This window comes from Phyllobates terribilis, unplaced genomic scaffold (assembly GCF_046119375.1).
Source record: "Phyllobates terribilis strain yellow unplaced genomic scaffold, ASM4611937v1 Scaffold_121__1_contigs__length_5197421, whole genome shotgun sequence".
NCBI classification, from domain to species: domain Eukaryota; kingdom Metazoa; phylum Chordata; class Amphibia; order Anura; family Dendrobatidae; genus Phyllobates; species Phyllobates terribilis.
In genome coordinates, this window is record NW_027362881.1 from 2,525,111 (window position 1) to 2,597,199 (window position 72,089).

The window sequence follows — 72,089 nt, forward strand, 5'->3', positions numbered from 1 at the left end:
CACGTCAATTCCACGGGGCATTGAAACCATCAATTTAAACCACTCTGAACTCCACAGCTCTTGCAAGGGGCATTGATATTGTCTTTTTATTCCACTGCAACTTCCACCTCTCTTCCAAAGGGCATTAAGACTGTCTTGTTAAGCTACTGTGACCTCCACGTCTCTTTCACGGGGCATTGATATTGTCTTTTTATTCCACTGTAACCTCCACCACTCTTCCAAGGGGCATTGATATTGTCTTTTAGTTCCACTGGGACCTTCACCACTCTTCCAAGTGGCATTGATATTGTCTTTTTAATCCACTGCGACCACCACCTCTCTTCCAAGGGGCATTAAAACCGTCTTGTTAAGCTACTGTGACCTCCAAGTTTCTTACACAGGGCATTGATATTGTCTTTTTATTCCACTGTAACCTCCACCACTCTTCCAAGGGGCATTGATATTGTCTTTTTAATCCACTGCGACCTCCATCACTCTTCCAAGAAGCATTGAAACCGTCTTTTTAAGCTACTGTGACCTCCACGTCTCTTCCAAGGAGCATTAAAACTGTATGGTTAAACCAATCTGAACTCCACAGATCTTCCAAGTGGCATTGATATTGTCTTTTTATTCCACTGTATCTTCCACCACTCTTCCAAGGGGCATTGATATTGTCTTTTTATTCCACTGCGACCTCCACCACTCTTCCAGGGGGCATTAAAACCGTCTTGTTCAGCTACTGTGACCTCCATGTCTCTTCCACAGGGCATTGATATTGTCTTTTTATTCAACTGTAACCTCCACCACTCTTCCAAGGGGCATTGATATTGTTTTTTATTCCACTGTAACCTCCACCACTCTTTCAAGGGGCATTGATATTGTCTTTTTATTCCACTGCGACTTTCACCTCTCTTCCAAGGGACATTAAAACCGTCTTGTTAATCTACTGTGACCTCCACGTCTCTTCCAAGTGGCATTAAAACAGTCAATTTAAACCACTCTCAACTCCACAGCTCTTGCAAGGGGCATTGATATTGTTTTTTATTCCACTGCAACCTTCACCCCTCTTCCAAGGAACATGGATATTGTCTTTTTTTCCACTGTAACCTCCACCACTCTTCTAAGGGACATTGATATTTTCGTTTTATTTCGCTGTAAACTCCACCACTCTTCCAATTGGCATTGATATTGTCTTTTTAATCCACTGCGACCTCCACCACTTTTCCAAGGGGCATTAAAAACGTCTTTTTAAGCTACTGTGACCTCCACGTCACTTCCAATGGGCATTAAAACCGTCTGGTTTAACTACTCTGAACTCCACTGCTCTACCAAGTGGCATTGATATTGTCGTTTTAATCAACTGTTACCTCCACCACTCTTCCAAGGTGCATTGATATTGTTTTTTTATTCCACTGCGACCTCCACTGCTCTTCCAAGTGGCATTGATATTGTCTTTTTATTCCACTGCAACCTCCACCACTCTTCTAAGGGGCATTTTCTATTGTGTTTTTAATCAATTTCGACCTCCACCACTCTTCCAAGGGCCATTAAAACCAAGTTGTTAAGCTACTTTGACCTCCACGTCTATTCCACGGGGCATTAAAACCATCAATTTAAACCACTCTGAACTCCACAGCTCTTGCAAGGGGCATTGATATGGTCTTTTTATTCCTCTGTAACCTCCACCACTCTTCCAAGGGGCATTGATATTGTCTTTTTAATCCACTGAGACCTTCATCACTCTTCCAAGGGGCATTAAAACTGTTTTGTTAAGCTACTGTGACCTCCAACTCGCTTCCAAGGGGCATTAAAACCGTCTGGTTAATCCGCTCTGAGTTCCACAGCTCTTCCAAAGGGCATTGACAATGTCTTTTTATTCCATTGTAACCTTCTGCACTCTTCCAAGTGCATTGATATTTTCTTTTTATTCCTCTGCGACTTCCACGACTCTTCCAAGGGGCATTAAAACCGTCTTGTTAAGCTACTGTGACCTCCAAGTTTCTTACACAGGGCATTGATATTGTCTTTTTATTCCACTGTAACCTCCACCACTCTTCCAAGGGGCATTTATATTTTCTTTTTAATCCACTGCGACCTCCATCACTCTTCCAAGAAGCATTGAAACCGTCTTGTTAAGCTACTGTGACCTCCACGTCTATCCCACGGTGCATTAAAACTTTCTGGTTAAACCACTGTGAACTCCACAGCTCTTCCAAGGGGCATTGATATTGTCTTTTAATTCCTCTCTAACCTCCACCACTTTTCCAAGGGGCATTGAAATTTTTTTTTATTTTACTGCGACCTCCACCACTCTTCCAAGGGGTATTAATATTGTCTTTTTATTCCACTGTGACCTCCACCACTCTTACAAGGGGCATTGACATTGTTTTTTTATTCCACTGCGACCTCCACCACTCTTCCAAGGGGCATTAAAACCGTCTTGTTAAGTTACTGTGACCTCCACGTCTCTTCCAAGGAGCGTTAAAACCGTCTGGTTATACCACTCTGAACTCCACAGCTCTTCCAAGGGGCATTATTATTGTCTTTTTATTCCACTGTAACCTCCACCACTCTTCCAAGGGGCATTGATATTGTCTTTTATTCCAGTGTGACCTCCACCAGTCCTCCAAGAGACATTAAAACCGCCTTGTTAAGCTTCTGTGACCTCCACGTCTCTTCCACGGGCATTGAAATTGTCTTTTTATTCCACTGTAACCTCCACCACTCATCCAAGGGGCATTGATATTGTCTTTTTATTCCACTGCGACCTCCACCACTCTTCCAAGGTGCACTGATAATGTCTTTTTATTCCACCGCGACCTCCACCACTCTTCCAAGGCTAATTGATATTGTCTTTTTAATCCACTGCGACCTCCACCACTCTTCCAAGGGGCATTAAAACCGTCTTGTTAAGCTATTGTGACCTCCACATCTCTTCCACGGGGCATTGATATTGTATTTTTATTTAACTGTAACCTCCACCACTGTTCCAAGGGGCATTGATATTGTCTTTTTATTCAACTGTAACCTACACAACTCTTCCAAGGGGCATTGATATTGTCTTTTTATTCCACTGCGACCTCCACCACTCTTCCAAGGGGCATTCCTATTGTCTTTTTAATCCACTACGACCTCCACCTCTCTTCCAAGGGGCATTAAAACCATCTTGTTAAGCTACTGTCACCTCCACGTCCCTTCCAAGGGGCATTAAAACCGTCAATTTAAACCTCTCTGAACTCCACAGCTCTTGCAAGGGGCATTAATATTTTTTTTTATTCCAATGTAACCTCCAGCACTCTTCCAAGGGCCATTGATATTGTCTTTTTATTCCACTGCCACTTCCACCTCTTTTCCAAGAGGCATTAAAACCGTCTTGTTAAGCAACTGTGACCTCCACGTCTCTTTCACGGGGCATTGATATTGTCTTTTTATTCCACTGTAACCTCCACCACTCTTCCAAGGGGCATTGGTATTGTCTTTTTATTCCACTTGGACCTTCACCACTCTTCCAAGTGGCATTGATATTGTCTTTTTAATCCACTGCGACCTCCACCACTCTTCCAAGGGGCATTAAAACCGTATTGTTAAGCTACTGTGACCTCCATGTCTCTTCCAAGATGCATTAAAACAGTCAATTTAAACCACTCTGAACTCCACAGCTCTTGCAAGAGGCATTAATATTGTCTTTTTACTCCACTGTAACCTACAGCACTCTTTCAAGGGGCATTGATATTGTCTTTTTATTCCACTACGACTTCCATCACTCTCCCAAGGTGCATTAAAAACATCTTGTTTAGCTACTGTAACGTCCATGTCTATTCCATGGGGCATTGATATTGCCTTTTTATTCCAATGTATCCTCCACCATTCTTCCAAGGGGCATTAAAACAGTCTTGTTAATCTACTGTGACCTCCACGTCTCTTCCAGGGGGCATTAAAACCGTCAATTTAAAGCACTCTCAACTCCACAGCTCTTGCAAGTGGCATTGATATTGTTTTTTATTCCACTGTAACCTCCAGCACTCTTCCAAGGGGCATTGATATTGTCTTTTTATTCAACTGCGACTTTCACCTCTCTTCCAAGGGATATTAAAACCGTCTTGTTAAGCTACTGTGACATCCACGTCTCTTTCACGGGGCATTGATATTGTCTTTTTATTCCACTGTAAACTCCACCACTCTTCCAAGTGGCATTGATATTGTCTTTTTAATCCACTGCAACCTCCACTACTTTTCCAAGGGGCATTAAAAACGTCTTTTTAAGCTACTGTGACCTCCACGTCACTTCCAATGGGCAATAAAACCGTCTGGTTTAACTGCTCTGAACTCCACTGCTCTTCCAAGTTGCATTGATATTGTCTTTTTAATCCACTGTTACCTCCACCACTCTTCCAAGGGGAATTGATATTGTTTTTTTATTCCACTGCGACCTCCACTACTCTTCCAAGTGGCATTGATATTGTCTTTTTATTCCACTGCGACCTCCACCACTCTTCTAAGGGGCATTTATATTGTGTTTTTAATCAACTGCGACCTCCACCACTCCTACAAGGGCCATTAAAACCATGTTGTTAAGCTACTTTGACCTCCACGTCAATACCACGGGGTATTGAAACCATCAATTTAAACCACTCTGAACTCCACAGCTCTTGCAAGGGGCATTGATATTGTCTTTTTATTCCACTGCAACTTCCACCTTTCTTCCTAGGGGCATTAAAATCGTCTTGTTAAGCTACTGTGACCTCCACGTCTCTTTCACGGGGCATTGATATTTTCTTTTTATTCCACTGTAACCTCCACCACTCTTCCCAGGGGCATTGATATTGTCTTTTTATTCCACTGAGACCTTCACCACTCTTCCAAGGGGCATTAAAACCGTCTTGTTAAGCTACTGTGACCTCCAAGTCTCTTCCAAGGGGCATTAAAACCGTCTGGCTAAACCGCTCTGAACTCCACAGCTCTTCCAAGGGGCATTAACAATGTCTTTTTATTCCATTGTAACCTTCTGCACTCTTCCAAGTGCATTGATATTGTCTTTTTATTCCTCTGCGACGTCCACGACTCTTCCAAGGGGCATTAAAACCGTCTTGTTAAGCTACTGTGACCTCCTAGTTTCTTACACAGGGCATTGATATTGTCTTTTTATTCCACTGTAACCTAAACCACTCTTCCAAGGGGCATTGATATTGTCTTTTTAATCCACTGCGACCTCCATCACTCTTCCAAGAAGCATTGAAACCATCTTGTTAAGCTACTGTGACCTCCACGTCTATTCCACGGTGCATTAAAGCGTTCTGGTTAAACCACTGTGAACTCCACAGCTGTTCCAAGGGGCATTGATATTGTCTTTTTATTCTACTCTAACCTCCACCACTCTTCCAAGGGGCATTGATATTTATTTTTTATTTTTCTGCGACCTCCACCACTCTTCCAAGGGGCATTAATATTGTCTTTTTATTCCACTATGACCTCCACCACTCTTCCAAGGGGCATTGACATTGTCTTTTTATTCCACTGCGACCTCCACCACTCTTCCAAGGGGCATTAAAACCGTCTTGTTAAGTTACTGAGACTTCCACGTCTCTTCCACGGGCATTGAAATTGTCTTTTTATTCCACTGAGACCTCCACCACTCTTCCAAGAGGTCATTGATAATGTCTTTTTATTCCACTGCGACCTCCACCACTCTTCCAAGGCTAATTGATATCGACTTTTTATTCCACTGCGACCTCCACCACTCTTCCAAGGGGCATTAAAACCGTCTTGTTAAGCTATTGTGACCTCCACATCTCTTCCACGGGGCATTGATATTGTCTTTTTATTTAACTGTAACCTCCACCACTGTTCCAAGGAGCATTGATATTGTCTTTTTATTCCACTGTAACCTCCATCACTCTTCCAAGGGGCATTGATATTGTCTTTTTATTCAACTGTAACCTCCACCACTCTTCCAAGGGGCATTGATATTGTCTTTTTATTCCTCTGCGACCTCCACCACTCTTCCAAGGGGCATTCATATTGTCTTTTTAATCCACTCCGACCTCCACCACTCTTCCAAGGGGCATTAAAACCGTCATGTTAAGCTATTGTCACCTCCACGTCCCTTCCAAGGGGCATTAAAACCGTCTTCTTAAGCTTCTGTGACATCCACGTCTCTTTCACGGGGCAGTGATATTGTCTTTTTATTCCACTGTAACCTCCACCACTCTTCCAAGGGGCATTGATATAGTCTTTTTATTCCACTAGGACCTTCACCACTCTTCCAAGTGGCATTGATATTGTCTTTTTAATCCACTGCGACCTCCACCACTCTTCCAAGGGGCATTAAAACCGTATTGTTAAGCTACTGTGACCTCCACGTCTCTTCCAAGATGCATTAAAACCGTCAATTTAAATCACTCTGAACTCCACAGCTCTTGCAAGAGGCATTAATATTGTCTTTTTACTCCACTGTAACCTACAGCACTCTTTCAAGGGGCATTGATATTGTCTTTTTATTCCACTACGACTTCCATCACTCTCCCAAGGTGCCTTAAAAACATCTTGTTTAGCTACTGTAACGTCCATGTCAATTCCACGGGGCATTGATATTGTCTTTTTATTCCACTGTATCCTCCACCACTCTTCCAAGGGGCATTGATATTGTCTTTTATTCCACTGCGACCTCCACCAGTCCTCCAAGAGACATTAAAACTGTCTTGTTAAGCTTCTGTGACCTCCACGTCTCTTCCACGGGCATTGAAATTGTCTTTTTATTCCACTGTAACCTCCACCACTCATTCAAGGGGCATTGATATTGTCTGTTTATTCCACTGTGACCTCCACCACTATTACAAGGGGCATTGATAATGTCTTTTTATTCCACTGCGACCTCCACCACTCTTCCAAGGCTAATTGATATTGTCTTTTTAATCCACTGCGACCTCCACGAGTCTTCCAAGGGGCATTAAAACGGTCTTGTTAAGCTATTGTGACCTCCACATCTCTTTCACGGGGCATTGATATTGTCTTTTTATTTAACTGTAACCTCCACCACTGTTCCAAGGAGCATTGATATTGTCTTTTTATTCCACTGTAACCTCCATCACTCTTCCAAGGGGCATTGATATTGTCTTTTTATTCAACTGTAACCTCCACCACTCTTCCAAGGGGCATTGATATTGTCTTTTTATTCCACTGCGACCTCCACCACATTTCCAAGGGGCATTCATATTTTCTTTTTAATCCACTCCGACCTCCACCACTCTTCCTAGGGGCATTAAAACCGTCATGTTAAGCTACTGTCACCTCCACGTCCCTTCCAAGGGGCATTAAAACTGTCAATTTAAACCTCTCTGAACTCCACAGCTCTTGCAAGGGGCATTGATATTTTTTTTTTATTCCAATGTAACCTCCAGCACTCTTCCAAGGGCCATTGATATGGTCTTTTTATTCCACTGCCACCTCCACCTCTCTTCCAAGGGGCATTAAAACCGTATTGTTAAGCTACTGTGACCTCCACGTCTCTTCCAAGATGCATTAAAACCGTCAATTTAATCCACTCTGAACTCCACAGCTCTTGCAACAGGCATTAATATTGTCTTTCTACTCCACTGTAACCTACAGCACTCTTTCAAGGGGCATTGATATTGTCTTTTTATTCCACTACGACTTCCATCACTCTCCCAAGGTGCATTAAAAACATCTTGTTTAGCTACTGTAACGTCCCTGTCTATTCCACGGGGCAGTGATATTGTCTTTTTATTCCACTGTATCCTCCACCACTCTTCCAAGGGGTATTGTTATTGTCTTTTTATTCCACTGTAACCTCCACCACTCATTCAAGGGGCATTGATATTGTCTGTTTATTCCACTGTGACCTCCACCACTATTACAAGGGGCATTGATAATGTCTTTTTATTCCACTGCGACCTCCACCACTCTTCCAAGGCTAATTGATATTGTCTTTTTAATCCACTGCGACCTCCACGAGTCTTCCAAGGGGCATTAAAACGGTCTTGTTAAGCTATTGTGACCTCCACATCTCTTTCACGGGGCATTGATATTGTCTTTTTATTTAACTGTAACCTCCACCACTGTTCCAAGGAGCATTGATATTGTCTTTTTATTTCACTGTAACTTCCTCCACTCTTTCAAGAGGCATTGATATTGTTTTTTTATTCCACTCTATCCTCCACCACTCTTCCAAGGGGTATTGATATTGTCTTTTTTTTCCACTGCGACTTCCACCTCTCTTCTAAGGGGCATTGATATTGTCTTTTTAATCCACTGCGACCTCCACCACTCTTCCAAGAGGCATTAAAACGGTCTTGTTAAGCTACTGTGACCTCCACATCTCTTCCAAGGGGCATTAAAACCGTCTGGTTAAACCACTCTGTACTCCACAGCTCTTCCAAGGGGCATTAATATTGTCTTTTTATTCCACTGTAACCTCCACCATTCTTCCAAGGGGTAGTGATATTGTCTTTTTAATGCACTGCGACCTCCACCACTCTTCCAAGGGGCATTAAAACCTTCTGGTTAAACCACTCTGTACTCCATAGCTCTTTCAAGACGCATTGATATTGTCTTTTTATTTCACGGTAACCTCCAACACTCTTTCAAGGGGCATTAATATTGTCTTTTTATTCCACTGCGACCTCCACCACTCTTCCAAGGGGCATTAAAACTGTCTTGTTAAGCTACTGTGATCCCCACGTGTCTTCCACGGGGCATAGATATTGTCTTTTTAATCCACTGTGACCTCCACCAATTTTCATGGGGCATTAAAACTTTCTTGTTAATCTACTGTGACCTCCATGTCTCTTCAAAGGGGCAATAAAACCATCTGGTTAAACCACTCTGAACTCCACAGCTCTTCCAAGGCGCATTGGTATTGTCTTTTTATTCCACTCTAACCTCCACCACTCTTCCAAGGGGCATTGACATTTTCTTTTTATTCCACTGCGACGTCCATCATTCTTCCAAGGGGCATTGATATTGTCTTTAATTCCACTGTCACCTCCACCACTCTTCCAAGGGGCATTGATATTGTCTTTTTAATCCACTGCAACCTCCACCACTTTTCCAAGGGGCATTTAAATCGTTTTTTTAAGCTGCTGTGACCTCCACGTCACTTCCAATGGGCATTAAAACCGTCTGGTTAAACCACTTTGAACTACACAGCTCTTCCAAAGGGCATCATTATTGTCTTTTTATTCCACTCTAACCTCCACCACTCTTCCAAGGGGCATTAAAACTGTCTTGTTAAGCTGCTGTTACCTCCATGTCTATTCCAGGGGGCATTGATATTGTCTTTTTATTCCAATGTAACCTCCACCACTCTTCTAAGGGGCAGTGATATTGCCTTTCTAAACCACTGCGACCTCCAAGGGCCATTAAAACCAAGTTGTTAAGCTACTTTGACCTCCACATCTATTCCACGGGGCATTAAAACCATCAATTTAAACCACTCTGAACTCCACAGCTCTTGCAAGGGGCATTGATATGGTCTTTTTATTCCTCTGTAACCTCCACCACTCTTCCAAGGGGCATTGATATTGTCTTTTTAATCCACTGAGACCTTCATCACTCTTCCAAGGGGCATTAAAACTGTCTTGTTAAGCTACTGTGACCTCCAACTCTCTTCCAAGGGGCATTAAAACCGTCTGGTTAATCCGCTCTGAGCTCCACAGCTCTTCCAAAGGGCATTGACAATGTCTTTTTATTCCATTGTAACCTTCTGCACTCTTCCAAGTGCATTGATATTTTCTTTTTATTCCTCTGCGACGTCCACGACTCTTCCAAGGGGCATTAAAACCGTCTTGTTAAGCTACTGTGACCTCCAAGTTTCTTACACAGGCATTGATATTGTGTTTTTATTCCACTGTAACCTCCACCACTCTTCCAAGGGGCATTTATATTTTCTTTTTAATCCACTGCGACCTCCATCACTCTTCCAAGAAGCATTGAAACCATCTTGTTAAGCTACTGTGACCTCCACGTCTATCCCACGGTGCATTAAAACTTTCTGGTTAAACCACTGTGAACTCCACAGCTCTTCCAAGGGGCATTGATATTGTCTTTTAATTCCTCTCTAACCTCCACCACTTTTCCAAGGGGCATTGAAATTTTTTTTTATTTTACTGCGACCTCCACCACTCTTCCAAGGGGTATTAATATTGTCTTTTTATTCCACTGTGACCTCCACCACTCTTACAAGGGGCATTGACATTGTTTTTTTATTCCACTGCGACCTCCACCACTCTTCCAAGGGGCATTAAAACCGTCTTGTTAAGTTACTGTGACCTCCACGTCTCTTCCAAGGAGCGTTAAAACCGTCTGCTTATACCACTCTGAACTCCACAGCTCTTCCAAGGGGCATTATTATTGTCTTTTTATTCCACTGTAACCTCCACCACTCTTCCAAGGGGCATTGATATTGTCTTTTATTCCAGTGCGACCTCCACCAGTCCTCCAAGAGACATTAAAACGGTCTTGTTAAGCTTCTGTGACCTCCACGTCTCTTCCACGGGCATTGAAATTGTCTTTTAATTCCACTTTAACCTCCATCACTCTTCCAAGGGGCATTGATATTGTCTTTTTATTCAACTGTAACCTCCACCACTCTTCCAACGGGCATTGATATTGTCTTTTTATTCCACTGCGACCTCCACCACATTTCCAAGGGGCATTCATATTTTCTTTTTAATCCACTCCGACCTCCACCACTCTTCCTAGGGGCATTAAAACCGTCATGTTAAGCTACTGTCACCTCCACGTCCCTTCCAAGGGGCATTAAAACCGTCAATTTAAACCTCTCTGAACTCCACAGCTCTTGCAAGGGGCATTGATATTTTTTTTTTATTCCAATGTAACCTCCAGCACTCTTCCAAGGGCCATTGATATTGTCTTTTTATTCCACTGCCACTTCCACCTCTCTTCCAATGGGCATTAAAACCGTCTTGTTAAGCTTCTGTGACCTCCACGTCTCTTTCACGGGGCAGTGATATTGTCTTTTTATTCCACTGTAACCTCCACCACTCTTCCAAGGGGCATTGATATAGTCTTTTTATTCCACTAGGACCTTCACCACTCTTCCAAGTGGCATTGATATTGTCTTTTTAATCCACTGCGACCTCCACCACTCTTCCAAGGGGCATTAAAACCGTATTGTTAAGCTACTGTGACCTCCACGTCTCTTCCAAAATGCATTAAAACCGTCAATTTAAATCACTCTGAACTCCACAGCTCTTGCAAGAGGCATTAATATTGTCTTTTTACTCCACTGTAACCTACAGCACTCTTTCAAGGGGCATTGATATTGTCTTTTTATTCCACTACGACTTCCATCACTCTCCCAAGGTGCCTTAAAAACATCTTGTTTAGCTACTGTAACGTCCATGTCAATTCCACGGGGCATTGATATTGTCTTTTTATTCCACTGTATCCTCCACCACTCTTCCAAGGGGCATTGATATTGTCTTTTATTCCACTGCGACCTCCACCAGTCCTCCAAGAGACATTAAAACTGTCTTGTTAAGCTTCTGTGACCTCCACGTCTCTTCCACGGGCATTGAAATTGTCTTTTTATTCCACTGTAACCTCCACCACTCGTTCAAGGGGCATTGATATTGTCTGTTTATTCCACTGTGACCTCCACCACTATTACAAGGGACATTGATAATGTCTTTTTATTCCACTGCGACCTCCACCACTCTTCCAAGGCTAATTGATATTGTCTTTTTAATCCACTGTGACCTCCACCAGTCTTCCAAGGGGCATTAAAACGGTCTTGTTAAGCTATTGTGACCTCCACATGTCTTTCACGGGGCATTGATATTGTCTTTTTATTTAACTGTAACCTCCACCACTGTTCCAAGGAGCATTGATATTATCTTTTTATTCCACTGTAACCTCCATCACTCTTCCAAGGGGCATTGATATTGTCTTTTTATTCAACTGTAACCTCCACCACTCTTCCAAGGGGCATTGATATTGTCTTTTTATTCCACTGCGACCTCCACCACATTTCCAAGGGGCATTCATATTTTCTTTTTAATCCACTCCGACCTCCACCACTCTTCCTAGGGGCATTAAAACCGTCATGTTAAGCTACTGTCACCTCCACGTCCCTTCCAAGGGGCATTAAAACCGTCAATTTAAACCTCTCTGAACTCCACACCTCTTGCAAGGGGCATTGATATTTTTTTTTTATTCCAATGTAACCTCCAGCACTCTTCCAAGGGCCATTGATATGGTCTTTTTATTCCACTGCCACCTCCACCTCTCTTCCAAGGGGCATTAAAACCGTCTTGTTAAGCTTCTGTGACCTCCATGTCTCTTTCACGGGGCAGTGATATTGTCTTTTTATTCCACTGTAACCTCCACCACTCTTACAAGGGGCATTGATATTGTCTTTTTATTCCACTAGGACCTTCACCACTCTTCCAAGTGGCATTGATATTGTCTTTTTAATCCACTGCGACCTCCACCACTCTTCCAAGGGGCATTAAAACCGTATTGTTAAGCTACTGTGACCTCCACGTCTCTTCCAAGATGCATTAAAACCGTCAATTTAAACCACTCTGAACTCCACAGTTCTTGCAAGAGGCATTAATATTGTCTTTTTACTCCACTGTAACCTACAGCACTCTTTCAAGGGGCATTGATATTGTCTTTTTATTCCACTACGACTTCCATCACTCTCCCAAGGTGCATTAAAAACATCTTGTTTAGCTACTGTAACGTCCCTGTCTATTCCACGGGGCAGTGATATTGTCTTTTTATTCCACTGTATCCTCCACCACTCTTCCAAGGGGTATTGATATTGTCTTTTTATTCCACTGTAACCTCCACCATTCTTCCAAGGGGCATTGATATTGTCTTTTTATTTCACTGTAACTTCCACCACTCTTTCAAGAGGCATTGATATTGTCTTTTTATTCCACTCTATCCTCCACCACTCTTCCAAGGGGTATTGATATTGTCTTTTTATTCCACTGCGACTTCCACCTCTCTTCTAAGGGGCATTGATATTGTCTTTTTAATCCACTGCGACCTCCACCACTCTTCCAAGAGGCATTAAAACGGTCTTGTTAAGCTACTGTGACCTCCACATCTCTTCCAAGGGGCATTAAAACCGTCTGATTTAACCACTCTGTACTCCACAGCTCTTCCAAGGGGCATTAATATTGTCTTTTTATTCCACTGTAACCTCCACCATTCTTCCAAGGGGTAGTGATATTGTCTTTTTAATGCACTGCGACCTCCACCACTCTTCCAAGGGGCATTAAAACCTTCTGGTTAAACCACTCTGTACTCCATAGCTCTTTCAAGAGGCATTGATATTGTCTTTTTATTTCACGGTAACCTCCAACACTCTTTCAAGGGGCATTAATATTGTCTTTTTATTCCACTGCGACCTCCACCACTCTTCCATTAAAACTGTCTTGTTAAGCTACTGTGATCCCCACGTGTCTTCCACGGGGCATAGATATTGTCTTTTTAATCCACTGTGACCTCCACCAATTTCCATGGGGCATTAAAACTTTCTTGTTAATCTACTGTGACCTCCATGTCTCTTCAAAGGGGCAATAAAACCATCTGGTTAAACCACTCTGAACTCCACAGCTCTTCCAAGGGGCATTGGTATTGTCCTTTTATTCCACTCTAACCTCCACCACTCTTCCAAGGGGCATTGACATTGTCTTTTTATTCCACTGCGACGCCCATCATTCTTCCAAGGGGCATTGATATTGTCTTTTAATTCCACTGTCACCTCCACCACTCTTCCAAGGGGCATTGATATTGTCTTTTTAATCCACTGCGACCTCCACCACTTTTCCAAGGGGCATTTAAAACGTCTTTTTAAGCTACTGTGCCCTCCACGTCACTTCCAATGGGCATTAAAACCGTCTGGTTAAACCACTTTGAACTACACAGCTCTTCCAAAGGGCATCATTATTGTCTTTTTATTCCACTCTAACCTCCACCACTCTTCCAAGGGGCATTAAAACTGTCTTGTTAAGCTGCTGTTACCTCCATGTCTATTCCAGGGGGCATTGATATTGTCTTTTTATTCCAATGTAACCTCCACCACTCTTCTAAGGGGCAGTGATATTGTCTTTTTAAACCACTGCGACCTCCAAGGGCCATTAAAACCAAGTTGTTAAGCTACTTTGACCTCCACGTCTATTCCACGGGGCATTAAAACCATCAATTTAAACCACTCTGAACTCCACAGCTCTTGCAAGGGGCATTGATATGGTCTTTTTATTCCTCTGTAACCTCCACCACTCTTCCAAGGGGCATTGATATTGTCTTTTTAATCCACTGAGACCTTCATCACTCTTCCAAGGGGCATTAAAACTGTCTTGTTAAGCTACTGTGACCTCAAACTCTCTTCCAAGGGGCATTAAAACCGTCTGGTTAATCTACTCTGAGCTCCACAGCTCTTCCAAAGGGCTTGACAATGTCTTTTTATTCCATTGTAACCTTCTGCACTCTTCCAAGTGCATTGATATTTTCTTTTTATTCCTCTGCGACGTCCACGACTCTTCCAAAGGGCATTAAAACCGTCTTGTTAAGCTACTGTGACCTCCAAGTTTCTTACACAGGGCATTGATATTGTCTTTTTATTCCACTATAACCTCCACCACTCTTCCAAGGGGCATTTATATTTTCTTTTTAATCCACTGCGACCTCCATCACTCTTCCAAGAAGCATTGAAACCGTCTTGTTAAGCTACTGTGACCTCCACGTCTATCCCACGGTGCATTAAAACTTTCTGGTTAAACCACTGTGAACTCCACAGCTCTTCCAAGGGGCATTGATATTGTCTTTTAATTCCTCTCTAACCTCCACCACTTTTCCAAGGGGCATTGAAATTTTTTTTTATTTTACTGCGACCTCCACCACTCTTCCAAGGGGTATTAATATTGTCTTTTTATTCCACTGTGACCTCCACCACTCTTACAAGGGGCATTGACATTGTTTTTTTATTCCACTGCGACCTCCACCACTCTTCCAAGGGGCATTAAAACCGTCTTGTTAAGTTACTGTGACCTCCACGTCTCTTCCAAGGAGCGTTAAAACCGTCTGGTTATACCACTCTGAACTCCACAGCTCTTCCAATGGGCATTATTATTGTCCTTTTATTCCACTGTAACCTCCACGACTCTTCCAAGGGGCATTGATATTGTCTTTTATTCCAGTGCGACCTCCACCAGTCCTCCAAGAGACATTAAAACCGCCTTGTTAAGCTTCTGTGACCTCCACATCTCTTCCACGGGCATTGAAATTGTCTTTTTATTCCACTTTAACCTCCATCACTCTTCCAAGGGGCATTGATATTGTCTTTTTATTCAACTGTAACCTCCACCACTCTTCCAGGGGGCATTGATATTGTCTTTTTATTCCACTGCGACCTCCACCACATTTCCAAGGGGCATTCATATTTTCTTTTTAATCCACTCCGACCTCCACCACTCTTCCTAGGGGCATTAAAACCGTCATGTTAAGCTACTGTCACCTCCACGTCCCTTCCAAGGGGCATTAAAACCGTCAATTTAAACCTCTCTGAACTCCACAGCTCTTGCAAGGGGCATTGATATTTTTTTTTTATTCCAATGTAACCTCCAGCACTCTTCCAAGGGCCATTGATATGGTCTTTTTATTCCACTGCCACATCCACCTCTCTTCCAAGGGGCATTAAAACCGTCTTGTTAAGTTTTTGTGACCTCCACGTCTCTTTCACGGGGCAGTGATATTGTCTTTTTATTCCACTGTAACCTCCACCACTCTTACAAGGGGCATTGATATTGTCTTTTTATTCCACTAGGACCTTCACCACTCTTCCAAGTGGCATTGATATTGTCTTTTTAATCCACTGCGACCTCCACCACTCTTCCAAGGGGCATTAAAACCGTATTGTTAAGCTACTGTGACCTCCACGTCTTTTCCAAGATGCATTAAAACCGTCAATTTAAACCACTCTGAACTCCACAGCTCTTGCAAGAGGCATTAATATTGTCTTTTTACTCCACTGTAACCTACAGCACTCTTTCAAGGGGCATTGATATTGTCTTTTTATTCCACTACGACTTCCATCACTCTCCCAAGGTGCATTAAAAACATCTTGTTTAGCTACTGTAACGTCCCTGTCTATTCCACGGGGCAGTGATATTGTCTTTTTATTCCACTGTATCCTCCACCACTCTTCCAAGGGGTATTGATATTGTCTTTTTATTCCACTGTAACCTCCACCATTCTTCCAAGGGGCATTGATATTGTCTTTTTATTTCACTGTAACTTCCACCACTCTTTCAAGAGGCATTGATATTGTCTTTTTATTCCACTCTATCCTCCACCACTCTTCCAAGGGGTATTGATATTGTCTTTTTATTCCACTGCGACTTCCACCTCTCTTCTAAGGGGCATTGATATTGTCTTTTTAATCCACTGCGACCTCCACCACTCTTCCAAGAGGCATTAAAACGGTCTTGTTAAGCTACTGTGACCTCCACATCTCTTCCAAGGGGCATTAAAACCGTCTGATTTAACCACTCTGTACTCCACAGCTCTTCCAAGGGGCATTAATATTGTCTTTTTATTCCACTGTAACCTCCACCATTCTTCCAAGGGGTAGTGATATTGTCTTTTTAATGCACTGCGACCTCCACCACTCTTCCAAGGGGCATTAAAACCTTCTGGTTAAACCACTCTGTACTCCATAGCTCTTTCAAGAGGCATTGATATTGTCTTTTTATTTCACGGTAACCTCCAACACTCTTTCAAGGGGCATTAATATTGTCTTTTTATTCCACTGCGACCTCCACCACTCTTCCATTAAAACTGTCTTGTTAAGCTACTGTGATCCCCACGTGTCTTCCACGGGGCATAGATATTGTCTTTTTAATCCACTGTGACCTCCACCAATTTCCATGGGGCATTAAAACTTTCTTGTTAATCTACTGTGACCTCCATGTCTCTTCAAAGGGGCAATAAAACCATCTGGTTAAACCACTCTGAACTCCACAGCTCTTCCAAGGGGCATTGGTATTGTCCTTTTATTCCACTCTAACCTCCACCACTCTTCCAAGGGGCATTGACATTGTCTTTTTATTCCACTGCGACGCCCATCATTCTTCCAAGGGGCATTGATATTGTCTTTTAATTCCACTGTCACCTCCACCACTCTTCCAAGGGGCATTGATATTGTCTTTTTAATCCACTGCGACCTCCACCACTTTTCCAAGGGGCATTTAAAATGTCTTTTTAAGCTACTGTGACCTCCACGTCACTTCCAATGGGCATTAAAACCGTCTGGTTAAACCACTTTGAACTACACGGCTCTTCCAAAGGGCATCATTATTGTCTTTTTATTCCACTCTAACCTCCACCACTCTTCCAAGGGGCATTAAAACTGTCTTGTTAAGCTGCTGTTACCTCCATGTCTATTCCAGGGGGCATTGATATTGTCTTTTTATTCCAATGTAACCTCCACCACTCTTCTAAGGGGCAGTGATATTGTCTTTTTAAACCACTGCGACCTCCAAGGGCCATTAAAACCAAGTTGTTAAGCTACTTTGACCTCCACGTCTATTCCACGGGGCATTAAAACCATCAATTTAAACCACTCTGAACTCCACAGCTCTTGCAAGGGGCATTGATATGGTCTTTTTATTCCTCTGTAACCTCCACCACTCTTCCAAGGGGCATTGATATTGTCTTTTTAATCCACTGAGACCTTCATCACTCTTCCAAGGGGCATTAAAACTGTCTTGTTAAGCTACTGTGACCTCAAACTCTCTTCCAAGGGGCATTAAAACCGTCTGGTTAATCTACTCTGAGCTCCACAGCTCTTCCAAAGGGCTTGACAATGTCTTTTTATTCCATTGTAACCTTCTGCACTCTTCCAAGTGCATTGATATTTTCTTTTTATTCCTCTGCGACGTCCACGACTCTTCCAAGGGGCATTAAAACCGTCTTGTTAAGCTACTGTGACCTCCAAGTTTCTTACACAGGGCATTGATATTGTCTTTTTATTCCACTATAACCTCCACCACTCTTCCAAGGGGCATTTATATTTTCTTTTTAATCCACTGCGACCTCCATCACTCTTCCAAGAAGCATTGAAACCGTCTTGTTAAGCTACTGTGACCTCCACGTCTATCCCACGGTGCATTAAAACTTTCTGGTTAAACCACTGTGAACTCCACAGCTCTTCCAAGGGGCATTGATATTGTCTTTTAATTCCTCTCTAACCTCCACCACTTTTCCAAGGGGCATTGAAATTTTTTTTTATTTTACTGCGACCTCCACCACTCTTCCAAGGGGTATTAATATTGTCTTTTTATTCCACTGTGACCTCCACCACTCTTACAAGGGGCATTGACATTGTTTTTTTATTCCACTGCGACCTCCACCACTCTTCCAAGGGGCATTAAAACCGTCTTGTTAAGTTACTGTGACCTCCACGTCTCTTCCAAGGAGCGTTAAAACCGTCTGGTTATACCACTCTGAACTCCACAGCTCTTCCAATGGGCATTATTATTGTCCTTTTATTCCACTGTAACCTCCACGACTCTTCCAAGGGGCATTGATATTGTCTTTTATTCCAGTGCGACCTCCACCAGTCCTCCAAGAGACATTAAAACTGCCTTGTTAAGCTTCTGTGACCTCCACATCTCTTCCACGGGCATTGAAATTGTCTTTTTATTCCACTTTAACCTCCATCACTCTTCCAAGGGGCATTGATATTGTCTTTTTATTCAACTGTAACCTCCACCACTCTTCCAAGGGGCATTGATATTGTCTTTTTATTCCACTGCGACCTCCACCACATTTCCAAGGGGCATTCATATTTTCTTTTTAATCCACTCCGACCTCCATCACTCTTCCTAGGGGCATTAAAACCGTCATGTTAAGCTACTGTCACCTCCACGTCCCTTCCAAGGGGCATTAAAACCGTCAATTTAAACCTCTCTGAACTCCACAGCTCTTGCAAGGGGCATTGATATTTTTTTTTTATTCCAATGTAACCTCCAGCACTCTTCCAAGGGCCATTGATATGGTCTTTTTATTCCACTGCCACATCCACCTCTCTTCCAAGGGGCATTAAAACCGTCTTGTTAAGTTTTTGTGACCTCCACGTCTCTTTCACGGGGCAGTGATATTGTCTTTTTATTCCACTGTAACCTCCACCACTCTTACAAGGGGCATTGATATTGTCTTTTTATTCCACTAGGACCTTCACCACTCTTCCAAGTGGCATTGATATTGTCTTTTTAATCCACTGCGACCTCCACCACTCTTCCAAGGGGCATTAAAACCGTATTGTTAAGCTACTGTGACCTCCACGTCTTTTCCAAGATGCATTAAAACCGTCAATTTAAACCACTCTGAACTCCACAGCTCTTGCAAGAGGCATTAATATTGTCTTTTTACTCCACTGTAACCTACAGCACTCTTTCAAGGGGCATTGATATTGTCTTTTTATTCCACTACGACTTCCATCACTCTCCCAAGGTGCATTAAAAACATCTTGTTTAGCTACTGTAACGTCCCTGTCTATTCCACGGGGCAGTGATATTGTCTTTTTATTCCATTGTATCCTCCACCACTCTTCCAAGGGGTATTGATATTGTCTTTTTATTCCACTGTAACCTCCACCACTCTTCCAAGGGGCATTGATATTGTCTTTTTATTTCACTGTAACTTCCACCACTCTTTCAAAATGCATTGATATTGTCTTTTTATTCCACTCTATCCTCCACCACTCTTCCAAGGGGTATTGATATTGTCTTTTTATTCCACTGCGACTTCCATCTCTCTTCTAAGGGGCATTGATATTGTCTTTTTAATCCACTGCGACCTCCACCACTCTTCCAAGAGGCATTAAAACGGTCTTGTTAAGCTACTGTGACCTCCACATCTCTTCCAAGGGGCATTAAAACCGTCTGGTTAAACCACTCTGTACTCCACAGCTCTTCCATGGGGCATTAATATTGTCTTTTTATTCCACTGTAACCTCCACCATTCTTCCAAAGGGTAGTGATATTGTCTTTTTAATGCACTGCGACCTCCACCACTCTTCCAAGGGGCATTAAAACCTTCTGGTTAAACCACTCTGTACTCCATAGCTCTTTCAAGACGCATTGATATTGTCTTTTTATTTCACGGTAACCTCCAACACTCTTTCAAGGGGCATTAATATTGTCTTTTTATTCCACTGCGACCTCCACCACTCTTCCAAGGGGCATTAAAACTGTCTTGTTAAGCTACTGTGATCCCCACATGTCTTCCACGGGGCATAGATATTGTCTTTTTAATCCACTGTGACCTCCACCAATTTCCATGGGGCATTAAAACTTTCTTGTTAATCTACTGTGACCTCCATGTCTCTTCAAAGGGGCAATAAAACCATCTGGTTAAACCACTCTGAACTCCACAGCTCTTCCAAGGGGCATTGGTATTGTCTTTTTATTCCATTCTAACCTCCACCACTCTTCCAAGGGGCATTGACATTGTCTTTTTATTCCACTGCGACGTCCATCATTCTTCCAAGGGGCATTGATATTGTCTTTTAATTCCACTGTCACCTCCACCACTCTTCCAAGGGACATTGATATTGTCTTTTTAATCCACTGCGACCTCCACCACTTTTCCAAGGGGCATTTAAAACGTCTTTTTAAGCTACTGTGACCTCCACGTCACTTCCAATGGGCATTAAAACCGTCTGGTTAAACCACTTTGAACTACACAGCTCTTCCAAAGGGCATCATTATTGTCTTTTTATTCCACTCTAACCTCCACCACTCTTCCAAGGGGCATTAAAACTGTCTTGTTAAGCTGCTGTTACCTCCATGTCTATTCCAGGGGGCATTGATATTGTTTGTTTATTCCAATGTAACCTCCACCACTCTTCTAAGGGGCAGTGATATTGTCTTTTTAAACCACTGCGACCTCCAAGGGCCATTAAAACCAAGTTGTTAAGCTACTTTGACCTCCACGTCTATTCCACGGGGCATTAAAACCATCAATTTAAACCACTCTGAACTCCACAGCTCTTGCAAGGGGCATTGATATGGTCTTTTCATTCCTCTGTAACCTCCACCACTCTTCCAAGGGGCATTGATATTGTCTTTTTAATCCACTGAGACCTTCATCACTCTTCCAAGGGGCATTAAAACTGTCTTGTTAAGCTACTGTGACCTCCAACTCTCTTCCAAGGGGCATTAAAACCGTCTGGTTAATCCGCTCTGAGCTCCACAGCTCTTCCAAAGGGCATTGACAATGTCTTTTTATTCCATTGTAACCTTCTGCACTCTTCCAAGTGCATTGATATTTTCTTTTTATTCCTCTGCGACGTCCACGACTCTTCCAAGGGGCATTAAAACCGTCTTGTTAAGCTACTGTGACCTCCAAGTTTCTTACATAGGGCATTGATATTGTCTTTTTATTCCACTGTAACCTCCACCACTCTTCCAAGGGGCATTTATATTTTCTTTTTAATCCACTGCGACCTCCATCACTCTTCCAAGAAGCATTGAAACCGTCTTGTTAAGCTACTGTGACCTCCACGTCTATCCCACGGTGCATTAAAACTTTCTGGTTAAACCACTGTGAACTCCACAGCTCTTCCAAGGGGCATTGATATTGTCTTTTAATTCCTCTCTAACCTCCACCACTTTTCCAAGGGGCATTGAAATTTTTTTTTATTTTACTGCGACCTCCACCACTCTTCCAAGGGGTATTAATATTGTCTTTTTATTACACTGTGACCTAAACCACTCTTACAAGGGGCATTGATATTGTCTTTTTATTCCACTAGGACCTTCACCACTCTTCCAAGTGGCATTGATATTGTCTTTTTAATCCACTGCGACCTCCACCACTCTTCCAAGGGGCATTAAAACTGTATTGTTAAGCTACTGTGACCTCCACGTCTCTTCCAAGATGCATTAAAACCGTCAATTTAAACCACTCTGAACTCCACAGTTCTTGCAAGAGGCATTAATATTGTCTTTTTACTCCACTGTAACCTACAGCACTCTTTCAAGGGGCATTGATATTGTCTTTTTATTCCACTACGACTTCCATCACTCTCCCAAGGTGCATTAAAAACATCTTGTTTAGCTACTGTAACGTCCCTGTCTATTCCACGGGGCAGTGATATTGTCTTTTTATTCCACTGCGACCTCCACCACTCTTCCAAGGGGCATTAAAACCGTCTTGTTAAGTTACTGTGACCTCCACGTCTCTTCCAAGGAGCGTTAAAACTGTCTGGTTATACCACTCTGAACTCCACAGCTCTTCCAAGGGGCATTATTATTGTCTTTTTATTCCACTGTAACCTCCACCACTCTTCCAAGGGGCATTGATATTGTCTTTTATTCCAGTGCGACCTCCACCAGTCCTCATAGAGACATTAAAACCGCCTTGTTAAGCTTCTGTGACCTCTACATCTATTCCACGGGGCATTGATATTGTCTTTTTATTTAACTGTAACCTCCACCACTGTTCCAAGGGGCATTGATATTGTCTTTTTATTCAACTGTAACCTCCACCACTCTTCCAAGGGGCATTGATATTGTCTTTTTATTCCACTGCGACCTCCACCACTCTTCCAAGGGGCATTCCTATTGTCTTTTTTATCCACTACGACCTTCACCTCTCTTCCAAGGGGCATTAAAACCATCTTGTTAAGCTACTGTCACCTCCACGTCCCTTCCAAGGGGCATTAAAACCGTCAATTTAAACCTCTCTGAACTCCACAGCTCTTGCAAGGGGCATTGATATTTTTTTTTTATTCCAATGTAACCTCCAGCACTCTTCCAAGGGCCATTGATATTGTCTTTTTATTCCACTGCCACTTCCACCTCTCTTCCAAGGGGCATTAAAACCGTCTTGTTAAGCAACTGTGACCTCCACGTCTCTTTCACGGGGCATTGATATTGTCTTTTTATTCCACTGTAACCTCCACCACTCTTCCAAGGGGCATTGGTATTGTCTTTTTATTCCACTTGGACCTTCACCACTCTTCCAAGTGGCATTGATATTGTCTTTTTAATCCACTGCGACCTCCACCACTCTTCCAAGGGGCATTAAAACATATTGTTAAGCTACTGTGACCTCCATGTCTCTTCCAAGATGCATTAAAACAGTCAATTTAAACCACTCTGAACTCCACAGCTCTTGCAAGAGGCATTAATATTGTCTTTTTACTCCACTGTAACCTACAGCACTCTTTCAAGGGGCATTGATATTGTCTTTTTATTCCACTACGACTTCCATCACTCTCCCAAGGTGCATTAAAAACATCTTGTTTAGCTACTGTAACGTCCATGTCTATTCCATGGGGCATTGATATTGTCTTTTTATTCCAATGTATCCTCCACCATTCTTCCAAGGGGCATTAAAACAGTCTTGTTAATCTACTGTGACCTCCACGTCTCTTCCAGGGGGCATTAAAACCGTCAATTTAAAGCACTCTCAACTCCACAGCTCTTGCAAGTGGCATTGATATTGTTTTTTATTCCACTGTAACCTCCAGCACTCTTCCAAGGGGCATTAATATTGTCTTTTTATTCCACTGCGACTTTCACCTCTCTTCCAAGGGATATTAAAACCGTCTTGTTATGCTACTGTGACATCCACGTCTCTTTCACGGGGCATTGATATTGTCTTTTTATTCCACTGTAAACTCCACCACTCTTCCAAGTGGCATTGATATTGTCTTTTTAATCCACTGCGACCTCCACCACTTTTCCAAGGGGCATTAAAAACGTCTTTTTAAGCTACTGTGACCTCCATGTCACTTCCAATGGGCATTAAAACCGTCTGGTTTAACTGCTCTGAACTCCACTGCTCTTCCAAGTTGCATTGATATTGTCTTTTTAATCCACTGTTACCTCCACCACTCTTCCAAGGGGAATTGATATTGTTTTTTTATTCCACTGCGACCTCCACTACTCTTCCAAGTGGCATTGATATTGTCTTTTTATTCCACTGCGACCTCCACCACTCTTCCAAGGGCCATTAAAACCATGTTGTTAAGCTACTTTGACCTCCACGTCAATACCACGGGGTATTGAAACCATCATTTTAAACCACTCTGAACTCCACAGCTCTTGCAAGGGGCATTGATATTGTCTTTTTATTCCACTGCAACTTCCACCTTTCTTCCTAGGGGCATTAAAACCGTCTTGTTAAGCTACTGTGACCTCCACGTCTCTTTCACGGGGCATTGATATTGTCTTTTTATTCCACTGTAACCTCCACCACTCTTCCCAGGGGCATTGATATTGTCTTTTTATTCCACTGAGACCTTCACCACTCTTCCAAGGGGCATTAAAACCGTCTTGTTAAGCTACTGTGACCTCCAAGTCTCTTCCAAGGGGCATTAAAACCGTCTGGTTAAACCGCGCTGAACTCCACAGCTCTTCCAAGGGGCATTGACAATGTCTTTTTATTCCATTGTAACCTTCTGCACTCTTCCAAGTGCATTGATATTGTCTTTTTATTCCTCTGCGACGTCCACGACTCTTCCAAGGGGCATTAAAACCGTCTTGTTAAGCTACTGTGACCTCCCAGTTTCTTACACAGGGCATTGATATTGTCTTTTTATTGCACTGTAACCTAAACCACTCTTCCAAGGGGCATTGATATTGTCTTTTTAATCCACTGCGACCTCCATCACTCTTCCAAGAAGCATTGAAACCATCTTGTTAAGCTACTGTGACCTCCACGTCTATTCCACGGTGCATTAAAACTTTCTGGTTAAACCACTGTGAACTCCACAGCTGTTCCAAGGGGCATTGATATTGTCTTTTTATTCCACTCTAACCTCCACCACCCTTCCAAGGGGCATTGATATTTTTTTTTTATTTTTCTGCGACCTCCACCACTTTTCCAAGGGGCATTAATATTGTCTTTTTATTCCACTATGACCTCCACCACTCTTCCAAGGGGCATTGACATTGTCTTTTTATTCCACTGCGACCTCCACCACTCTTCCAAGGGGCATTAAAACCGTCTTGTTAAGTTACTGTGACCTCCACGTCTTTTCCACGGGCATTGAAATTGTCTTTTTATTCCACTGTAACCTCCCCCACTCGTCCAAGGGGCATTGATATTGTCTTTTTATTCCACTGTAACCTCCACCACTCTTCCAAGAGGTCATTGATAATGTCTTTTTATTCCACTGCGACCTCCACCACTCTTCCAAGGCTAATTGATATTGTCTTTTTATTCCACTGCGACCTCCACCACTCTTCCAAGAGGTCATTGATAATGTCTTTTTATTCCACTGTGACCTCCACCACTCTTCCAAGGCTAATTGATATTGTCTTTTTATTCCACTGCGACCTCCACCACTCTTCCAAGGGGCATTAAAACCGTCTTGTTAAGCTATTGTGACCTCCACATCTCTTCCACGGGGCATTGATATTGTCTTTTTATTTAACTGTAACCTCCACCACTGTTCCAAGGAGCATTGATATTGTCTTTTTATTCCACTGTAATCTCCATCACTCTTCCAAGGGGCAGTGATATTGTCTTTTTATTCCACTGTAACCTCCACCCCTCTTCCAAGGGGCATTGATATAGTCTTTTTATTCCACTAGGACCTTCACCACTCTTCCAAATGGCATTGATATTGTCTTTTTAATCCACTGCGACCTCCACCACTCTTCCAAGGGGCATTAAAACCGTCATGTTAAGCTACTGTCACCTCCACGTCTCTTCCAAGATGCATTAAAACCGTCAATTTAAACCACTCTGAACTCCACAGCTCTTGCAAGAGGCGTTAATATTGTCTTTTTACTCCACTGTAACCTACAGCACTCTTTCAAGGGGCATTGATATTGTCTTTTTATTCCACTACGACTTCCATCACTCTCCCAAGGTGCATTAAAAACATCTTGTTTAGCTACTGTAACGTCCCTGTCTATTCCACGGGGCAGTGATATTGTCTTTTTATTCCACTGCGACCTCCACCACTCTTCCAAGGGGCATTAAAACCGTCTTGTTAAGTTACTGTGACCTCCACGTCTCTTCCAAGGAGCGTTAAAACCGTCTGGTTATACGACTCTGAACTCCACAGCTCTTCCAAGGGGCATTATTATTGTCTTTTTATTCCACTGTAACCTCCACCACTCTTCCAAGGGGCATTGATATTGTCTTTTATTCCAGTGCGACCTCCACCAGTCCTCATAGAGACATTAAAACCGCCTTGTTAAGCTTCTGTGACCTCCACATCTATTCCACGGGGCATTGATATTGTCTTTTTATTTAACTGTAACCTCCACCACTGTTCCAAGGGGCATTGATGTTGTCTTTTTATTCAACTGTAACCTCCACCACTCTTCCAAGGGGCATTGATATTGTCTTTTTATTCCACTGCGACCTCCACCACTCTTCCAAGGGGCATTCCTATTGTCTTTTTAATCCACTACGACCTTCACCTCTCTTCCAAGGGGCATTAAAACCATCTTGTTAAGCTACTGTCACCTCCACGTCCCTTCCAAGGGGCATTAAAACCGTCAATTTAAACCTCTCTGAACTCCACAGCTCTTGCAAGGGGCATTGATATTTTTTTTTTATTCCAATGTAACCTCCAGCACTCTTCCAAGGGCCATTGATATTGTCTTTTTATTCCACTGCCACTTCCACCTCTCTTCCAAGGGGCATTAAAACCGTCTTGTTAAGCAACTGTGACCTCCACGTCTCTTTCACGGGGCATTGATATTGTCTTTTTATTCCACTGTAACCTCCACCACTCTTCCAAGGGGCATTGGTATTGTCTTTTTATTCCACTTGGACCTTCACCACTCTTCCAAGTGGCATTGATATTGTCTTTTTAATCCACTGCGACCTCCACCACTCTTCCAAGGGGCATTAAAACATATTGTTAAGCTACTGTGACCTCCATGTCTCTTCCAAGATGCATTAAAACAGTCAATTTAAACCACTCTGAACTCCACAGCTCTTGCAAGAGGCATTAATATTGTCTTTTTACTCCACTGTAACCTACAGCACTCTTTCAAGGGGCATTGATATTGTCTTTTTATTCCACTACGACTTCCATCACTCTCCCAAGGTGCATTAAAAACATCTTGTTTAGCTACTGTAACGTCCATGTCTATTCCATGGGGCATTGATATTGTCTTTTTATTCCAATGTATCCTCCACCATTCTTCCAAGGGGCATTAAAACAGTCTTGTTAATCTACTGTGACCTCCACGTCTCTTCCAGGGGGCATTAAAACCGTCAATTTAAAGCACTCTCAACTCCACAGCTCTTGCAAGTGGCATTGATATTGTTTTTTATTCCACTGTAACCTCCAGCACTCTTCCAAGGGGCATTAATATTGTCTTTTTATTCCACTGCGACTTTCACCTCTCTTCCAAGGGATATTAAAACCGTCTTGTTATGCTACTGTGACATCCACGTCTCTTTCACGGGGCATTGATATTGTCTTTTTATTCCACTGTAAACTCCACCACTCTTCCAAGTGGCATTGATATTGTCTTTTTAATCCACTGCGACCTCCACCACTTTTCCAAGGGGCATTAAAAACGTCTTTTTAAGCTACTGTGACCTCCATGTCACTTCCAATGGGCATTAAAACCGTCTGGTTTAACTGCTCTGAACTCCACTGCTCTTCCAAGTTGCATTGATATTGTCTTTTTAATCCACTGTTACCTCCACCACTCTTCCAAGGGGAATTGATATTGTTTTTTTATTCCACTGCGACCTCCACTACTCTTCCAAGTGGCATTGATATTGTCTTTTTATTCCACTGCGACCTCCACCACTCTTCCAAGGGCCATTAAAACCATGTTGTTAAGCTACTTTGACCTCCACGTCAATACCACGGGGTATTGAAACCATCATTTTAAACCACTCTGAACTCCACAGCTCTTGCAAGGGGCATTGATATTGTCTTTTTATTCCACTGCAACTTCCACCTTTCTTCCTAGGGGCATTAAAACCGTCTTGTTAAGCTACTGTGACCTCCACGTCTCTTTCACGGGGCATTGATATTGTCTTTTTATTCCACTGTAACCTCCACCACTCTTCCCAGGGGCATTGATATTGTCTTTTTATTCCACTGAGACCTTCACCACTCTTCCAAGGGGCATTAAAACCGTCTTGTTAAGCTACTGTGACCTCCAAGTCTCTTCCAAGGGGCATTAAAACCGTCTGGTTAAACCGCTCTGAACTCCACAGCTCTTCCAAGGGGCATTGACAATGTCTTTTTATTCCATTGTAACCTTCTGCACTCTTCCAAGTGCATTGATATTGTCTTTTTATTCCTCTGCGACGTCCACGACTCTTCCAAGGGGCATTAAAACCGTCTTGTTAAGCTACTGTGACCTCCCAGTTTCTTACACAGGGCATTGATATTGTCTTTTTATTGCACTGTAACCTAAACCACTCTTCCAAGGGGCATTGATATTGTCTTTTTAATCCACTGCGACCTCCATCACTCTTCCAAGAAGCATTGAAACCATCTTGTTAAGCTACTGTGACCTCCACGTCTATTCCACGGTGCATTAAAACTTTCTGGTTAAACCACTGTGAACTCCACAGCTGTTCCAAGGGGCATTGATATTGTCTTTTTATTCCACTCTAACCTCCACCACCCTTCCAAGGGGCATTGATATTTTTTTTTTATTTTTCTGCGACCTCCACCACTCTTCCAAGGGGCATTAATATTGTCTTTTTATTCCACTATGACCTCCACCACTCTTCCAAGGGGCATTGACATTGTCTTTTTATTCCACTGCGACCTCCACCACTCTTCCAAGGGGCATTAAAACCGTCTTGTTAAGTTACTGTGACCTCCACGTCTTTTCCACGGGCATTGAAATTGTCTTTTTATTCCACTGTAACCTCCCCCACTCGTCCAAGGGGCATTGATATTGTCTTTTTATTCCACTGTAACCTCCACCACTCTTCCAAGAGGTCATTGATAATGTCTTTTTATTCCACTGCGACCTCCACCACTCTTCCAAGGCTAATTGATATTGTCTTTTTATTCCACTGCGACCTCCACCACTCTTCCAAGAGGTCATTGATAATGTCTTTTTATTCCACTGTGACCTCCACCACTCTTCCAAGGCTAATTGATATTGTCTTTTTATTCCACTGCGACCTCCACCACTCTTCCAAGGGGCATTAAAACCGTCTTGTTAAGCTATTGTGACCTCCACATCTCTTCCACGGGGCATTGATATTGTCTTTTTATTTAACTGTAACCTCCACCACTGTTCCAAGGAGCATTGATATTGTCTTTTTATTCCACTGTAATCTCCATCACTCTTCCAAGGGGCAGTGATATTGTCTTTTTATTCCACTGTAACCTCCACCCCTCTTCCAAGGGGCATTGATATAGTCTTTTTATTCCACTAGGACCTTCACCACTCTTCCAAATGGCATTGATATTGTCTTTTTAATCCACTGCGACCTCCACCACTCTTCCAAGGGGCATTAAAACCGTCATGTTAAGCTACTGTCACCTCCACGTCTCTTCCAAGATGCATTAAAACCGTCAATTTAAACCACTCTGAACTCCACAGCTCTTGCAAGAGGCGTTAATATTGTCTTTTTACTCCACTGTAACCTACAGCACTCTTTCAAGGTGCATTGATATTGTCTTTTTATTCCACTACGACTTCCATCACTCTCTCAAGGTGCATTAAAAACATCTTGTTTAGCTACTGTAACGTCCCTGTCTATTCCACGGGGCAGTGATATTGTCTTTTTATTCCACTGTATCCTCCACCACTCTTCCAAGGGGTATTGATATTGTCTTTTTATTCCACTGTAACCTCCACCACTCTTCCAAGGGGCATTGATATTGTCTTTTTATTTCACTGTAACTTCCACCACTCTTTCAAAATGCATTGATATTGTCTTTTTATTCCACTCTATCCTCCACCACTCTTCCAAGGGGTATTGATATTGTCTTTTTATTCCACTGCGACTTCCACCTCTCTTCTAAGGGGCATTGATATTGTCTTTTTAATCCACTGCGACCTCCACCACTCTTCCAAGAGGCATTAAAACGGTCTTGTTAAGCTACTGTGACCTCCACATCTCTTCCAAGGGGCATTAAAACCGTCTGGTTAAACCACTCTGTACTCCACAGCTCTTCCATGGGGCATTAATATTGTCTTTTTATTCCACTGTAACCTCCACCATTCTTCCAAGGGGTAGTGATATTGTCTTTTTAATGCACTGCGACCTCCACCACTCTTCCAAGGGGCATTAAAACCTTCTGGTTAAACCACTCTGTACTCCATAGCTCTTTCAAGACGCATTGATATTGTCTTTTTATTTCACGGTAACCTCCAACACTCTTTCAAGGGGCATTAATATTGTCTTTTTATTCCACTGCGACCTCCACCACTCTTCCAAGGGGCATTAAAACTGTCTTGTTAAGCTACTGTGATCCCCACATGTCTTCCACGGGGCATAGATATTGTCTTTTTAATCCACTGTGACCTCCACCAATTTCCATGGGGCATTAAAACTTTCTTGTTAATCTACTGTGACCTCCATGTCTCTTCAAAGGGGCAATAAAACCATCTGGTTAAACCACTCTGAACTCCACAGCTCTTCCAAGGGGCATTGGTATTGTCTTTTTATTCCACTCTAACCTCCACCACTCTTCCAAGGGGCATTGACATTGTCTTTTTATTCCACTGCGACGTCCATCATTCTTCCAAGGGGCATTGATATTGTCTTTTAATTCCACTGTCACCTCCACCACTCTTCCAAGGGACATTGATATTGTCTTTTTAATCCACTGCGACCTCCACCACTTTTCCAAGGGGCATTTAAAACGTCTTTTTAAGCTACTGTGACCTCCACGTCACTTCCAATGGGCATTAAAACCGTCTGGTTAAACCACTTTGAACTACACAGCTCTTCCAAAGGGCATCATTATTGTCTTTTTATTCCACTCTAACCTCCACCACTCTTCCAAGGGGCATTAAAACTGTCTTGTTAAGCTGCTGTTACCTCCATGTCTATTCCAGGGGGCATTGATATTGTTTTTTTATTCCAATGTAACCTCCACCACTCTTCTAAGGGGCAGTGATATTGTCTTTTTAAACCACTGCGACCTCCAAGGGCCATTAAAACCAAGTTGTTAAGCTACTTTGACCTCCACGTCTATTCCACGGGGCATTAAAACCATCAATTTAAACCACTCTGAACTCCACAGCTCTTGCAAGGGGCATTGATATGGTCTTTTCATTCCTCTGTAACCTCCACCACTCTTCCAAGGGGCATTGATATTGTCTTTTTAATCCACTGAGACCTTCATCACTCTTCCAAGGGGCATTAAAACTGTCTTGTTAAGCTACTGTGACCTCCAACTCTCTTCCAAGGGGCATTAAAACCGTCTGGTTAATCCGCTCTGAGCTCCACAGCTCTTCCAAAGGGCATTGACAATGTCTTTTTATTCCATTGTAACCTTCTGCACTCTTCCAAGTGCATTGATATTTTCTTTTTATTCCTCTGCGACGTCCACGACTCTTCCAAGGGGCATTAAAACCGTCTTGTTAAGCTACTGTGACCTCCAAGTTTCTTACATAGGGCATTGATATTGTCTTTTTATTCCACTGTAACCTCCACCACTCTTCCAAGGGGCATTTATATTTTCTTTTTAATCCACTGCGACCTCCATCACTCTTCCAAGAAGCATTGAAACCGTCTTGTTAAGCTACTGTGACCTCCACGTCTATCCCACGGTGCATTAAAACTTTCTGGTTAAACCACTGTGAACTCCACAGCTCTTCCAAGGGGCATTGATATTGTCTTTTAATTCCTCTCTAACCTCCACCACTTTTCCAAGGGGCATTGAAATTTTTTTTTATTTTACTGCGACCTCCACCACTCTTCCAAGGGGTATTAATATTGTCTTTTTATTACACTGTGACCTAAACCACTCTTACAAGGGGCATTGATATTGTCTTTTTATTCCACTAGGACCTTCACCACTCTTCCAAGTGGCATTGATATTGTCTTTTTAATCCACTGCGACCTCCACCACTCTTCCAAGGGGCATTAAAACTGTATTGTTAAGCTACTGTGACCTCCACGTCTCTTCCAAGATGCATTAAAACCGTCAATTTAAACCACTCTGAACTCCACAGTTCTTGCAAGAGGCATTAATATTGTCTTTTTACTCCACTGTAACCTACAGCACTCTTTCAAGGGGCATTGATATTGTCTTTTTATTCCACTACGACTTCCATCACTCTCCCAAGGTGCATTAAAAACATCTTGTTTAGCTACTGTAACGTCCCTGTCTATTCCACGGGGCAGTGATATTGTCTTTTTATTCCACTGCGACCTCCACCACTCTTCCAAGGGGCATTAAAACCGTCTTGTTAAGTTACTGTGACCTCCACGTCTCTTCCAAGGAGCGTTAAAACCGTCTGGTTATACCACTCTGAACTCCACAGCTCTTCCAAGGGGCATTATTATTGTCTTTTTATTCCACTGTAACCTCCACCACTCTTCCAAGGGGCATTGATATTGTCTTTTATTCCAGTGCGACCTCCACCAGTCCTCATAGAGACATTAAAACCGCCTTGTTAAGCTTCTGTGACCTCCACATCTGTTCCACGGGGCATTGATATTGTCTTTTTATTTAACTGTAACCTCCACCACTGTTCCAAGGGGCATTGATATTGTCTTTTTATTCAACTGTAACCTCCACCACTCTTCCAAGGGGCATTGATATTGTCTTTTTATTCCACTGCGACCTCCACCACTCTTCCAAGGGGCATTCCTATTGTCTTTTTAATCCACTACGACCTTCACCTCTCTTCCAAGGGGCATTAAAACCATCTTGTTAAGCTACTGTCACCTCCACGTCCCTTCCAAGGGGCATTAAAACCGTCAATTTAAACCTCTCTGAACTCCACAGCTCTTGCAAGGGGCATTGATATTTTTTTTTTATTCCAATGTAACCTCCAGCACTCTTCCAAGGGCCATTGATATTGTCTTTTTATTCCACTGCCACTTCCACCTCTCTTCCAAGGGGCATTAAAACCGTCTTGTTAAGCAACTGTGACCTCCACGTCTCTTTCACGGGGCATTGATATTGTCTTTTTATTCCACTGTAACCTCCACCACTCTTCCAAGGGGCATTGGTATTGTCTTTTTATTCCACTTGGACCTTCACCACTCTTCCAAGTGGCATTGATATTGTCTTTTTAATCCACTGCGACCTCCACCACTCTTCCAAGGGGCATTAAAACATATTGTTAAGCTACTGTGACCTCCATGTCTCTTCCAAGATGCATTAAAACAGTCAATTTAAACCACTCTGAACTCCACAGCTCTTGCAAGAGGCATTAATATTGTCTTTTTACTCCACTGTAACCTACAGCACTCTTTCAAGGGGCATTGATATTGTCTTTTTATTCCACTACGACTTCCATCACTCTCCCAAGGTGCATTAAAAACATCTTGTTTAGCTACTGTAACGTCCATGTCTATTCCATGGGGCATTGATATTGTCTTTTTATTCCAATGTATCCTCCACCATTCTTCCAAGGGGCATTAAAACAGTCTTGTTAATCTACTGTGACCTCCACGTCTCTTCCAGGGGGCATTAAAACCGTCAATTTAAAGCACTCTCAACTCCACAGCTCTTGCAAGTGGCATTGATATTGTTTTTTATTCCACTGTAACCTCCAGCACTCTTCCAAGGGGCATTAATATTGTCTTTTTATTCCACTGCGACTTTCACCTCTCTTCCAAGGGATATTAAAACCGTCTTGTTATGCTACTGTGACATCCACGTCTCTTTCACGGGGCATTGATATTGTCTTTTTATTCCACTGTAAACTCCACCACTCTTCCAAGTGGCATTGATATTGTCTTTTTAATCCACTGCGACCTCCACCACTTTTCCAAGGGGCATTAAAAACGTCTTTTTAAGCTACTGTGACCTCCATGTCACTTCCAATGGGCATTAAAACCGTCTGGTTTAACTGCTCTGAACTCCACTGCTCTTCCAAGTTGCATTGATATTGTCTTTTTAATCCACTGTTACCTCCACCACTCTTCCAAGGGGAATTGATATTGTTTTTTTATTCCACTGCGACCTCCACTACTCTTCCAAGTGGCATTGATATTGTCTTTTTATTCCACTGCGACCTCCACCACTCTTCCAAGGGCCATTAAAACCATGTTGTTAAGCTACTTTGACCTCCACGTCAATACCACGGGGTATTGAAACCATCATTTTAAACCACTCTGAACTCCACAGCTCTTGCAAGGGGCATTGATATTGTCTTTTTATTCCACTGCAACTTCCACCTTTCTTTCTAGGGGCATTAAAACCGTCTTGTTAAGCTACTGTGACCTCCACGTCTCTTTCACGGGGCATTGATATTGTCTTTTTATTCCACTGTAACCTCCACCACTCTTCCCAGGGGCATTGATATTGTCTTTTTATTCCACTGAGACCTTCACCACTCTTCCAAGGGGCATTAAAACCGTCTTGTTAAGCTACTGTGACCTCCAAGTCTCTTCCAAGGGGCATTAAAACCGTCTGGTTAAACCGCTCTGAACTCCACAGCTCTTCCAAGGGGCATTGACAATGTCTTTTTATTCCATTGTAACCTTCTGCACTCTTCCAAGTGCATTGATATTGTCTTTTTATTCCTCTGCGACGTCCACGACTCTTCCAAGGGGCATTAAAACCGTCTTGTTAAGCTACTGTGACCTCCCAGTTTCTTACACAGGGCATTGATATTGTCTTTTTATTGCACTGTAACCTAAACCACTCTTCCAAGGGGCATTGATATTGTCTTTTTAATCCACTGCGACCTCCATCACTCTTCCAAGAAGCATTGAAACCATCTTGTTAAGCTACTGTGACCTCCACGTCTATTCCACGGTGCATTAAAACTTTCTGGTTAAACCACTGTGAATTCCACAGCTGTTCCAAGGGGCATTGATATTGTCTTTTTATTCCACTCTAACCTCCACCACCCTTCCAAGGGGCATTGATATTTTTTTTTTATTTTTCTGCGACCTCCACCACTCTTCCAAGGGGCATTAATATTGTCTTTTTATTCCACTATGACCTCCACCACTCTTCCAAGGGGCATTGACATTGTCTTTTTATTCCACTGCGACCTCCACCACTCTTCCAAGGGGCATTAAAACCGTCTTGTTAAGTTACTGTGACGTCCACGTCTTTTCCACGGGCATTGAAATTGTCTTTTTATTCCACTGTAACCTCCCCCACTCGTCCAAGGGGCATTGATATTGTCTTTTTATTCCACTGTAACCTCCACCACTCTTCCAAGAGGTCATTGATAATGTCTTTTTATTCCACTGCGACCTCCACCACTCTTCCAAGGCTAATTGATATTGTCTTTTTATTCCACTGCGACCTCCACCACTCTTCCAAGAGGTCATTGATAATGTCTTTTTATTCCACTGTGACCTCCACCACTCTTCCAAGGCTAATTGATATTGTCTTTTTATTCCACTGCGACCTCCACCACTCTTCCAAGGGGCATTAAAACCGTCTTGTTAAGCTATTGTGACCTCCACATCTCTTCCACGGGGCATTGATATTGTCTTTTTATTCCACTGTAACCTCCACCACTCTTCCAAGAGGTCATTGATAATGTCTTTTTATTCCACTGCGACCTCCACCATTCTTCCAAGGGGCATTAAAACTGTCTTGTTAAGCTCCAGTAACCTCCACATCTCTTCCACGGGGCATTGATATTGTCATTAAATTCCACTGTAACCTCCACCAGTCTACCAAGGGGCATTGATATAGTATTTTTATTCCACTGCGTCCTCCATCACTCTTCCAAAGGGCATTGATATTGTCTTTTTAATCCACTGTGACCTCCACCACTCCTCCAAAGGGCATTAAAACCATCTTGTTAAACTACTGTGACCTCCACGTCTCTTCCACGGGGCATTGATATTGTATTTTTATTCCTCTGCGACCTCCACCACTCTTACTCGGTGCATTGATATTGTCTTTTTAATCCACTGCAACCTCCACCACTCTTCCATGTGGCATTAAAACAGTCTTGTTAAGCTACTGTGACCTCCACGTCTCTTCCAATGGGCATTAAAACCGTATGGTTAAACCAATCTGAACTCCACAGATCTTCCAAGGGGCATTAATATTGTCTTTTTATTCCACTGTATACTCCACCACTCTTCCAAGGGGCATTGATATTGTCTTTTTATTCCACTGCGACCTCCACCACTCTTCCAAGGGGCATTAAAACAGTCTTGTTAATCTACTGTGACCTCCACGTCTCTTCCAAGGGGCATTAAAACCGTCAATTTAAACCACTCTCAACTCCACAGGTCTAGCAAGGGGCTTTGATATTGTTTTTTATTCCACTGTAACCTCCAGCACTCTTCCAAGGGGCATTGATATTTTCTTTTTATTCCACTGCGACTTTCACCTCTCTTCCAAGGGACTTTAAAACTGTCTTGTTAAGCTACTGTGACATCCACGTCTCTTTCACGGGGCATTGATATTGTCTTTTTATTCCACGGTAAACTCTACCACTCTTCCAAGTGGCATTGATATTGTCTTTTTATTCCACTGCCACCTCCACCACTCTTCCAAGGAGCATTGATATTGTCTTTTTAATCCACTGTGACCTCCACCACTTTTCCAAGGGACATTAAAAACGTCTTTTTAAGCTACTGTGACCTCCACGTCACTTCCAATGGGCATTAAAACCGCCTGGTTTAACTACTCTGAACTCCACTGCTCTTCCAAGGGGCATTGATATTGACTTTTATTCCACTGCGACCTTCACATCTCTTCCAAGGGGAATTGATATTGTCTTTTTATTCCACTGCGACCTCCACCACTCTTCTAAGGGGCATTGATATTGTCTTTTTAATCCATTGCGACCTCCACCACTCTTCCAAGGGGCATTAAAACAGTCTTGATAAGCTACTGTGACCTCCACTTCTCTTCCAAGGGGCATTAAACCGTCTGGTTAAACCTCTCTGTACTCCACAGCTCTTCCAATATGCATTGATATTGTCTTTTTATTCGACTGTAACCTCCACCACTCTTCCAAGGGGCATTGATATTGTCTCTGTTTTCCACTGCGACCTCCACCACTCTTCCAAGTGGCTTTGATATTGTCTTTTTTATCCACTGCGACCTCCACCACGGTCATTAAAACCGTCTTGTTATGCTACTGTGACCTCCACGTTCCTTCCAAGGTGCATTCATATTGTCTTTTTATTCCATTGTAACCTCCACCACTCTTCCAAGGGGCATTAAAGCCATCTTGTTAAGCTACTGTGACCTCCAAGTCTCTTCCAAGCGGCATTAAAACCGTCTGGTTAAACCGCTCTGAGCTCCACAGCTCTTTCAAGGGGCATTGACAATGTCTATTTATTCCATTGTAACTAGTGTTGAGCCACCCCCGTAGTGTTCGAGTTCGGTTCGGTTCGTCGAACACCCGTGTGTTTGCCGAACTGTTCGTCGAACTGTTCGTCGAACACCTTCGAACACCGTTAAAACCAATGGCAGGCAAACAAAAACACATAGAAACACATAGAAAACACCTTCAAAGGTGTCCAAAAGCTGACAAACTGCTCAGAAGACACAACTAACACATGGAAAAGTGACAAGTACATATAGTCATGCGAAAAGAAAAGAGGTGGAGGAGTAAAAGGAGGGGGAGACACAGATATAGGCATGTCATGCCCTTCTAAAATCCAAAAAGTGAGAAGCCGACACGGCCAGTCCGTTGCCTGTGCCACCTCTGTGTCTCCGGGTTTGTGCCAGAGCCGCGGTGGACCCTGACGGCCAGCCCCCCTATCCCAATACTGGTGCCTGTCCGCCGGTGGGTCGAGGCCCCCCACGGTGGGGGGGGGAGTAACATCTGCAGAAGAAAGACCATCTTCCAGCCAAACTAAGATGTCGACTTGTTTTCGTGGACAATGTGATACGATCCCATTCTTACGGACACGCCCATCGCTACAAATTCTAGATGAGGCACAAAAACAGCAGGTGCTTCAACGGATATCAAGTGTTCCTTCAAGTGGGCTCTCCATCACCTCAATTTCAACATCACAAATACTCCAGTCCTCAGAGGTGTCACCCCAATCGCACTTGCTTCCTCACAGCTCCCAAGTCTCCAGCTGCCCGTCTGAGTATGGGGTAACACAGATGGCTGAGTCTGCCCAGCTGTTTACTCATACTATAGCCTGGGAAACGGAGGTCTGCTCCAGAGCTTCTGTTAATCCAGATGAGGAAATGATCTGATCCGATGCCCAGAATCTTTATAAGTTGGATCCAGGACCAGATGAAGAAGGTTCTGAGCATAATGTAGACCCTTGTTCCCAAACTGTAACTCCTGTTGGTGGAGACAATGATGAAGACGATGATGAGACTCAAATACCTGATTGGAGCGACAACTTGACTTTTCGGTCAGGGCAGGAAGAGGTTGGCTCTGAGGGCGACGGGTGTGATAACACACAGGGTGATGATGACGAGGTTGGAGATCCCACTTACTGTCAACCCACAGTCAGACAGTCGATGAGGTCAGCAGAGGAGGTGGAGGAGGATGTGACTAGCCCTGGGGATGGGGATGACTCGGTACCCGGGCATTTGCCTGGCCTTGGGGATGTCGCGGTGGTCGGCTCCCTGGCCCGTACCCTGGGGTCTCTCTTTAAAAGGGTGGATAATTGTTAATTTTATAAGAGTTCATGACGCCACCTGTGGTATCTGGTGACAAGCACCAGCGCTGCAGCAGTCCACTGAGGCCGGTGATAAGGCAGCTTGATGGTATAGCTCCCCACAGGTGGAGCTAGGTCTCAGGGCAGCGTATGCAGGGGGAATGCAGGACAGGCAAGACCCAGCTGGGTCAGAGCAAGAACGGGAACGGACACGGTAGTCACTTCAGTACCTTTTACTGGTGGAAATTCAGGCACATCCCGGAGCACTGTAGGGTGAAGGGTGCATATCAGGATCCTCCCCAATGAGCGGGTGTAGGGCCTCCTGTTTCTTGCCTCTGCGTAGTAAGTTTCTGACCTGCCTGGAGCTAGGCCTAACTTTGTCTCTGTCCTGCGCTGGCTGACCTTGTGGTAGGGCCTTCTCTTGGAGTTCACGCTCCCAGTATGCAGGGCCTAAGCGTCTCCTGGCTCTGTTACATATCAGCACCTTAGCGATCCTGGGACTTGTAGTTCTCCAGGGATTCCGGTTATGCCTTACTGGGTCATAGAGATACCGGTAAGCTCGGATCCTGTGTCCGGTAAATGCTTTGGGGTGAGCTGGTTAAGCTCCTCTGCCCCTTATGTACTAACTCGCCACTCGCCTTCGGCCTACTCGGGCCCTCACTAGGCTATACACACTAACGGCAGCTTGCCGCGCTTCACTGATCTTACGGCACCGGCACACCTTAAGCTCTATCTGGGCTCCCTGAATCTAGCAAGCAGGAGCCTCGTGCTCCACTGCTGAACTATTAACTGCGTTCTCTAGACTAGACTGAGCTCCACTGCAGACTGACCTCTCTTAGGCTTCTCTACTGCAGGAACTCTTCAGAGGAACTGAACTGCCTAGCTCCACCTTCCCTATTTATATCCCTAACGGGCTCCCTCTGCTGGTCTGAGGTGGAAGGTGGAGATGTGTGAATGTTTATGGGGGCCTCTTCTGGAGGATTCCATCAATGCACTCTTGTAGGATCTGTGATACCAAGAGCAGCGGGGCATCACAGATGCTATTGACGACGAGGTTAGGTTGCGCTTTCCTGAACAGAGACGGAGTACTGGAAGCACGTCAACAACTGCATCCTCAACCACAACTCTGCCTCTGACCACAAGTCGTAGTGGCTCTTCAGGTCACATGGGCTCTAAGCCTTGCACAGCCTGGGCATTTATTCAGATCGATAAGGATGACCCAACTCGTGTTATCTGTAATATTTGTCAGCAAAAGCTAAGTAGAGGCCAAAAAATACATAGTTTGAGTACTTCATGCATGTACCATCACATGGATATGAAGCATAAGTTGCAGTGGGAAGCTCACTGTGCTACAATGTGGCCTAGCCGGCTGGGCCAACCACCGTCTGCCCCATCTTGTGCATCCGCAGCCTCTTCATCCTCTGTGACTGGGGGGACAGCAGTCACACATATTTTTGGACGCAGACCTGCCACCTCTTTACCCGCAACAGCCAGTGTGATTGGCAGGTCGTCAGTTCATTGGGAAGTGGAAACACCTGCTAGTGTTGAGCGCTCTCCGACATCGAGAGCACCACCTTTGGATCAAGGCAACCTAACATGTCCGCCTGCATCTTCCTCACAGACCGGCAGTTGCCGGGGACACCCTACTCAACACCGTCTAAGCACAACAGCCAGCCCTCGGTCCCTCAGATGTGGAAAAGTAAAAGACCATTTCCTCCTAGCCATGAGAAAGCTAAGAGGTTGAATTTCACCATCTGCAAGCTGTTGGCTACAGAAATGCTGCCTTTCCACCTGGAGGACACAGAGGATTTTCAAGACCTTATGTCCGTCACAGTGCCCCAGTACCAGATGCCCAGTCGGCACTACTTCTCAAAGAAAGGTGTGCCTGCGCTCCACTAGCATGTCGCACACAACATCACCGCTTCTTTGAGAAACTCTGTGTTTGACAGGGTGCACTTCACCACAGACACTTGGACGAGAAGGCATGGACAGGGGCGTTACATGTCGCTGACTGGGCACTGGGTAACTATGGTGACAGCAGGACAAGGGGCTGCTGTCCAAGTCTTACCGTCCCCACGAGTTGTGTGTTAATCCTCTTTATCTCGAACTTCCTCCACTGCTTCTGCCTCCTCAACCTCCTCTCGGTCCTCCACCTGCACCAAAAGCCTGTCTGGTAATGCCACCTGCTTTCTAACTGCGCAGAAGGAATCCTGCACACCTCCTTACTATGCTGGCAGCAGGGCTCAACGCATCAGTGTTTACTTTGAAATGTCTGGGAAATGTGAGTCACACAGCTGAGGAGTTTTGGTCAGCTCTGGAGACCCAGTTTCATGAAAGGTTGTCTCCACTGGACCTGCAACCAGGGAAGGCCATGTGCGACAATGCTGCTAACCTGGGTGCGGCACTTCGCCGGGGCAATGTCACACACGTGCCTTGTATGGCTCACGTGTTGAACCTGGTTGTCCAGCAGTTTTTAGCCCACTATCCCGGACTAGATGGCCTTCTGCAGAGTGCACGGTCGCTGTGTGCTCACTTCCGCCGTTCGCATCCCGCAGTTCAACGACTTACATCTCTACAGAAGTCGTTGGGCCTGCCAGTTCACCGGTTGAAATGCGATGTGCCGACACGGTGGAATTCAACTCTGCACATGTTGCAGCGACTGTGGCAGCACCGACAAGCCCTGGTGCAATACGTTCTGACGTATAGCCTGGGCCAACGAGATCCAGAGGTGGGGCAAATCACGCTGGAGGAGTGGTCTCAGATCAGGGACCTATGCACCCTTCTGCACAGTCTTGAAATGGCGACGAAGATGTTTAGTGCTGACGATGCCATTATCAGCATGACTATTACGGTGATTTACATGCTGGAGCACATGTTAAACAGAATTCGGAGTCAGGTGGTGGGACAAGAGGAGGTGGAGGAAGAAGAGGAGGAGTCGTATGCGGAAGGGATAACATCTCCAAGGTCCAGACGGTTGGCAGCACCAAGGCGGCAGGCATGGGAGGGTGGGGGAGAGGGATTAACCAGGGCGCATGGTAGCAGCCAAACTGTTGAGGAAGGTGCAGGAGCCGAGGAAGAAGTGGAGGACGAACTGGCAATGGGCATGGAAGACTCATCAGATGAGGGAGACCTTGATCACATTTCTGTTGTGCGAGGTTGGAGGGAGAGGGCAGAGGAAGGAAGCATGATTCTTACCTCGCTACCAACACAACAAGGACTTGGTCCTTCTGGATGCGCAAGACACATGAGTGCCTTCTTGCTGCACTACCTGCAACATGACCTCCGGATTGTCAGAATTCGAAGTAATCCCGACTACTGGGTTGCCACACTCTTAGATCCCCGGTACAAAAGTATATTTGCCGAAATAATTCCTGCCATTAAAAGGTATTGACGAATGCAGGAGTATCTGTTGCAGAATCTTACATGTGCTTTTCCACAAAACACCAGTGGTGCACGTAGTGAATCTCACAGTTCTAACTTGCCAACGGTGGGACTGTCGAGTCTTCATCACTCAAACAGTAACAGTAACACAGTATCTGCTGGTAACAGCAATTTTGTGGAATCGTTTCACCACTTTTTTAGACCATCCTTTGCAAGGCCACAGGAGACAAGAAGTCTGACACATAGTCAATGCCTAGAGAGGATGGTACAGGAGAATCTCCAAGTGAACATCGAAGCCATGACTGTGTCACTGGACCCTTGCTCATTTTGGTATTCCAATCTTGAAAAATCGCCGGAGCTCGCCACTCACGCCTTGGGATCTTGTCATGCCATGCAGCCAGCGTTCTCTCTGAACGTGTGTTCAGCGCTGCTGGTGGTGTGCTGACAGATAAGCGCACGCGGCTGTCCACTGAGAATGTAGACAGACTCACGTTCATAAAGATGATCAAATCATGGATTCGCAAGGACATTTCTACCCCTGTGTCATCCTTGGGAGACTAAAAGCTTGGGGATTTGGTAAAATCACCTCACCAACCGTTTTAAGCAACAGTGGGGCAATTGATGCTACTTAACCCTAGAACGCATGACCATAAAAATCTACACTTTCACATACCTGGGGCCCTTTAGGCCCGTGTGCAAATAACATGGAATAACTCAAACTCAAATGACAAACAACTATATACATGAAGAATACCTAGAGTTTCAAAATTCTAACTAAAGCAATCTTGCAGAAAATAGAAAACAATTAACTGGGCGGGCCTGCAAGGCCACAGGTATGCGTTCTAGGGTTAAGTGGTGTCTGTGCCACAATTTTGGGAGTCCCCTTGCTGTGTCTTACGTGACGTTGGCATCGTCAATTCCAGGTGGGTTGGGTCGCACCCCCCCCTTTTAACTGTAAGAAACTACATACACTATGGCTTGGGGTAACACAGATGGTTGAGTCTGAAGAGCTGTTTACTCAGAGGTCTGCTCCAAATCTTCAGTGTCTGCTAGTCAGCGTAGAATTTTTAACTGCATCTAGCCTAGGCAATACTTTGGGCGTAGTAGCCCAGCTGCGAAGCAAGCTGCACCGCCTGTGTATCTAATAAGAATTTTTAAATTAATCTAGCCTAGGCAGACTGTGGGGACCCCCAACCAAACCCAGATGCTCAGCCCCCCTACCGCTCCCCTTTCATGGACAACCCAATAATGTAACTCTTACAACTGGATGGGTGAGGATCGGTCACAGCTTTATTAACTCTTTATACTCATTCCATTAGAAAGGCATTTATTTCTAAAATAATTCAGCTTGTTGCAGCATGCCCTGGGTCCCCACTCCGGCAAGTTGGCCAACAAGTGTAACTCTCCAACATGTCCTTTCTATTTCCAGGCCACGGAGGATCCAGCGTACTCGTATGCAGGACTCTGACCCCCACCCATCACTCTTAACGCTTGTTCCACTCCGTCCTGGAGTCCTGACAGGAATATGTCCAGTCCAATATCTATTAAGTGAACACCGTCGGGCCGTATGAGGCCTGCTTTATCTCCTTCCAGTTGTCGGTGTCGTATCACTACACCGCCTCTGTCTCTTCTAAATTTTGCCATCCGAATATTTATTACCCGCCTTGTCCATTCGATGGCCGTGATGTCTCGCGCACCTTGCCATACCGCTATCGGCACAATCTCTGACCATACTATAGCTAATTTTGTGAAAAATTCTCTGAAGCGCTCAGTGTCTAGTTTCATTATTGCCATTAGTTATGCGCTCTTGTGATGACCTAGGTTGTTTCCCCCGGCCTGTATAACTAAGATGACCGGACCTCTTGCCTCTCTCCCTACCTTGATTACCTCCATTAGTACCTGTGGCCATAGCAGGCCTCTAATACCTCTCCAGTTGAAATATGTGTTATGAAACTCTAATTTCCTCCCGCCTGGGCGGACTTTCGCCCTTTTTTGTGCCCAATATATATACGAGTGGCCTATCACTCACACTGTTGGCTTAGCATCACCTGTAAAAGAAACAAACCACGTTAGGATAACAAGTCCGGTCTTATGTATCTCGCCAAACACGTGGATCGCCATCTCCCTATCCTCTGAACTTCCGTTTCTGACAGTCCTGCTCTTGCTGCTTCCGTGGCCGCACCTATGCGGAATGAGTGTGTCCCGTAATCTTTGGGGTGGTTCCCTGCCGATGTTATGCATTTATTAAATATAGCTTGGAACAGGTATCTTGATAATGGCGTTCCATCAATGTGTGATACGAAGAAATTATTTGTGATCTGATGGTTAGATATGTTTTTACTATTGTTACCCGACTCAGTGTACCGTTTGTGGGTTGTAGAAGTACCCAAGTACCCCTGCCCGCTGGAACCGTTTTCGATTGGTGTATGCGTACACATATTGCATTATTGGCTATGACTACTTCCTGGTGTAATAAGCGTCCACTGGTGGTAATTTTGGATTGAGGGACTAATTCGCTTATACATAGCGCCCCGAAGAAGGCGATCACAAATGCAGTAGACATTAGTGTTGCTTCAAATTGTGAGTGTCATGTTAATGGTGTTAGGGATAAGATGTGAGAAATCAGTTTTAGTGACACGGGACGGGACGTCTACATTCCTGACTTGGCTGACCCCTTTTCCACCCTTTTATAGATTGTCTGATGATGAATCTTTGTCACATCTCCCCAATTCAGTAGTTGGAAGTGAAATGCTACTCCGGTCAGACACCGCTGCGCTGACGCCTGTGATATGCCCCTCATCATTAGCTCGTGGAGAAATTCTATGGTGACTTGTGATCTGGCTTGTTCACATTGGTCAACCCGTCTGCCTGCTACTAGTCGTGTCCACTCTTCCCATGCCTTACCGTATGCTTGCCACGTTGACGGGGCAACTGACGCTCTGATTAATGGCATCAACTATTCGCCACTAGATCCCATAGGGAGGGTGGGCAACTGTTGCCCGATGGGTGGGCGTTGTGGAAGAGCTCTGTGAAAATCTGCCAATTGAATTGTTATAAAGCGTTAGCAGCAGCTTTATACCCCTCAGCATAGTGGCTAGCGCGGACCCATACATTGTGTTTTAGGCACAGGAATACTAACCTGCGCAGTAGGCCTAGCACTGGGAGAGACGATGATGCCATCTTATTAATGCAGTGCGCTAGGCTGGTGTTTTGTGTTATGAAGCGTATATTTTTGTTAGCCAGGCGCGCGCCCCATATTTCTATTGCTACCACTATTGGGAAAAATTATTTTCAGGGCTAGATGCAGCTAAAAATTATTATTAATTTCAAAGCTGGTGGAGCTTGGTATAGATGGCCTAATACAATGAGTCCCACACACTGCTAGAAGCCCAAATATTTTTTCAGAGGTAGATGCAGATAAAAATTATTTTTAATTTGCAACCTGATGGAGGTCAGTATAGATGGACTAATAGAGAAAGTCCCACACACTGCTAGAAGGCCAAATATTTTTTCAGAGCTAGATGCAGATAAAAATTATTTTTAATTTGCAACCTGATGGAGGTCAGTATAGATGGACTAATACAACAAGTCCCACACACAGCTAGAAGCCGAAATATTTTTTCAGAGGTAGATGCAGAAAAAAATATATTCAGTTTGCAACCTGATGGAGGTCAGTATAGATGGACTAATACAACAAGTCCCACACACAGCTAGAAGCCCAATATTTTTTCAGAGGTAGATGCAGAAAAAAATATATTCAGTTTGCAACCTGATGGAGGTCAGTATAGATGGACTAATACAACAAGTCCCACACACAGCTAGAAGCCCAATATTTTTTCAGAGGTAGATGCAGAAAAAAATATATTCAGTTTGCAACCTGATGGAGGTCTGTATAGATGGACTAATACAACAAGTCCCACACACAGCTAGAAGCCCAATATTTTTTCAGAGGTAGATGCAGAAAAAAATATATTCAGTTTGCAACCTGATGGAGGTCTGTATTGATGGATTAATAGAACAAGTCCCACACACAGCTAGAAGCCCAATATTTTTTCAGAGGTAGATGCAGAAAAAAATATATTCAGTTTGCAACCTGATGGAGGTCTGTATAGATGGATTAATAGAACAAGTCCCACACACAGCTAGAAGCCCAATATTTTTTCAGAGGTAGATGCAGAAAAAAATATATTCAGTTTGCAACCTGATGGAGGTCAGTATAGATGGACTAATGCAACAAGTCCCACACACAGCTAGAAGCCCAATATTTTTTCAGAGGTAGATGCAGAAAAAAATATATTCAGTTTGCAACCTGATGGAGGTCTGTATAGATGGACTAATACAACAAGTCCCACACACAGCTAGAAGCCCAATATTTTTTCAGAGGTAGATGCAGAAAAAAATATATTCAGTTTGCAACCTGATGGAGGTCTGTATAGATGGATTAATAGAACAAGTCCCACACACAGCTAGAAGCCCAATATTTTTTCAGAGGTAGATGCAGAAAAAAATATATTCAGTTTGCAACCTGATGGAGGTCAGTATAGATGGACTAATACAACAAGTCCCACACACAGCTAGAAGCCCAATATTTTTTCAGAGGTAGATGCAGAAAAAAATATATTCAGTTTGCAACCTGATGGAGGTCTGTATAGATGGATTAATAGAACAAGTCCCACACACAGCTAGAAGCCCAATATTTTTTCAGAGCTAGATGCAGAAAAAAATATATTCAGTTTGCAACCTGATGGAGGTCTGTATAGATGGATTAATAGAACAAGTCCCACACACAGCTAGAAGCCCAATATTTTTTCAGAGGTAGATGCAGAAAAAAATATATTCAGTTTGCAACCTGATGGAGGTCTGTATAGATGGATTAATAGAACAAGTCCCACACACAGCTAGAAGCCCAATATTTTTTCAGAGGTAGATGAAGAAAAAAATATATGCAGTTTGCAACCTGATGGAGGTCAGTATAGATGGACTAATACAACAAGTCCCACACACAGCTAGAAGCCCAATATTTTTTCAGAGCTAGATGCAGAAAAAAATTATATTCAATTTGCAACCTGATGGAGGTCAGTATAGATGGACTAATAGAATGATGCTATGCCCAAAAGATTTTACTTCACTAGGTGCAGTAAAAAAATTGGTATTCTATACACAGGTGGTATATCTTGCAACACAGATAGGCTACTCCACTGACTAACACACTCTGCAATAGGCCAAAAAGGATTAGCTTTGCTAGATTCAGCCAAATGCTGTGAAAAAAACTTGCACAGCACTGGCACAGACCTGCCTGGCAAAAACTGATAGGAACTGATGTAACCTAGTCCTGAAAAGGACTCCAATTACAATTAGTCTTTACTCCCACAATCTATCTATTTAAGAGCACAGACCTGCCTGATAAAAGTCGTAGGAAATGCTGTAACCTAGTCCTTAAAAGGACTGCAATCACAACTATTCCCTACTCCCAAGCTATCTGTAGATTTGTGCGAAAATTGGCTTGAAATTAACAAGGTATAGCGCACACAGCAACAGCGGTGCCGTCTAACACGCAGCTGCAGCAGTGAGAAAATGGTGGCGACGGGGAAAATGGCTTGGTCTTATAGGGCAAGGACATGTGACATACACTGCCAATGACACATGCCCTTGCTTGTGTGAAAAAAAGCACTTCGCTCCGTGTGTGCGCTGCTGATAGGCTGACAGATTGCACCTCCCCACTGTAAATGCGGGAAAGAGAAAAAAAAATGGAGATCTTCATTGTTCCTGCAGAGATCCATCCCCTGCCCCTCCCCCCACCCCGCTGTACACTCAAACTGCGTATTAACATTAATTTTCATCATTACTGAGAAAAAATCCAGTTATGATTTTGGTGCACGAACAGTTATCGAACATAACCTCGAACAGCCGAATTTTTCTCAAATTGTTCGTGTTCGCCGAACGGCTCGAACACCGCCCAAAACAGCTCGAATTTGAGATTGGCGAACAGTTCGAGTAGAACAACACTCATCTCTAATTGTAACCTTCTGCACTCTTCCAAGTGCATTGATATTGTCTTTTTATTCCTCTGCGACGTCCACGACTCTTCCAAGGGGCATTAAAAACGTCCTGTTAAGCTACTGTGACCTCTAAGTTTCTTACACAGGGCATTGATATTGTCTTTTTATTCCTCTGTAACCTCCACCACTCTTCCAAGGGGCATTAAGACCATCTTGTTAAGCTACAGTGACCTCCACAACTCTTCCATGGGGCATTGATATTGTCTTTTTATTCCACTGTAACCTCCACCACTCTTCCAAGAGGTAATGATTTTGTCTTTTTATTCCACTGCGACTTACACCTCTCTTTTAAGGGGCATTGATATTGTCTTTTTAATCCACTGCGACCTCCACCACTCTTCCAAGGGGCATTAAAACAGACTTGTTAAGCTACTGTGACCTCCATGTCTCTTCCAAGGGGCATTAAAACTGTCTCTTTAAACCACACTGAACTCCACAGCTCTTCCAAGGGGCATTGATATTGTCTTTTTATTCCACTGTAACCTCCACCACTCTTCCAAAGGGCATTGATTTTGTCTTTTTATTCCACTGCGGCCTCCACCACTCTTCCAATGGGCATTGTTATTGTCTACTTAATCCCCTGCAACCTCCACCACTCTTCCAAGGGGCATTAAAACCGTCTTGTTAAGCTACTGTGACCTCCACGTCCCTTCCTCGGGGCATTGATATTGTCTTTTTATTCCAATGCGACTTCTCTTCCAAGGGGCATTAAAACCATCTTGTTAAACAAATCTGAACTCCACAGCTCTTCCAAGGGGCATTTGCATTGTCTTTTTATTCCACTCTAACCTCCACAACTCTTCCAAGGGGCATTGACATTGTCTTTTTATTCCACTGCGACCTTCACCACTCTTCCAAGGGGCATTAAAACCATATTGTTAAGCTACAGTGACCTCCACATCTCTTCCACGGGGCATTGATATTGTCTTTTTATTCCACTACTACCTCCACCACTCTTCCAAGGGGCATTAAAACCGTCTTGTTAAGTTACTGTGACATCCACGTCTCTTCCAAGGAGCGTAAAAACCGTCTGCTTATACCACTATGAACTCCACAGCTCTTCCAAGGGGCATTATTATTGTCTTTTCATTCCACTGTAACCTTCACCACTCTTCCAAGGGGCATTGATATTGTCTTTTTATTCCACTGCGACCTCCACCAGTTCTCCAAGAGGCATTAAAACCGTCTTGATAAGCTACTGTGACCTCCATGTCTCTTCCACGGGGCATTGAAATTGTCTTTTTATTCCAATGTAAACTCCACCACTCGTCCAAGGGGCATTGATAATGTCTTTTTATTCCACTGCGAACTCCATCACTCTTCCAAGAGGCATTGAAAATGTCTTTTTATTCCACTGCGACCTCCACCACTCTTCCAAGGCTCATTGATATTGTCTTTTTAATCCACTGCGACCTCCACCACTCATCCAAGGGGCATTAAAACCGTCTTGTTAAGCTATTGTGACCTCCACATCTCTTTGATGGGGCATTGATATTGCCTTTTTATTTAACTGTAACCTCCACCACTGTTCCAAGGGGCATTGATATCATCTTTTTATTCCACTGTAACCTCCATCACTCTTCCAAGGGGCATTGGTATTGTCTTTTTATTCAACTGTAACCTCCACCCCTCTTCCAAGGGGCATTAAAATCGTCTTGTTAAGCTACTGTCACCTCCACGTCCCTTCCAAGGGGCATTAAAACCGTCAATTTAAACCACTTTGTACTCCACAGCTCTTGCAAGGGGCATTGATATTGTCTTTTTATTCCAATTTAACCTCCAGCACTCTTCCAAGGGGCATTGATATTGTGTTTTTATTCCACTGCAACTTCCACCTCTCTTCCAAGGGGCATTAAAATCATCTTGTTAAGCTACTGTGACCTCCACGTCTCTTTCACGGGGCATTGATATTGTCTTTTTTTTCCACTGTAACCTCCACCACTCTTCCAAGGGGCATTGATACTGTCTTTTTATTCCACTGGGACCTTCACCACTCTTCCAAGTGGCATTGATATTGTCTTTTTAAACCACTTCGACCTCCACCACTCTTCCAAGGAGCATTAAAACCGTATAGTTAAGCTACTGTGACTTCCATGTCTCATCCAAGGTGCATTAAAACTGTCAATTTAAACCACTCTGAACTCCACAGCTCTTGCAATAGGCATTGATATTGTCTTTTTACTCCACTGTAACCTACAGCACTCTTTCAAGGGTCATTGATATTGTCTTTTTATTCCACTACGACTTCCACCACTCTCCCTAGGTGCATTAAAAACATCTTGTTTAGCTACTGTAACGTCCATATCTAAACCACTAGGCATTGATATTGTCTTTTTATTCCACAGTATCCTCCACCACTCTTCCAAGGGGTATTGATATTGTCTTTTTATTCCACTGCGACTTCCACCTCTCTTCTAAGGGTCATTGATATTGTCTTTTTAATCCACTGCGACCTCCATCACTCTTCCAAGAGGCAATAAAACAGTCTTGTTAAGCTACTGTGACCTCCACATCTCTTCCAAGGGGCATTAAAACCGTCTGGTTAAAGCACTCTGAACTCTACAGCTCTTCCAAGGGTCATTGATATTGTCTTTTTATTCCACTGTAACCTCCACCATTCTTCCAAGGGGTATTGATATTGTCTTTTTAATGCACTGCGACCTCCACCACTCTTCCAAGGGGCATTGATATTGTCTTTTTAATCAACTGCGACCTCCACCTCTCTTCCAAGGGGCATTAAAACAGTCTTGTTAAGCTACTGTGACCTCCTCATCTCTTCCAAGAGGCATTAAAACCATCTGGTTAAACACTTTGAACTCCACAGCTCTTACAAGAGGCATTGATATTGTCTTTTTATTCAACTGTAACATCCACCACTCTTCCAAGCGGCATTGAAATTGTCTTTTTATTCCACTGCGACCTCCACCACTCTTCCAAGGGGCATTGATATTGTCTTTTTAATCAACTGCGACCTCAACCTCTCTTTCAAGGGGCATTAAAACCGTCTTGTGAAGCTACTGTGACCTCCACGTCACTTCCACGGGGCATTGATATTGTCTTTTTATTCCACTACTACCTCCACCAATCTTCCAAGGGGCATTAAAACCGTCTTGTTAAGTTACTGTGACATCCACGTCTCTTCCAAGGAGCGTAAAAACCGTCTGCTTATACCACTATGAACTCCACAGCTCTTCCAAGGGGCATTATTATTGTCTTTTCATTAGACTGTAACCTCCACCACTCTTCCAAGGGGCATTGATATTGTCTTTTTATTCCACTGCGACCTCCACCAGTTCTCCAAGAGGCATTAAAACCGTCTTGTTAAGCTACCGTGACCTCCATGTCTCTTCCACGGGGCATTGAAATTGTCTTTTCATTCCAATGTAAGCTCCACCACTCGTCCAAGGGGCATTGATAATGTCTTTTTATTCCACTGCGAACTCCATCACTCTTCCAAGAGGCATTGAAAATGTCTTTTTATTCCACTGCGATCTCCACCACTCTTCCAAGGCTCATTGATATTGTCTTTTTAATCCACTGCGACCTCCACCACTCATCCAAGGGGCATTAAAACCGTCTTGTTAAGCTATTGTGACCTCCACATCTCTTTGATGGGGCATTGATATTGCCTTTTTATTTAACTGTAACCTCCACCACTGTTCCAAGGGGCATTGATATCGTCTTTTTATTCCACTGTAACCTCCATCACTCTTCCAAGGGGCATTGGTATTGTCTTTTTATTCAACTGTAACCTCCACCCCTCTTCCTAGGGGCATTAAAATCGTCTTGTTAAGCTACTGTCACCTCCACGTCCCTTCCAAGGGGCATTAAAACCGTCAATTTAAACCACTTTGAACTCCACAGCTCTTGCAAGGGGCATTGATATTGTCTTTTTATTCCAATGTAACCTCCAGCACTCTTCCAAGGGGCATTGATATTGTGTTTTTATTCCACTGCAACTTCCACCTCTCTTCCAAGGGGCATTAAAATCATCTTGTTAAGCTACTGTGACCTCCACGTCTCTTTCACGGGGCATTGATATTGTCTTTTTTTTCCACTGTAACCTCCACCACTCTTCCTAGGGGCATTGATAATTGATACTGTCTTTTTATTCCACTGAGACCTTCACCACTCTTCCAAGTGGCATTGATATTGTCTTTTTAAACCACTTCGACCTCCACCACTCTTCCAAGGAGCATTAAAACCGTATAGTTAAGCTACTGTGACCTCCATGTCTCTTCCAAGGTGCATTAAAACTGTCAATTTAAACCACTCTGAACTCCACAGCTCTTGCAATAGGCATTGATATTGTCTTTTTACTCCACTGTAACCTACAGCACTCTTTCAAGGGTCATTGATATTGTCTTTTTATTCCACTACGACTTCCACCACTCTCCCTAGGTGCATTAAAAATATCTTGTTTAGCTACTGTAACGTCCATATCTAAACCACTAGGCATTGATATTGTCTTTTTTTTCCACTGTATCCTCCACCACTCTTCCAAGAGGCATTAAAACAGTCTTGTTAAGCTTCTGTGACCTCCACATCTCTTCCAAGGGGCATTAAAACCGTCTGGTTAAACCACTCTGAACTCTACAGCTCTTCCAAGGGTCATTGATATTGTCTTTTTATTCCACTGTAACCTCCACCATTCTTCCAAGGGGTATTGATATTGTCTTTTTAATGCACTGCGACCTCCACCACTCTTCCAAGGGGCATTGATATTGTCTTTTTAATCAACTGCGACCTCCACCTCTCTTCCAAGGGGCATTAAAACAGTCTTGTTAAGCTACTGTGACCTCCTCATCTCTTCCAAGAGGCATTAAAACCGTCTGGTTAAACACTCTGAACTCCACAGCTCTTACAAGAGGCATTGATATTGTCTTTTTATTCGACTGTAACATCCACCACTCTTCCAAGCGGCATTGAAATTGTCTTTTTATTCCACTGCGACCTCCACCACTCTTCCAAGGGGCATTGATATTGTCTTTTTAATCAACTGCGACCTCAACCTCTCTTCCAAGGGGCATTAAAACCGTCTTGTGAAGCTACTGTGACCTCCACGTCACTTCCACGGGGCATAGATATTGTCTTTTTATTCCACTGCGACCTCCACCACTCTTCCAAGGGCCATTGATATTGTCTTTTTAATCCAATGCGACCTCCACCACTCTTCCAAGGGGCATTGATATTGTCTTTTTAATCCACTGTGACCTCCACGTCTCATCCAAGGGGCATTAAAACCATCAATTTAAACCACTCTGAACTCCACAGCTCTCCCAAGGTGCACTGGTATTGTCGTTTTATTCCAATCTATCCTCCACCACTCTTCCAAGGGGCATTGACATTGTCTATTTATTCCACTGCGACCTTCCCCACTCTTGCAAAGGGCATTAAGACCATCTTGTTAAGCTACAGTGACCTCCACAACTCTTCCATGGGGCATTGATATTGTCTTTTTATTCCACTGTAACCTCCACCACTCTTCCAAGGAGCATTGATTTTGTCTTTTTATTCCACTGCGACCTCTACCACCCTTTCAATGGGCATTGATATTGTTTTTTTAATCCACTGCAACCTCCACCTCTCTTCCAAGGGCCATTAAAGCCGTCTTGTTAAGCTACTGTCACGTCCATGTCTCTTCCACGGGGCATTGATATTGTCTTTTTATTCCACTGTAACCACCACTCTTCCAAGTGGCACTGACATTGTCTTTTTATTCCACTGCGACTTCCACCTCTCTTCTAAGGGGCATTGAGATTGTCTTTTTAATCCACTTCGACCTCCACCACTCTTCCAAGGGGCATTAAAACAGTCTTGTTAAGCTACTGTGACCTCCATGTCTCTTCCAAGGGGCATTAAAACCGTCTGGTAAAACCACTCTGAACTCCACAGCTCTTCCAAGGGGCATTGATATTGTCTTTTTATTCCACTGTAACCTCCACCACTCTTCCAAGGGCATTGATTTTGTCTTTTTATTCCACTGCGACCTCCACCACTCTTCCAATGGGCATTGTTATTGTCTTTTTAATCCCCTGCAACCTCCACCACTCTTCCAAGGTGCATTAAAACCATCTTGTTAAGCTATTGTGACCTCCACGTCCCTTCCACGGGTCATTGATATTGTCTTTTTATTCCACTGCGACCTCCTCCACTCTTCCAAGGGGCATTGATATTGTCTTTTTAATCCACTGCGAACTCCACCACTCTTCCAAGGGGCATTAAAACCATCTTGTTATGCTACTGTGAAGTCGACTTCTCTTCCAAGGGGCATTAAAACCATCTGGTTAAACCACTCTGAACTCCACAGCTCTTCCAAGGGGCATTTGTGTTGTCTTTTTATTCCACTCTAACCTCCACCACTCTTCCCAGATTCATTGACATTGTCTTTTTATTCCACTGCGACCTCCACCACTCTTCCAAGGGGTATTAAAACCATGTTTTTAAGCTACAATGACCTCCACATCTCTTCTACGGGGAATTGATATTGTCTTTTTATTCACCTGTAAACTCCACCACTCTTCCAAGGTTCATAGATATTGTTTTTTTATTCCACTGCGACCTCCACCACTCTTCCAAGGGGCATTAAAACCATCTTGTTGAGTTACTGTGAACTCCATGTCTCTTCCAAGGAGCTTTAAAACCGTCTGGTTATACCACTCTGAACTCCACAGCTCTTCCAAGGGGCATTATTATTGTGTTTTTATTCCACTGTAACCTCCACCACTCTTCCAAGGGGCATTGATATTGTCTTTTTATTCCACTGCGACCTCCACCAGTCCTCCAAGAGGCATTAAAACCATCTTGATAAGCTACTGTGACCTCCACGTCTCTTCCACGGGGCATTGAAATTGTCTTTTTATTCCACTGTAACCTCCACCACTCGTCCAAGGGGCATTGATATTGTCTTTTTATTCCACTGCGACGTCCACAACTCTTCCAAGGGGCATTGATAATGTCTTTTTATTCCACTGCGACGTCCACCACTCTTCCAAGGGGCATTGATAATGTCTTTTTAATCCACTGCGACCTCCACCACTCTTCCAAGGGGCATTAAAATCGTCTTGTTAAGCTATTGTGACCTCCACATCTCTTCCACGGGGCATTGATATTGTCTTTTTATTTAACTGTAACCTCCACCACTGTTCCAAGAGGCATTGATATTGTCTTTTTATTCTACTGTAACCTCCACCACTCTTCCAAGGGGCATTGAGATTGTCGTTTTATTCCACAGCGACCTCCACCACTTTTCCAAGGGGCATTCATATTGTCTTTTTAATCCACAGCTACCTCCACCACTCTTCCAAGGGGCATTAAAACCGTCTTGTTAAGCTACTGTCACCTCCACGTCACTTCCAAGGGGCATTAAAACCGTCAATTTAAACCACTCTGAACTCCAAAGCTCTTGCAAGGGGTATTGATATTGTCTTTTTATTCCAATGTAACCTCCAGCACTCTTCCAAGGGGCATTGACATTGTCTTTTTATTCCACTGCAACTTTTGTGTCTCTTCCAAGGGGTATTAAAACCGTCTTGTTAAGCTACTGTGACCTCCACGTTTCTTTCACGGGGCCTTGATATTGTCTTTTTATTCCACTGTAACCTCCATCACTATTCCAAGGGGCATTGATATTGTCTTTTTATTCCACTGGGACCTTCACCACTCTTCCAAGTAGTATTGATATTGTCTTTTTAATCCACTGCGACCTCCAACACTCTTCCAAGGGACATTAAAACCGTATTGTTACGCTAGTGTGACCTCCACGTCTCTTCCAAAGTGCATTAAAACCGTCAATTTAAACCACTCTGAACTCCACAGCTCTTGCAAGAGGCATTGATATTGTCTTTTTACTCCACTGTAACCTACAGCACTCTTTCAAGGGGCATTGATATTGTCTTTTTATTCCACTACGACTTCCACCACTCTCCCAAGGTGCATTAAAACATCTTGTTTAGCTTCTGTAACGTCCATGTCTATTCCACGGGGCATTGATATTGTCTTTTTATTCCACTGTATCCTCCACCACTCTTCCAAGGGGTATTGATATTGTCTTTTTATTCCACTGCGACCTCCACCTCTCTTCTAAGGGTCATTGATATTGTCTTTTTAATCCACTGCGACCTCCACCACTCTTCCAAGAGGCATTAAAACAGTCTTGTTAAGCTACTGTGACCTCCACATCTCTTCCAAGGGGCATTAATACTGTCAATTTAAACCACTCTGAACTCCACAGCTCTTACAAGAGGCATTGATATTGTCTTTTTACTCCACTGTAACCTACAGCACTCTTTCAAGGGGCATTGATATTGTCCTTTTATTCCACTATGACTTCCACCACTCTCCCAAGGTGCTTTAAAAACATCTTGTTTAGCTACTGTAACGTCCATGTCTATTCCACTTGGCATTGATATTGTCTTTTTATTCCACTGTATCCTCCACCATTCTTCCAAGGGGTATTGATATTGTCTTTTTATTCCACTGCGGCTTCCACCTCTCTTCTAAGGGGCATTGATGTTGTCTTTTTATTCCACTGTAACCTCCACCATTCTTCCAAGGGGTATTGATATTGTCTTTTTAATGCACTTCGACCTCCACCACTCTTCCAATGGTCATTAAAACCATCTGGTTAAACCACTCTGAACTCCATAGCTCTTTCAAGAGGCATTGATATTGTCTTTTTATTTCACTGTAACCTCCACCACTCTTTCAAGGGGCATTGATATTGTCTTTTTATTCCACTGCGATCTCCACCACTCTTCCAAGGGGCATTAAAACTGTCTTATTAAGCTACTGTGACCTCCACGTGTCTTCCTCGGGGCATTGATATTGTCTTTTTAATCCACTGTGACCTCCACCACTTTTCCAAGTAGTATTAAAACCGTCTTGTTAATCTACTGTGACCTCCACGTCTCTTCCAAGGGGCAATAAAACCATCTGGTTAAACCACTCTGAACTCCACAGCTCTTCCAAGGGGCATTGGTATTGTCCTTTTATTCCACTCTAACCTCCACCACTCTTCCAAGGGGCATTGACATTGTCTTTTTATTCCACAGCGACCTCCATCATTCGTCCAAGGGGCATTGATATTGTCTTTTTATTCCACTGCCAACTCCACAACTCTTCCAAGGGGCATTGACATTGTCTTTTTATTCCACTCCGACTACCATCTCTCTTCTAAGGGGCATTGATATTGTCTTTTTAATCCACTGTAACCTCCACCACTTTTCCTATGGGAATTGATATTGTCTTTTTATTATTATTATTATTATTATTATTTATTATTATAGCGCCATTTATTCCATGGCGCTTTACATGTGATAGGGATATACCTAATAAAAGCATTTACATAATCTTAACAAAACGAGTCAGCGACTGGTACAGGAGGAGCAAGGACCCTGCCCGCGAGGGATCACATTCTAGAAGGGATGGGTGAGGATACATTAGGTGAGGGTAAAGTTGGTCGTGCTGCGGTGGTTACTGCAGGCTGTAGGCTTGTCGGAAGAGGTGGGTCTTCAGGTTTGTTTTGAAGGTTTCCACGGTCGGCGAGAGTCTGATGTGTTGGGGTAGAGAGTTCCAGAGTAGGGGGTATGCACGGGAGAAATCTTGTATACGATTGTGGGAGGAGGAGATAAGAGGGGAGTAGAGAAGGAGATCTTGTGAGGATCGGAGGTTGCGTGCAGGTAAGTACCGGGAGACTAGGCCACAGATGTATGGGGGAGACAAGTTGTGGATGGCTTTGTATGCCATGGTTAGAGTTTTGAACTGGTTCTCTGTGCAATGGGGAGCCAGTGAAGAGATTGACAGAGAGGAGAGGCCGGGGAATAGCGGGGGAACAGGTGAATTAGTCAAGTAGCAGGGTTTAGGATAGATTGGAGAGGCGCAAGAGTTTTCTAAGGGAGGCCACGATGCAGGAGGTTGCAGTAGTCGAGGCGGGATATGATGAGGGCATAAACTAGTGTATTGGCAGAGTCTTTGCTGAGGAATGCACGGATCCGGGAGATGTTTTTGAGTTGGAGTTGGCAGGAAGTGGAAATGGCTTGGATATGTGGCTTGAAGGAGAGATCAGAGTCCAGGGTTACTCCAAGGCAGTGAGCTTGTGGGACTGGGGAGAGTGAACAGCCATTGACTTTGATGGCTAGGTCAGATGGGGGATGTGAATGAGAGGGTGGAAAGATGATGAACTCTGTTTTATCCATGTTGAGTTTTAGAAATCTGTCAGAGAAGAAGAATGACATGGCGAACAGACATTGTGGGATTTTGGTTAGTAGGGAGGAGATATCGGGTCCAGAGATGTAGATCTGTGTGTCGTCAGCATAGAGGAGATACTGAAAACCGTGAGACTCTATGAGCTGTCCCAGGCCAAAGGTGTAGATGAAGAAGAGCAGAGGTCCTAGAACTGAACCTTTGGGGACACCGACAGATAGGGGGCGAGATGAGGAGGTGGTGCGTGAGTGGGAGACGCTGAATGTCCTGTCTTTTAAGTATGAGGAGATCCAAGATAGAGCCAAGTCCGTGATGCCAAGAGATTAGAGAATCTGGAGTAAGAGGGAATGGTCCACTGTGTCAAAGGCAGATAACAGGTCCAGAAGGAGGAGGATGGAGTAGTGTCACTTGGATTTGGCATTTAGTAGGTCGTTGGTGACTTTGGTCAGGGCAGTTTCAGTCGAGTGATGCGGTCGGAAGCCAGATTGCAGGCGGTCGAAGAGGGTGCAGGAGGAAAGGTGGGAGGACAGTTCAAGGTGGACATGTTGTTCTAGTAGTTTTGAGGCAAAGGGGAGGAGTGATATGGGGCGGTAGCTAGTCAGAGAGGAAGGGTCAAGGGATTGCTTTTTGAGGATGGGTGTGATTGCGGCATGTTTGAAACATGAGGGGAAGACACCGGTTGTTAGTGACAGATTGAAGAGGTGGGTTAGGGTTGGGATGAAGACTGTGATAAGGTTAGTGATGAGGTGGGATGGAACTGGGTCAAGTTCGCAGGTGGTGAGGTGTGATTTGGAGAGTAAAGAGGAGACTTGACCTTCTGTAATGGTGGAGAAGTGGGGTTTGGAGGAGGAGGGTTGAATAGATATGAGGAGGGCTTGTGTGGACTTTAGGCAAAAATTTTGTCTGATGGTGTCAATCTTCTGCTTGAAGAATGAGGCACAGTCGTCGGCTGAGATGAAAGCAGAGGGAGGAGGTGCTGGGGGACGAAGGAGAGAGTTGAAAGTGTTAAATAGCTGTTTAGGGTTGTGAGATAGGGAGGATATGAGAGATGAGAAGTAGGCTTGTTTTGCTGTAGTGAGTGCGGACATGAAATTAGTGAGGGATTGCTTGAATGCGATGAAGTGCTCGATGGAGTGAGACCTTTTCCATCTCGGATCCGCAACCCTGGAAGCCCGGCGCAGTTCTTTAGTAAGTTTAGTGTGCCAGGGTTGCCTGTTGAATGTGCCAGATGTGGTGTGTGTGAGAGGGGCGATCGAGTCAAGAGCTGCAGCTATTGTGGTGTTATATGAAGCAGCAGCAACGTCTGCATCGTGTAAGGAATTTATGTCTGTAAGAGGGAGGAGGGATTCAGAGAGTGAGTGTTAGTCAAGGTGTTTGAGATTTCTGCGAGGGTATGCAAGTTTATGGAGTGGGGATTGTTGCCCCCGGGGAGGAGAGAGAAGAGAATGTAAGTAGGCTGTGATCAGAGAGAGGGAGAGGTGAGTTAGAGAGGTTAGATAGGGAACAGAGGCGGGTGAAGATGAGGTCCAGTGTGTGGCCATCTTTGTGGGTGGGTGTGGAAGACCATTGAGTGAGTCCGAAGGAGGAAGTGAGAGATATGAACTTAGAGACAGACGAGTGGGAAGTGTTAATGGGGATGTTGAAGTCACTCATTATGATAGTGGGGATGTCAGTGGAGAGGAAGTGAAGCAGCCAGGTGGTGAAGTGGTTTAAGAAGGTGGTGGCTTGCACTGGGGGTCGGTAAACGACGGGCAGTTGGAGGTTGGAGGGGGAATAGATGCGCACACAGTGCACCTCAAAAGAGGGGAGTGTAACGGAGGGTGGCAGTGGGATTTGGGTGAAAGCGCAGTGTTCTGATAGGAGAAAACCTACGCCTCCACCATGTTTGCCGTTGGGGCGGGGGGTGTGGGAAAGGTGGAATCCGCCATATGAAAGTGCAGCTGGGGAGGCTGTGTCAGAGGGGGTGAGCCAGGTTTCAATGATGGCGAGGAAGTAAAGTTTGTTTGTAATGAAAAGATCGTGGATGAAGGAAAGTTTGTTGCAGACAGAGAGAGCGTTCCATATAGCTCCTGTTAGAGCAACTAAGGGAGTGGGGATTGGTTGGATGGGTATGAGGTTAGAAGGGTTGTGAAAGTTTGTGGAAGGTCGTGGATAGGAGGAAGAAGTAACTGTGGGGATATGGCGAGGAGGACCAGGATTTGGAGAGATATCTCCAGCATTGAGGAGGAGCAGAGAAAGTGTTAGCAGGTGGGAGCAAGAGAGAGCATGAGGTGGCTGTCTGTATTTGGAGATCCAAGATTGAATGTTTAGAAATAATTTGGAGGAGGAGGTGAGATGAATGGGGAGGATGGAGGGAGAGATGAATAGATACTTACTAGGTGTAGGGATTTGAGGGGTTACTAGAAAGTGGAGGACTATAGAGGAAAAAGTGAGAGCTAACAGAAACATAGTTAAAAGAGAGTAAGTGGTCAAAGTTTTCGTTACCTGACTCCTGCCCTGACTAACTGCCTCTGAAATAATTGCCACTTATCTCCGAAGCTACTTTGCACAAGAAGATGCGTGCACACCCCTTCACGCGTGCACCCCTTACAGAGCTTCTAAATATATAGGGCACATTAAACTATCAGGTGAAGGGCATTGTGGGAGCTGCATAAGGCTAAATTAGCAGCAGGTCGTCTCACCAGGAGATGGCTGGGTGATCAAACACAGAGCTAGGACTCTAGTCTCTGCAGTTTAGCACCTCTAAAAATCAGATAAGATCTATAGTGGGGAAGGGACAGACATATGTGGGTATTGAATGGAGTGGGACAGATAAAGCAGAGAAGTTATGCAGAGCATGTACCAGTGAGGTGAATCAGCAAAGCAGAGCATTAGATTACAGCAGACACAGCAAGCAGAGAAGTTATGCAGAGCATGTACCAGTGAGGTGAATCAGCAAAGCAGAGCATTAGATTACAGCAGACACAGCAAGCAGAGCAGTTATGCAGAGCATGTACCAGTTAGGTTATTCCACTGCGACCTCCACCACTCTTGCAAGGGGCATTGATAATGTCTTTTTATACCACTGAGACCTCCGTCACTCTTCCAAAGGGCATTGATATTGTCTTTTATTCCACTGTAACCTCCAACACTGTTCTAAGGGGCATTAAAACCGTCGTGTTAAGCTACTGTGACCTCCACGTCTCTTCCACAGGGCATTGTTATTGTCTTTTTATTCCACTGCGACCTCCACCACTCTGCCAAGGGGCATTAAAACCGTCTTGTTAAGCTACTGTGATGTCCACGTCTCTTCCACGGGGCATTGATATTGTCTTTTTATTCCACTGTAACCTCCACCACTCTTCCAAGAGGCATTGATATTGTCTTTTTATTCCACTGTAACCTCCATCACTCTTCCAAGGGGCATTGATATTGTCTTTTTATTCCACTGCGACCTCCACCACTCTTCCAAGGTTCATTGATATTGTCTTTTTAATCCACTGCGACCTCCACCACTCTTCCAAGGGGCATTAAAACCGTCTTGTTAAGCTACTGTGACCTCCTTGTCTCTTCCAAGGGGCACTAAAACCGTTTGGTTAAACCACTCTGTACTCCACAGCTCTTCCAAGGTGCATTAATATTGTCTTTTTATTTCACTGTAACTTCCACCACTCTTTCAAGGGGCATTGATATTGTCTCTGTTTTCCACTGCGACCTCCACCACTCTTCCAATGGGCTTTGATGTTGTCTTTCTAATCCACTGCGACCTCCACCACTCTTCCAATGGGCATTTAAACCATCTTGTTATGCTACTGTGACCTCCACGTCCCTTCCACGGGGCATTGATATTGTCTTTTTATTTCATTGCGACCTCCACCTCTCTTCCAAGGGTCATTAAAACCGTTTTGTTAAGCTACTGTGACCTACAAGTCTCTTCCAAGGGGCATTAAAACCGTCTGGTTAAACCGCTCTGAGCTCCACGGCTCTTCCAAGGGGCATTGACAATGTCTTTTTATTCCATTGTAACCTTCTGCACTCTACCAAGTGCATTGATATTGTCTTTTTATTTCTCTGCGACGTCCACGACTCTTCCAAGGGGCATTAAAACCATCTTGTTAAGCTTCTGTGACCTCCAAGTTTCTTAAACAGGGCATTGATATTGTCTTTTTATTCCACTGTAACCTCCACCACTCTTCCAAGGGGCATTGATATTGTCTTTTTATTCCACTGTAACCTCCACCAATCTTCCAAGGGGCATTGATATTGTCTTTTTATTCCACTGCGACCTCCACCACTCTTCTAAAGGGCATTGATATTGTCTTTTAAATCCACAACGATTTCCACCACTCTTCCAAGGGGCATTAAAACAGTCTTGTTAAGCTACTGTGACCTCCTCGTCTCTTCCAAGGGGCATTAAAACCATCTGGTTAAACACTCTGAACTCCACAGCTCTTACAAGAGGCATTGATATTGTCTTTTTATTCGACTGTAACATCCACCACTCTTCCAAGCGGCATTGATATTGTCTTTTGATTCAACTGCGACCTCCACCACTCTTCCAAGGGGCATTGATATTGTCTTTTTAATCAACTGCGACCTCCACCTCTCTTCCAAGGTGCATTAAAACCGTCTTGTGAAGCTACTGTGTCCTCCACGTCCCTTCCACGGGGCATTGATATTGTCTTTTTATTCCACTGCGTCCTCCACCACTATTCCAAGGGGTACTGATATTGTCTTTTTAATCCACTGCGAACTCCACCTCTCTTCCAAGGGGCATTAAAACTGTCTTGTTATGCTACTGTGACGTCGACTTCTCTTCCAAGGGGCATTAAAACCATCTGGTTAAACCACTCTGAACTCCACAGCTCTTCCAAGGGGCATTTGCATTGTCTTTTTATTCCACTCTTACCTCCACCTCTTTTCCAAGGCGCATTGACATTGTCTTTTTATTTCACTGTGACCTCTACCATTCTTCCAAGGGGCATTAAAACCATATTGTTAAGCTACAGTGACCTCCACATCTCTTCCATGGGGCATTGATATTGTCTTTTTATTCTACTGTAACCTCCACCAATCTTCCAAGGGTCATTGATATTGTTTTTTTATTCCACTGCGACCTCCACCACTCTTCCAAGGGGCATTAAAACCGTCTTGTTAAGTTACTGTGACCTCCACGTCTCTTCCAAGGGGCGTTAAAACCTTCGGGTTATACCACTCTGTACTCCACAGCTCTTCCAAGGGGCATTATTATTGTCTTTTTATTCCACTATAACCTCCACCACTCTTCCAAGGGGCATTGATATTGTCTTTTTATTCCACTGCGACCTCCACCAGTCCTCCAAGAGTCATTAAGACGGTCTTGTTAAGCTACTGTGACCTCCACGTCTCTTCCACGGGGCATTGAATTTGTCTTTTTATTCCACTGTAACCTCCACCACTCGTCCAAGGGGCATTGATATTGTCTTTTTATTCCACTGCGACCTCCACCAGTCTTCCAAGGGGCATTGATAATGTCTTTTTTAGTGTTGAGCCACCCCCGTAGTGTTCGAGTTCGGTTCGTCGAACACCTTCGAACACCGTTAAAACCAATGGCAGGCAAACAAAAACACATAGAAACACATAGAAAACACCTTCAAAGTTGTCCAAAAGCTGACAAACTGCTCAGAAGACGTACAGTGCCTACAAATAGTATTCAACCCCCTGCAGATTTAGCTGGTTGACACATGCGGAATTAACTTGGCAGTGTGACATTTGTACTGTAGATCAGCCTGGAAGTGGGAAATGCACTGCAGCAAATTTTGGTTTTTTTTTTTTTTTTTTTTTTTTTTAAACGTTAAAAGTTAATTCAGAGTATCATTTATTATTCAACCCCTCAAACCACAAGAATTCTGTTTGGTCCCCCTAAAGTATTAAGAAGTAGTTCAGGCACCAAGAATAATGAGCTTCACATGCGTGGATTAAAGATCTCTTTTGCCAGCCTTTTCTGACAATTTAAGACCCTCCCCAAACTTGTGAACAGCACTCAGACATGGTCAACATGGGAAAAAAAGACAAAGGAGCATTCCAAGGCCATCAGAGACAAGATCGTGGAGGGTCACAAGGCTGGCAAGGGGTACAAAACCCTTTCCAAGGAGTTGGGCCTACCTGTCTCCACTGTTGGGAGCATCATCCGTAAGTGGAAGGCTTATGGAACTACTGTTAGCCTTCCACCGCCTGGACAGCCTTTGAAAGTGTCCTCCCGTGCCGAGGCCAGGCTTGTCCGAAGAGTCAAGGCTAACCCAAGGCCAACAAGGAAGGAGCTCCGGGAAGATCTCATGGCAGTGGGGACATTGGTTTCAGTCAATACCATAAGTAACGTACTCCACCGCAATGGTCTCCGTTCCAGACGAGCCTGTATGGTACCTTTACTTTCAAAGCGTCATGTCAAGGCTCGTCTACAGTTTGCTCATGATCACTTGGAGGACTCTGAGACAGACTGGTTCAAGGTTCTATGATCTGATGAGACCAAGATCGAGATCTTTGGTGCCAACCACACATGTGACGTTTGGAGACTGGATGGCACTGCATACGACCCCAAGAATACCATCCCTACGACCCAAAGCACACAGCCAAGAAAACCAAGGCCTGGTTCAAGAGGGAAAAAGTCAAGGTGTTGGAGTGGCCTAGTCAGTCTCCTGACCTTAACCCAATTGAAAACTTGTGGAAGGAGCTCAAGAATAAAGTCCACATGAGACACCCAAAGAACCTAGATAACTTGGAGAAGATCTGCATGGAGGAGTGGGCCAAGATAACTCCACAGACCTGTGCCGGCCTGATCAGGTCTTATAAAAGACGATTATCAGCTGTAATTGCAAACAAGGGTTATTCCACAAAATATTAAACATAGGGGTTGTATAATAATTGACCCACACTTTTATGTTTAAAATTTAATAAAATTCAACTGAGCAGCATAACTTTTTGGTTTGTAAGATTTATGCTTCTGTTCATAAAACCTACTCTCGTTTGCAGTTTGAAGGCTCTAAGTTATTTGCATCTTATCAAACCAGCTAAATCTGCAGGGGGTTGAATACTACTTGTAGGCACTGTAACTAACACATGGAAAAGTGACAAGTACATATAGTCATGCGGAAAGAAAAGAGGTGGAGTAGTAAAAGGAGGGGGAGACACAGATATAGGCATGTCATGCCCTTCTAAAATCCAAAAAGTGATAAGCCGACACGGCCAGTCCATTCCTGCCCGTGCCACCTCCGTGTCGCCGGGTTTGTGCCAGAGCCGCGGTGGACCCTGACGGCCAGCTCCCCTCTCCCAATACTGGTGCCTGTCATCTGGTTGGTCGACCCCCCCCGCGGTGGGGGGGAGTAACACCTGAAGAAGAAAGACCATCTTCCAGCCAAACTTACATGTCAATTTCTTTTCGTGGACAATGTGATACGATCCCTTTGTTACGGACACGCCCATTGCTACAAATTCCAGATGAGGCACAAAAACAGCAGGCGCTTCAGCGGATATCAAGTGCTCCTTCAAGTGGGCTCTCCTCCACCTCAATTTCAACATCACAAATACTCCAGTCCTCAGAGGTGTCACCCCAATCGCACTTGCTTGCTCACAGCTCCCAAGTCTCCAGCTGCCCGTCTGAGTATGGGGTAACACAGATGGTTGAGTCTGCAGAGCTGTTTACTCATACTATAGCCTCGGAAACGGAGGTCTGCTCCAGAGCTTCTGTTAATCCAGATGAGGAAATGATCTGCACTGATGCCCAGAATCTTTATAAGTCGGATCCAGGACCAGATGAAGAAGGTTCTGAGCATAATGTAGACCCTCGTTCCCAAACTGTAGCTCCTGTTGGTGGAGACAATGATGAAGACGATGATGAGACTCAAATACCTGATTGGAGCGACAACTTGACTTTTCGGTCAGGGCAGGAAGAGGTTGGCTTTGAGGACGACGGGTGTGATAACACACAGGGTGATGATGACAAGGTTGGAGATCCCACTTACTGTCAACCCACAGTCAGCCAGTCGATGAGGTCACCCGGGCCTTTGCATGGCCTTGGGGATGTCGCGGTGGTCGGCTCCCTGGCCCGTACCCTGGGGTCACTCTTTAAAAGGGTGTATAATTGTTAATTTTATAAGAGTTCGTGACGCCACCTGTGGTATCTGGTGAGAAGCACCAGCGCTGCAGCAGTCCACTGAGGCCCGTGATAAGGCAGCTCGATGGTATAGCTCCCCACAGGTGGAGCTAGGTCTCAGGGCAGCGTATGCAGGGGGAATGCAGGACAGGCGAGACCCAGCTGGGTCAGAGCAAGAACGGGAACGGACACGGTAGTCACTTCAGTACCTTTTACTGGAGGAAATTCAGGCACATCCCGGAGCACTGTAGGGTGAAGGGTGCATATCAGGATCCTCCCCAATGAGCGGGTGTAGGGCCTCCTGTTTCCTTCCTCTGCGTAGTAAGTTTCTGACCTGCCTGGAGCTAGGCCTAACTTTGTCTCTGTCCTGCACTGGCTGACCTTGTGGTAGGGCCTTCTCTTGGAGTTCACGCTCCCAGTATGCGGGGCCTAAGCGTCTCCTGGCTCTGTTACGTATCAGCACCTTAGCGATCCTGGGACTTGTAGTTCTCCAGGGATTCCGGTTATTCCTTACTGGGTCATAGAGATCCCGGTAAGCTCGGATCCGGTGTCCGGTAAATGCTTCGGGGTGAGCAGGTTAAGCTCCTCTGCCCCCTATGTACTAACTCGCCACTCGCCTTCGGCCTACTCGGGCCCTCACTAGGCTATACACACTAACGGCAGCTTGCCGCGCTTCACCGATCTTATGGCGCCGGCACACCTTAAGCTCTATCTGGGCTCCCTGAATCTAGCTAGCAGGAGCCTCGTGCTCCACTGCTGAACTATTAACTGAGTTCTCTAGACTAGACTGAGCTCCACTGCAGACTGAGCTCTCTTAGGCTTCTCTACTGCAGGAACTCTTCAGAGGAACTGAACTGCCTAGCTCCACCTTCCCTATTTATATCCCTAACGGGCTCCCTCTGCTGGTCTGAGGTGGAAGGTGGAGATGTGTGAATGTTTATGGGGGCCTCTTGTGGAGGATTCCATCAATACACTCTTCTAGGATCTGTGATACCAAGCGCAGCGGGGCGTCACAGATGCTATTGACGACGAGGTTAGGTTGCGCCTTCCTGGACAGAGATGGAGTACTGACAGCACATCAACAACTGCATCCTCAACCACAACTCTGCCTCTGACCACAAGTCGTAGTGGCTCTTCAGGTCGCATGGGCTCTAAGCCTTGCATAGCCTGGGCATTTATTCAGATCGATAAGGATGACCCAACTCGTGTTATCTGTAATATTTGTCACCAAAAGCTAAATAGAGGCCAAAAAATCCATAGTTTGAGTACTTCATGCATGTACCGTCACATGGATATGAAGCATAAGTTGCAGTGGGAAGCTCACTGTGCTACAATGCGGCCTAGCAGGCTGGGCCAACCACCGTCTGCCCCATCTTGTGCATCTGTGGCCTCTTCATCCTCTGTGACTGGGGGGACAGCAGTCACACATGTTTTTGGACGCAGACCTGCCACCTCTTTACCTGCAACAGCCAGTGTGATTGGCAGGTCGTCAGTTCATTGGGAAGTGGAAACACCTGCTGGTGTTGAGCGCTCTCTGACATCGAGAGCACCACCTTTGGATCAAGGCAACCTAACATGTCCGCCTGCATCTTCCTCACAGACCGGCAGTTTGCCGGGGACACCCTACTCAACCCCGTCAAAGCACAACAGCCAGCCCTCGGTCCCTCAGATGTGGAAAAGTAAAAGACCATTTCCTCCTAGCCATGAGAAAGCTAAGAGGTTGAATTTCACCATCTGCAAGCTGTTGGCTACAGAAATGCTGCCTTTCCGCCTGGAGGACACAGTGGATTTTCGAGACCTTATGTCCTTCGCAGTGCCCCAGTACCAGATGCCCAGTCGGCACTACTTCTCCAAGAAAGGTGTGCCTGCGCTCCACCAGCATGTCGCACACAACATCACCGCTTCTTTGAGAAACTCTGTGTGTGACAGGGTGCATTTCACCACAGACACTTGGACGAGTAGGCATGGACAGGGGAGTTACATGTTGCTGACTGGGCACTGGGTAATTATGGTGACAGCAGGACAAGGGGCTGCTGTCCAAGTCTTACCGTCCCCACGAGTTTTGCGTCAATCCTCTTTATCTCGAAGTTACTCCACTGCTTCTGCCTCCTCAACCTCCTCTCGGTCCTCCACCTGCACCCAAAGCCTGTCTGGTAATGCCACCTTCTTTCTAACTGCACAGAAGGAATCCTGCACACCTCCTTACTATGCTGGCAGCAAGGCTCAACGGCATCAGTGTTTACTTTGAAATGTCTGGGAAATGTGAGTCACACAGCTGAGGACTTGTGGTCAGCTCTGGAGACCCAGTTTCATGAATGGTTGTCTCCACTGGACCTGCAACCAGGGAAGGCCGTGTGCGACAATGTTGCAAACCTGGGTGCGGCCCTTCGCCGGGGCAATGTCACACACGTGCCTTGTATGGCTCACGTGTTGAACCTGGTTGTCCATAAATTTTTAGCCCACTATCCCGGACTAGATGGCCTTCTGCAGAGGGCACAGTCGCTGTGTGCTCACTTCCGCCGTTCGCATCCCACAGCTCAACGACTTACATCTCTACAGAAGTCGTTGGGCCTGACAGTTCACTGTCTGAAATGCGATGTGCCGACATGGTGGAATTCAACTCTGCACATGTTGCAGCGACTGTGGCAGCACCGACAAGCCCTGGTGCAATACATTCTGACGTATAGCCTGGGCCAACGAGATCCAGAGGTGGGGCAAATCACGCTGCCGGAGTGTTCTCAGATCAGGGACCTATGAAGTTGACGCGCCCCCTGGGCCGTGGGGTACCCTGAGCCGGGCCGGTAGACGCTGGGGGTTGTAGTCACTGTGGCGGTGACCCGGTCCGTGACCCAGGGCGGTCAATCCAACGGTAATTTGTATATATGGATTTTATAATGTCCGACTACGCCACCTGTGGAGTGCGGCCAAAGGGGCCGCCGCTGCGGAACAGTCCTCTGAAGCTGGTGGTTTTGCAGCAATGGTATTATTACTCACCACAGGAAGAGTGTAGCTTCAGGGCAGTGTGGGTGGATGATGGTGGTTGTAGTGCAGGGAGTCAGTAATGAACACAGAGTCCGTGTGATGCAGTCCCAAGATCTTTACTCACAGTTGTTGCAGCCCAGATTACAGGTACCAGAGAAATCTCACCCGTCGTGCTGTGCGTACTCAGTGAGGGGCTCAGTCCACCCCCAGATAGCTCCGGAGTACTTAGCAGGACCCCCTTCTGTGTGTCCTTTCTCTGGCCTTCTCCCTGCACCTCACACCCAGTGACACTTCTATCCGGTATCCTCGGGCCTTGGCGGGCGACTTGTGTTCCGTCCCCTGGGTCCTATGTGGCTACCTTCTTAGTGAGACTGGTGTGGACTTTTGCCTGCAGTACATGAAATGCTGCAGCCTCCGGTTTCTAGTTGAGCCTTGCTGTTTCTCCTCTAGTTGAGGGACCGGTTCCCCTTATCTGGCCTGACCCCTCTACCTCCTGGTAGCAGCTGGAGTACGGGTGGCCTTCTGCACAGCCCGTAGCCTTAGGGTCCCTTCGGTTCCTGGAGCCTTCCTGCTCCCACTCCTCTCTTCTCTCCTTCAGTCCTGGGCCTCCCAGGCTAGGCCCGACTTCGGAGCAGAGCTCATGCCGAGCCTCTGCTCCTGTCACTTTTCCTCCTCTGACTGGCTTGCTCTTTCTAAGATGGCTTCCTATTTATACTCTCCCTGTCATGTGCTCCCTTAAGCTGCTCCCCTTAGCACCCACTACATAGGACCCTCCCACCAGCTAGGGACCTGGGACTGTGCTCTCCCTTAGGAGCAATCTCGCCCTACCCCCAGTGCGGGTATGTGTTGGATGCAGGTGTTAGGGTCCCGAGCCATACGCCTTCCTTACCTGAGGGTGAGATACCACGCCTCTGGGTGAGATGCAGTAACTCTGTGGCGACTGAACCCTCAGAGGAGCCACACACCCTTCTGCACAGTTTTGAAAAGGCGACGAAGATGTTTAGTGCTGACGACGATGCCATTATCAGCATGACTATTCCGGTGATTTACGTGCTGGAGCACACATTAAACAGAATTCAGAGTCAGTTGGTGGGACAAGAGAAGGTGGAGGAAGTAGAGGAGGAGTCGTATGCGGAAGGGATAACATCTCCAAGGTCCAGACGGTTGGCAGCACCAAGGCGGCAGGCATGGGAGGGTGGGGGAGAGGGAATAACCAGGGCGCATGGTAGCAGCCAAACTGTTGAGGAAGGTGCAGGAGCCGATGAAGAAGTGGAAGATGAACTTGCGATGGGCATGGAAGACTCATCATATGAGGGAGACCTTGATCACATTTCTGTTGTGCGAGGTTGGGGGGAGAAGGCAGAGGAAGGAAGAATGATTCTTACCTCGCTACCAACACAACAAGGACTTGGTCCTCCTGGATGCGCAAGACACATGAGTGCCTTCTTGCTGCACTACCTGCAACATGACCCTCAGATTGCAGAATTCGAAGTAATCCCGACTACTGGGTTGTCACACTCTTAGATCCCCGGTACAAAAGTAAATTTGTCGAAATAATTCCTGCCATAAAAAGGGATTGACGCATGCAGGAGTATCTGCAGACGCTGTTGCAGAATCTTACATGTGCTTTTCCACAAAACACCAGTGGTGCACGAAGTGAATCTCACAGTTCTAACTTGCCAACCGTGGGACTGTCGAGTCTTCATCACTCAAACCGTAACAGTAACACAGTATCTGCTGGTAACAGCAATTTTGTGTAATCGTTTCACCACTTTTTTAGACCATACTTTGCAAGGCCACAGGAGACAAGAAGTCTGACACATAGTCAATGCCTAGAGAGGATGGTGCAGGAGTATCTCCTAGTGAACATCGAAGCCATGACTGTGTCACTGGACCCTTGCTCATTTTGGTATTCCAATCTGGAAAAATGGCCGGAGCTCGCCACTCACGCCTTGGAGATCTTGTCATGCCCTGCAGCCAGTGTTCTCTCTGAACGTGTGTTCAGCGCTGCAGATGGTGTGCTGACAGATAAGCACACGTGGCTGTCCACTGAGAATGTAGACAGACTCACGTTCATAAAGATGAACAAATCATGGATTCGCAAGGACTTTTCTAACCCTGTGCTATCCTTGGGAGACTAAAAGCTTGAGGATTTGGTAATATCACATCACCAACCGTTTTAAGCAACTGTGGGGCAATTGATGCCACTTAACCCTAGAACGCATGACCATAAAAATCTACACTTTCATATACCTGGGGCCTTTTAGGCCCGTGTGCAAATAACATGGAATAACTCAAACTCAAATGACAAACAACTATATATATGAAGAATACCTAGAGTTTCAAAATTCTAACTAAAGTAGTCTTGCAGAAAATAGAAAACAATTACTGCGAGGCCCCAGGTATGCGTTCTAGGGTTAAGTGGTGTCTGTGCCACAATTTTGGGAAAAAATGGAGACTCTTTTTGGAGTCCCCTTGCTGTGTCTTACGTGACGTTGGCATCATCAATTCCAGGTGGGTTGGGTCGCCCCCCCCCCCCCTTTTAACTGTAAGAAACTACATACACTATGGCTTGGGGTAACACAGATGGTTGAGTCTGAAGAGCTGTTTACTCAGAGGTCTGCTCCAAATCTTCAGTTTCTGCTAGTCAGCGTAGAATTTTTAACTGC